The sequence below is a fragment of the Falco peregrinus genome, chromosome 7, assembly GCF_023634155.1.
Source record: "Falco peregrinus isolate bFalPer1 chromosome 7, bFalPer1.pri, whole genome shotgun sequence".
Taxonomy (NCBI): domain Eukaryota; kingdom Metazoa; phylum Chordata; class Aves; order Falconiformes; family Falconidae; genus Falco; species Falco peregrinus.
The window spans coordinates 68,612,128-68,670,467 of NC_073727.1; the positions used below are offsets into that span (position 1 = coordinate 68,612,128).

The window sequence follows — 58,340 nt, forward strand, 5'->3', positions numbered from 1 at the left end:
TTCTGCTATGTACGAAAAATGAACTGCTTTTTGTCACAGAGCACTAAGGTGGCTTTGAAAGAAACCATTGCACGCCCTTCACAGAGAGATCTCATTCACTGATCAACTAATGTGGCTTTTTTCCCTGGGATATTGAAGTTTCATGATCATTTGATGATATTGTATCTGTCTCACTGTGAAAATATCAGTACTGAATACACTTTTTTAGAGTAATGAGAAGACAGTCAGTTTCTCTTAAAGTATTATATTCATAACAGGAATGCAAAACATGTTCTGAGATATATCTATCTGCCCCTGCATATTTTCAAGGAAAAACATATTGGGTTAAAATAACAGCATATCCATTGCAATGTTATTTTCCATTTTAATTTTGATTTCCTGTTATAAAGTTATTATATTTTTTTAATTTTTCTGATGGAAAAATAAATTATAAGCTAATGTGGAATCATCAGAACTTAGTTACAACTGAAGTAACTGGCTAGAATACTGAAATTGTGACATAAGAGTGCAGGCTAGAGGAATAAAAACTGGTTGGAGGAAAGGATATTTATTCTGAAGGAATTGGATTAACACTCAAGAATTAAGAATTTTGAACTTGTTTCTGTTACTAACGTGATGTAGTTTTCAGCTACATCACTTAATCTTTTCTAGTTACATTTCATCAGTGAAACCAGAATAACAGTATTTCCTTACTTTATAGGAGTATTAATAAGGATATGCAGGTTGGTGAAAAAGGCTATTACGGTACTGAGTGATGTAGAAAATTCTTCAAGTAATTAAAAGAGAATTTGCAGTTATTTTCTTCCTTTCAACTAATGTTTAATAGGCTCAGTTGTCAGCAACAGAATATTTATCAACAAGTGAGATAACAACCTAGCAATGAGAGACTTAGAGAAACAGTTTAAATTCCACGTTCTGTCTCTGCATTTGTATACTCAATACTTTATAGTAGCTTGGTCAAGAAAAAGTAACTGATACGAACAAAGAAGTTGCTTTTGTGAAGTTCTTTTCTGCTTCTGCATTTCCTCTTCTGAACACTGAATCTGTAGAAGCACAGACCTGACATAGAATTTATTTGCTTGAGGTAACTCAACAGCTGGCAGGCAGTTAAGGTGTATTTTGCTACCTACAGTGCCTGTGCTGCTGCATTTGAGTCAAGTGTAACTGAGCTCCACTTGTCAAAGGCTGCAACAGAACAAGCTGCAGTGCAGGAAGCAGACACAGAAAGCCACCAACAGGAAGCTGAAAAATGCAACCCCATAACCCCATTGCTAAGGGATACTCCTCACCTGGAACTCAGTGACGCCCTTTGGGAAGACAAAATACAGAGAAGTGAAGGTAAAGTTTAAAGATGGTGTGAAGATGCCTTTATCTTTAGCTAGGTCTGAACTACTCTGTAATGAATGCAGTTCTTCACATGCATCAGAGCACCCAAAAGATGCTGAAACTAATAATTCCTTATTTCACAGCTTTCAGTAGACAAGATGCCATGTAGCTGTATATATTGTGAGAATGTGCTTTTTGTTCCAGAAATGTCCTCTTCCCTTCCCCTCTGCTCTAATGTGACTGCCAGCATTTGTAGAAGGTTCTGCATTGAACATTACTTGCTTTTGCCTCTTTTCCTTTGACTTGTGAAAAAGGCAGAAGGTATTGACCAGAATGGGGGTTTCACAGTTCCTGAGTTTTATACAGGTGCATTCAGACAGAGTCCTTCTCCTGGACATATGATTTCAGAAAGTAAATGGGTGATGTTTAATGGCTTAATGGGTAATGGTGAAAAGTTTGGTTGATAACCTGCTTCACAACTCTATAAAATCTCCACGTGGTATGAATTTACCTCTCATTTTCATCTACGACTGCCACATAAAAAACCCAAACCAAAACAGCAAAATATGAGAACTGTCACTAATAATGCAGGACTTGCACTATCCTGTGTTCAGTTGTCTCAGAACCATGTAAAATAAATGAAGGTCTCAACCTCCTCATAGATACGCTAACAGAAACAAAAATCTTTATTAATTTGAGACTTCTTTTAAAAGTCAAGAGAAAACCCCAGAGTTTATACAAGGACATGGAATCCAGACTATGACAGTAGACACTGTAAAATTTAAGATTGTTAATTGATATATTCCATAGTCAATGTTATTTCTGTTATCCTACCTTTTTCTACACTTTTCTCTAAGGTACCAGCTGACACACTTTCACTGTGACTTCTACAAATCAAACTCACTACAGACAGCTCCTGAACCATCTCTTATTCTAAGAAATACTGCTTGTTTTCTGCTTTCCTCATCTCTATTCATAATGGTAGGTCTTTAACAAACAGGTGAGTCTTGCAGTCTGCTCCAAAGGAAATCGCACTGTGGTTGTGCCTAATCTCTTTTGGCTTCTTTGAATCAAATCACAAGGAAATTTAGAAAAATGCTCTGAAAATACTCCACTACATGCTGACAGTTACAGTTAGCATTAGTTCAGCAGTGCAAACAGCATGAAGAAAACAACATGTTCCCACATTTTTGTGACATATCTGAGGCTGCAAGCACAAGGGAGTAAAGCTTCTTTTAAAGGAGATTTAGGATTTTTACTTAATGGAACAGCTTGGATGCCTGAATATGAAACTATAGGTTGAACATCAGAGCAATCCCATTTATCAGACTGTATGATAAGAATCTTGAAATAATCAAGTTACTTTAGTGCTGAGACTCTCACAGAAAAGAGTGCTAGTCACAGCAAATGTTGCCTAGAGTAAGAAAAACAGTACCAACAGAGTAACATCTGTTTCCACACCATGTGGGTAACATCATTGAGCTCTCTCTTGTACGTCTACTTTAGTACAATGTTTAATTACATACAGCATACAGGTCTTCCCAAGCTGTGCTGAGGATCATATCAAGGCAGAATACCGAAGGAGCCTCTTACCTGTAGCAGCCTAATTTCCTGAGGGAATAAGAAGGTCTCCAGTGAATGAGGCAGGGTACTTCTGGCACAGAGAAGCTGATCTCAAGCTTAAGGCAACTGAATCTTTTGATTATCCTTTTTGCTTCAGGCCTCCCAGCAACTGTTTTCTGTCTTTGTTTCTTCCACAGAGTTCCTGTGTGATGCCAGGCTCCCTCTCAGCTAAGTATTTTACAGATTATCACTGTGTTCCTATTTTCTGTCTTTCTTAAGAGCTGGAGGCCTGACAAAAGTGCTAAATGCCCCTTTGTCCCATTCCAAGCCAACCAATTTGAAAGATCTGCCTCAAAGGCATGAGAACTTTATACCTTTTCAGAAAAAAAGGCTGTCAGTATGTTCTACCTTGGGAAGAGAACTGTGTTGCTCTTTTAAAGTTTACTACTTTTCTTAGTAAAAAATTCCTTTCCTTTCATTGAAAATTTCCAAACAAGTATCAGGAGCAGCCTATGTCTGTATTAGTAATTCAAACACTCCAGAGAGAGGTCTCTAGCACTGAGCAGCTAAGTATGCCACTAAATTTGTTCACATCCCAAAACAGAATGGCCACAGCCTGACTATCTCCCCGGCTCATGCTGACCAAACTATGCCTAGGTATCATTTGGAAGACTGCTGGTTTGCATAGGCAAAAACCTGCCAGAACCCAGAGTAACAATTAACAGTATAGGCAGTCAAGTGCCCTGGCTGTATTTAGCCTTATGATAGAAACATAGTCTCCAGGTTTCAGCTTGGGTAGGTACAAGTTGCAAGACCACAAACAACTGAGAATAGCATCCAATCATGGAAGCATGATATATCTGTAATAACAGGCAGTGATGCAAGCACTGATCATCCTACCTTAAGTTACTTCTTTGGTGGCCTTTTTCAAACAGCATTTTCATACTCTCTTCATAAAGTTGCCATACGAGTTTTATAACTTTCAATTGAAGCACTCTAGGATCAGGTAATTAATTTTTTCATGATTCATTATTTCATTTTTCATTATTCTATTTCATTCAGGTTTTTAAAAAAACGAAACATATGTATTTATGTAAGTATGCCTTCCTGTGACAATACCATCTGAAATGCTGTGGATGATTTATATTGATTCTGCATTTATAGTTCAATATCAGTAAAATTAGAAGGATTTATTCCATGAAATTATAGTAAAGCTATATTTGTATTAAGTACTTGATTAAATCTCTTTCTGAAACATTTTGCTTTTAGACATGGTAATAACAGGATAGCAGATTTAACATTGTTTAAGCATTGTAATTCCCATGTTGCTGTTCTTAATACACAAACTATACTGACCTACCATAATAAAAATACCATACACGAACAGCACTTTTCTCTGTGAAGGATGCCTAAACATTTTACAAACTATCTGCCATTCCCCACTACAGATATAAAGGTTTTCTGGAATTGCCTCTGGTATTTGATTAATGATGACAGCTCAGTCAGCGTCAGGAAATAATATCATACTACTCAAAACGGGCAACAATTTACACATCCAGGATAAAGTTATCTGTATCAGACTCCAAGGTAGCCTCCTGAACTAGTATTTCAGCATCAGAAAAGGGCATGGATTATTTCACAAATAGAATTATTCAGGACGACACTTTTTATAGCCATTCCTCTTCATTGGCACAATATCCTTTCTCTCATTTTGGGGGTCTCATTCATTGCTAATTCCTGGGCTATATTACCGCTTCTGAGTTGGATAGTACTCACACCTAAAACCTGAATAAATGGCCACTGGAGCTGCACTGTTGTCTGATTCATCTGAATGAGAGCAGGATCAGACTCGCAGAATCACCAGCAGTATCTACAATACTTTGGTTTCTTCTCTATGTGCTGAATGGATGTAAAAAAATTGCTTGCAGGGAGTTGCTAATAACACAGCAGCTTAATAAAGCTTAATGAAAGCAGCTTTAAAGCAGAATACCTATGCTAGATCAAGCCATGTGATGGTGGCCCACAGAAGTTTAAGTAACTAAACCAAGGACAATCAGTGAGATAACAGCTAAATGAAGAAGAAAGTACCACATTGTATATATGATAAATGCAAACAGTGATAGCTTTAAAGAGGCTAGTTATGCATGTGGCTAAATACAAATAATTAATTAAGGAAAAACAGTTTTACATAACTATCTGTTGCAAAAGTAGACTTGGGATACAGCATTTAATTTTAATGAAAAATCTGGGACTATATGATTTTTTTAAAATCACAATCAATTAAAAGTTATTTTCTGAGGACATCAAGCTAATGAGCTATGGTGTTTGTATGTAAACAAGCTCATGCAGATTTCCTTGCTATGTTTTTGCATGAGCTCAGGTCTGCAAATCAAGTGAAAACCTACTAACAATACAGAAAACCCATCTTTGTTTCCAGATGACAGAACATGGCAGGACTTTTGTCTGAGACACCAGATACAACAATTAACAGTGTCATTTCAGAGCTCACTGAATCTGGATGACATCTTGCTAAATTCCTTTTATGCTTAATGCTTACTTGTGAGTGAGGCTGTGTGCAACAGGTTGTATTGTTTCTCTCCTCGGGTCCCTTTAGTGCATTTCGTACTCAGGTATGCAAATGTCCTCCATTATATGTAAGGCTTCAAGCCTGACTCTTCAAGGCCTTGCACCTTTACAGCAATAAATCACTTAATGGCTCAGAGAAAATAACAGATGATACCACACTCTTGGAGACTTTTCTGTGCTATGCCAGACGCTGAAACCTCTCCAAGCCCATATGTGCCATCTAATCTTGACTAGGAACTATGGATTAATTGGAGATTACCATTATGTCCCATACACGTTGGGAGTTTGCCTTCTCATCCAGAACTGCCAAGAAGCTTATCATGTTCAGATGGAGACAGAAGACCAAGTTATTCAGTAAAACAAGAGACATTTTCTAAAATGAAAATCGTCACCTCACCCAGGTAAGTGAATTTGATTGCTCAGGGAACCTCCCCCATGACAATTCTGGCCTGTTTCCTCCTCACACACCACTGTAGCACTATGAAGTGATGATACACCTGATTTACTTCAATAAGTGACCTAAAGAAGTGTACCTTTTGATGCCAAATTTACCTGGTTTAGAAACTGTCGACCAAGGTGATCCAACTGATCTTAACTGAAAGGAAAGTAACTGAAGCAAAAGGAGTTTCACAGGCAGTCCAGCTGAGAATAACTCCATAGGCAATCCTCCCAAGCAATTACAGTGCTAGTACAGAGCACAAGGGAAATTGTTCAGTTTCAACTATACATTGGAAGTAGATGCTTCTTAGCACTTCTTATCCTGCAAGAAGCAATAGGAGCACAGCTGAAGAGCAGACGTTGTTTTGTCCAGACCTACACAGACCTGTCTTCTCAACGGCAAACCTCTATTCTGAACCAGTTGAATCTGTCCACAGACACAGCCCTTTGAGGAATACCAGCAAAACTTCCACAACACAAACGGTCTTTATCTCCTACCTCCTCAGTTTGGAGTTTAACCTCCAAGATCGGTTTCATGATGCACTGCAGTATATTTGGTTCCACGATATATCTAATTAGGCAAGTTGACATTAAGACAGTGTTTTAATCTTCTTGTGCCTTAACATACTTCAACAGTTCAAGCATGAGGTGTTTGGTTTTACTTCTATTTTACTTTCAAATCATCATATTGTAAGCTTTAGTGATACTGCCAAAATATTTTCCTTGCTTCACCATAAATATTACAGTCCAAGTCCTTAGGTCCCAACACACAGCCTTGGGAAGCCAGTTATATCCTGCAAGGTTTGGGAACTGGAATATGCTTTGCAAGTTTTAGAGCAACAATAAAATACCTCATACTGCTATGCAACTAAAGGCTTCAGATGAGGCAGGTACATTAGTTGGTATACGCTAAAATCCCACTGACTTCTGAGAGATTTGCATGTGGTGTGTTTAGTTGAATCATTGTCCTTTGAGATGTGCTAGCCTAAGAGTTAGTATACCACCTCCACCAAATAAGACGGTAGCTCATGTAGACGTGTGTTCAACAGATCTGCTCTTGTTCAACCCAACGATCTCCTTCTATACAGACACAGAAATGCTTGTCTAACATAGCTTTGCAGGGCCCAGGAAAGTCTTCCTGCTATTCCCAGACATCCTAGATTCTTTACCTTCCCCTTGTGAGAGGATCATTTGAATTTTACCTTGCATCTTCTGCTCTTGCTGGCTGTATCAGGAGAGTGCAGAATCTGTCTCATATGCAGACACATTACTCATCAGACAGGGACAATAAAACTGTTCATATCTGAAAGAGGACAGAAAATAAGCAGATATTATCATTCAGAACCAAATGGAGATATATCCTGAAATACTAAGAACACATTAGGATTATTTTTTCTCTCTCTGTGCACTGTTGCCACTGTTGCTTACAGTATCTTACAAATACTTCCTAAGGATGTAAAAGAAATGCATTGTCAGGAAGCAGACATGACTGCAAAGCTATTTTTACAGGCTTTGGAAACTAAATTTTGAAGAATAATAATAATAATAGGATTTTTTTTAGACAAAAGCAAATCCAAGGACAGTCCTGGGAAGGTAGGGTTGACACATCACGTGTTTTGCTCGATTTAGACTGAATGTTTTGAATGTGAATAAATGCTTATAAGAGTTAAGAATGATTATTGCTGCACATTGATAAAGAAGTTCCTTCCTTCTCAACAGTACTAATAGCATCTGCAGTGCTGAGACTCATAAAGCATTACTGTTGGCTTTTAGGATGATTCATAGGCCTATTTTAACAGAGAGGTATCTTAGCATAGCACTGGGAGTCAGCAGTTCCTCCCTTCTGATCTGGGCTCTGATACAAAATTTTTTTTTATAGCCTTGAGCAGTTCACTTAATCTTTCTGCCTTATACTCCACATCTGTGAAATATGAAGTTACCATATTCACCTAACAGTAAAGAAAGGTCATTGTTTCTCTCCTCCAAAAATATTTCCCTTAGGACATACCTCACCTCAAAGTCACATGAGAACATGAGAAAGTTATCCTGTGGATTTTGAACCTTTGAGACTGGGTTAAAAGTTTGCCTGTGTCTGATGCTACAGAATTTCTCTCCACAGAAATACCTACTGGCAAGCTTAGAAACTGAATCCTGGATACACACAACATCTGACCATAGCACAGACCTCAATATAGATAATGTGAATGCTTAGTGAGTTTCTGCTGGAAGGTGGAATGAAGAGTCCACTTAAAAGACAATATAGATGCATCTCTTGCAGTTGGGAAGGTGGCTTCAGTGCTTATGTTCCAAACCTCTACTCTACTGTATGATTTTACACAAAAAAACCCCAAGTAATTCTCACTCTGCCCCGAAAAAAGATATCTTTATATGCTTTATTGTGAAGCTATGAGCACTGTTATGGCCTTAGTCCTGCAGAAAACTCTGCAGCATGCTAATCCAGTCAATGCCCACTTTATTTTACAGGAAACTCACCCACAGCCCAAAAGAATATTCTACAAAAGAAATGAGATTATTTTTTTTCCCCAAAATGGTAGCAATAATAAAAGGATATATTTGTGAATAGTCTAGGAATTTTATTCCACATTCTGTTAACCCTTAAATAGTTCATTCTTCTATTCTTTAAAGGTGCAGTGTTCCTATTTACTGTAGAAATTTTATTATGGTATCACAGAACTAACGATTTATCAGCACTCATGGGATGTTGAGTTATGGGATGCTCCATAGAAAACACCATCGGGAAACTGGCAAGTTCAAATGGAAGTGTACTGGGTCTGGCTGGGATGAAGATATTTATTCTAAAGTTCACCACAATGAGAAAGATATATTCAGAAAAATTATCCTAAACCAACGAGCAGTGAGGATTAGGGAAGTTTCCCTGAGCAGCTGGGAAATCCTATACAGATATGTCCATGTTATCTCCCCAACATGGTAACTCAAGCACATGAGGAAAGAAAAAGGAACTGGTAGCATCAGAAATTCACATCCTTCTGTTCCCCTGCACTGGCTAATGACACCAACAACACCAAAAGTTTTAGACCATTGTGAAAGAAGTGTAGCTGCGATCTCTCCTCCCAAAAGAATGCTACAATTTCACCTCTCTGCAGTCTTTCAGTCTCTTTCTTTTTTTTTTCTTTTCTTTTTTTTTTTTTTTTAAAAATTAAATGACCCATACAGCATAGTGTCTCTACTACTTTGTTGCAGAGCTGGAAATTAAAATTTGGTTCATAAATTCTGCAATGTAATTGATCACAAAACAAAACTGCCCTCAAGCTCTATGCATACACTGATTTGTTTAGGAAGTTGAGGAGCAAAGGACTGGAGCCTTTAACGTTCAGACCCTCTATAATCATCCAGTCAGTAAAAGCTACATTTAGTCTTTGCTTAGATTGAGGAGCCTCTAATAAATATTCTTTCATGGGAGGGCAGATTCTAACTCAGAGTAATTTTAAGCTTTTCTAATAGATTTAGATCAGTTTCTCTAGGTTCTGTATCTTGATAGCAGAAATATATGGTACTTTAAACATGCATTGGTTTTTTTCTAATTTCAGGCAAAATCTACTCTAAAAATAATCTGTGTGATTCTCCTTCATTCAATTCCTTGTGTAATGTTTATTTTTACTGGTTGAGAATCCACTATTTCTAATGTATACTGTTGCCATCTAGTGTCGAAAAAACGGTGTATTTAAAGTTCTATTTTCCATTTTTATGAGGTTAAGCACATATTTGTATGTCTTACTGATCTCTAAATTAGTGTGATGCTCTTCTGTATCTATTCTTTCACCTTACTGACAATTTATGATAAAGGCCACCCAGCTTCTACCATATCTACTGCATAATTTACCTGAAGTCAGCCAGTGGGAATCAGTGCATTGGTTTCAATACTGCTGGGCCACCTAGACATGGTACAGCAGTTGGGAACTATGGCGAGAACTGAAATTGTTCCCCAAAAGCTGCGAGGAATATGGGATGTCCTGTGGGAAAACAATGTATTTACCTTTTAGGCTCCCTCTCCAGTCATTGAGAAGACACAGGCACTCTCACAGAACAATTCCTCTCATCCTGAAATAGAAATATAAAACAGGTCAAATTACTGATGTGCCTTAAAATTGCATATTTCTCCCCACCCCTGAGTATATATCCAGCATCAGGTAGCAAGCTCAGGTGGAGATATCTAAACTAGAGATTGCTAAATTCAGATGAGATTAATTCTACCTTAACTCACTCTTATGAGGTCTGGAAAGAATTTACTAACTGTCCAAATTTGGACTTGAGCCTGTCATTTAAATAGCCCTGTCCTGAATATTCCTCATGAGTGATAATGAGATTTTCAAGTTATGCGCTCACTGGAGGCATCTAGTATCCTCTAAATCTTTTCTAATCATTTCAAGAGAGGTCTACAGAACACTGGAGGAAGAAGGACAATTTGATTATATAATTGATTAAAGTGAAGATACAGCAAAGCTGCCAAGCTGCCAAGACAAGCCCTTTAGACCTGGAACCCCAAAGCACAATACAACCCAATAATTCATCATAATGGCAAGTAACTGGAGAACAGGGATCCAGTTGTGTCATTTCCTGTAATATTTAGAAAGACAGCAGAAAGGATTTTGGTTTGGGGTTTTTTTTAAGCCAACAGTTTTCATAGAATTGAATCTACGTTAAAAGAGAAATTTTGGCTCACCCTAGTCCACTGGAGTCTTGCCACTGGTTTCAGTGAGATCAGGGCTGCATTCTCAGTGTTACTGCTGCCTACTTTATCAAGCAGCTAAAACTTATGAAGTACAGTGATACATGAAGGAGCATGTGAGGTGAAAGCTTAAGCCAAAAGAGAGAATGTCTTGGAAAGAGTAAGATTCAGGAAAAGTGCAACTTATTCCTCTCTTTTTTGTCAAGAGTTCCTGCCTGACTATTAAATGTACACTCCCTGGGCTCATAATTCCTGTGACTCTCCCCACATGTTTTTAAATTCCTGTTAACACAGTTAGCTCTGCTTCCATATGGCACAGCAGTGGCACTTAGTTGCTGTGATTAACTCTAAGCATTGGCTGAGAAGGTAAATGAAAAGGCATGCTTTCTGCTGAAGCAATTTGTCAGTGAAGTACTGCAAGCCATATGTTTCTCTACCTTCTTCCAAATATTTGTGCTGATGTTGCTAGAAGGTGATTTCATCCGCAGAAAAGGAGATGCATGATAGATTGTGCTGTGATAGATTAGTGAACGTATACAGCACTTGCCTAATGCATTTTCAGCCTCTGAAATCTGCTTTACAGCCACTGAACTGCTGCTGTCACTAGAATTCATCAGACTATTCCTACCAACGCCAGGACTACCAGTTTGTGGGGCCCGTTACATTCTTGCAGTGTTGGAAGCCGTAAAGTTTTTGCTACCGTCTGTCTCCTGATGGACTTTATGCTCAAAGCATGTACATACTACATGAAATTGTAAAAAATAAAAAATTCATCATTGGCTGGTACTGCATTAAATAAAATGGATGGTCTCAAGTAAGGGTAAATAATTTCAAATTGGTTTTAATTCAGTAACTTCTCTGACACAAAAATAAAATAAACTCTCCAGACTGGCACAGACTCACTTGAAAAATCCCATCTTATTTCTTTAACCTGCTGCCTTTCTTTCTACTGTGCTTATATCAGCTAGGATACAATAAAAGGTGAGGATAAGGATGCACAGGTCTTAGGTAGGAGGATAAAAACCATACAGGGCACTCTGTCACCTGTCTTATTCCTTCATCTTCACCCACAGTAAAGTTTTGCCAACTTCTGGATTTGTGTTACAAGCAAACGTGCAGGCAGTTCAACTCCCTTAGCACAGAAGAAGGCTGCTAGACTGGAACATTCCAAGTACAAGGCTTTGAAAAAGGTCCCAGGAAAATCATGCCACATTGCTAGCCATGTTGACTAATCTAGGCGTAATCATGGGTGGAAATTGCCTTCAGCATCCTCATGGGAAAAGCACTGGACTCTTTTTGTGTGTGTTTTTGAACACAAAAACAGTGTTGCCAGCGCTAATTCACTTTATATGATCCCATGAAAAGTACTGAGCTGGATGTTCTAGAAGTGCAGCTGCTGCAAGAGCTGTGGGATGTGATTGAGGCTGCATTGAGAAAGAGCTATTTAAAAGTACATAGCCCAAATCTCACACCCATATTGACAAGCATTGGGCTTCATAACCTGGGGGCTCTACTGATCCTGAGTGCAGATTATTTTGGCAAATAGCTTTTCCAGTGTGACAGAGCCATAATGTTCCAGAATAACAGTCTGTATTCAAGAGATTATGCACCTCCTACTTCTTACACAATGCAGCATCTTGGGGCCAGTCTTCACCTTGCCAGATACTGACTGAAGTTATTGAGTCCAGTTGATCTCACAGATGTAATCTCTGCAGCATCACTTTATTCCAGTTGCTGTCATGGGATTAACACTCCCAAAAAAAGGTAGTTTTCCTAACAAGCATGGAAGTGACTACTAAAGGAGTAAGTATCCAAAATGGTAGTTATATCCAGACAAAAATTCATCTCTCACTATAGGAACTCAGTCCAGTTTTAAGGGTTGAAAAACCCTTCTTCCCCTGACCCTCTCACCCCTACTATTCCCAGTAAGTTTTGTACAGATCCCAAATCTGGAGCTGAAAAATCTAGTATCTATGTTATAAATTACTTCCCTCAATTTTTTTTATTTAATTAAATGAATAAAATATAACCATGCTATAAAATAGAGACATAAAAATAGTACATGGCATGCATTTATGGTTTAGAACTGTCAGCAAATTTAATCAGGAAACTATCTCCTTAATACAAATGAATACAGGAAAGCGATTAATTGTTTTTAATTCAGCAACAACAAATTGTAATATCTTTCAGACAGGTAAATCAGAATGATGTGCTAACTCTCATGATCAATAGGTAACTGCTGCATCCTCCCAAAGCTGAAGAATTAATATAAAGGTAGAGGTTAACAGCAACAATTAATTATTAGTACAATCATAAATACGTGCTCTTAAGCATATTGATTTGAATGTGATTAAGATCCCACAGAACAGAACTCTATGCAGTGCAATCCTGCCGCCATTACCTAGGCAAAATTCTTTTCAGTTTCAGTAGTTTTCACAACTGGTGACATCACAGAACTGTGTGGGCCATCTTTAAACAAGATAGTTGTATCTTTAAACAAACTGGCTACATATTTAGTGTACTTTATAGAGTGCTGCTAATTGTACTTCATCCCAAAGACCTACTGCTAGTGATTAAGAGTGACTGCTAACCTCCCCCATTATATGAATTCTCAGTTTTGGGAAGGTGAAACAACTACATGTAGACCATTAGAGACAGAACATCTTTCTGATATACATACTGCCCTCATATGCAGCCTGAATTCTGGTTGTTTTCTATGAAGGATCTTTATGAGTTCTGCTTCAGGTTGCCTTTTTGCAAGAGCAGCTGGAACATCCAGTGCCTGCATATTGCCAGATTCACACAGCTGGTGATGCACTCTGGGGGATGTTTTAAGCATTTTACACAGCCAAAGTTCCCTTTTGGGGGATACTAGGGGCATACACCAGAGACATCCGAGATGCCTGTTACATTACGTCAGATGTAAAAGAATGCCATTTTGCCCTAAAAATCATATTCTGGATGTTTAATATGATAGTGTAGATGCAGTCATTTGGTACCATTTTTTTTCCCTCAAAGGGCCCACAGCATGATCTACATGCTAAACACTGTATCTTCAAAAGAACAGAGAATGACCACAGTCAGGGAAGACAATACTGGTCCAGGGCAGATTTTTTCATAGGTCAGAACTGGGAAGAACAAAAACCTCCACAGAACCCAGAAACACTCTGAAAGGACATAGGCCAGCAGCCCATAGACATCTGCTCTGTGTGTGCAAGTCCTTTGTTTTTTGACTGAGGAGCAGTGTGGAACACACACTGTCTGAAACCTAGAAAGTCAGGTAGGAAAAAAGAAATGGAAAGAAAGGGAAGAAAAAAATGAGAATCGAGGAAATGTGGTTCATGTTCCATTCTCAGAGTTTTAAAGACATTTGTTTGGATACAGACAGGCAATCATTGGTGCAGTAAGGGTTACGTTCATATAACTAGGGTGCTTGCCAGAGAAAAAAAATTAATTCTTGCCTCTAGATATTGGGAAAAGTGTACACCTATCTATGCAATGTCAGCCTAAATAGCATTCCCAATGCTATCAGCAAGATTATTCACACTGTTTATTGGTATTTGCTAGCATAAATTTCCAACTTGAAAGGCACATTGCTCACTTCCTGCTGTTTCTCTAGTATAATATGGGTGTTAATAAGTCTGTTTTCTCTTAATAGGTTTTTAAAATGATTTAATTCTTTGCATATTGCTTGTGTTCAAATAATGAATGAATGAAATCTACATGTCTTCCAGCCCTATGTGCTTCTGAAAATGACTGTGTTTGGTCTAATTATAATCTTTCTTTTTCTATCAAAATATGCCAGGAAAGTTTGCTATGCACAAGGCCTTTAACTGTTCCCTAAACATTCCTATCCATTTCCATAGATTTTATATTTCAAATGTCTATAAAATCATAATCAAAGATTCTAATAAACATGTGAAGAATGGTACACTTAGAATTAATAGTTCTAAACCTTACTGAGAGCTAGATAAATGGACCGCCAAGGAGCCCTGTTCCCTGTAGTAGAATAGTCCCAAGAGCTATGCAGAAATCTGTGACTGAATGAAATGCTGCTTTTGTTTCTTCCTTCTTACAAGGCAAAAAAAAAAAAAGAAAACAATAAAACCACCAAGAAAACAAACCTGAATTTTGCACAGATCTAGACTGGCACTGAATTTAACTATGAAATTTAGAATTATAGTTGCATATATGCAATTGCTTTTCTTCTGTATAAACAAGCTTGATTCATTTCCTGTGAAATAAAGGTCAAAATCTTCCTTGACTCCCTTGGGGCTTGGGTGGCACTTAAGGAAGGCTGTCATACCAAGCCTTCATATTAAGGTGTTCATATTAATACAGCAAGCAAAGAAAAATAACCAAATGAAGGAAGTTCAACCCATAACGATTTCCTGGACAAACTCACAATAACAATAAAAACCTAGTATTTTAGATTTTTTGGTAGGAAATGTGAGTTTAGGGATTGTAATTACATGGTGAGCAATACTATGAATAAGGATCATAAAAGTATACTGTGCTCCTATCTCACAAAAAACCATGACTTTTTAAGACTTCCTCTGTTTAGTGCTTCCAAAGGGAACTCTTTACAACCACAAATCTCATAGGATTACTAATCATGAGGACTAGTAATGATGAGGTACAGAATTACTGATCATGTACTAATCTCTGATGGACTATTGAGTAGTTAAATTAGCTGTAAATATACAATATAGAGTGCATATATGATAGAGCAATCTCTATAATAGTCAGCCTTCAGGGTTTGTTTTCATGATTAGAATCACTTATCTTTGCATCTTTCCAAGAAAGGACAAAATTAGTCTGAACCCCATCACTCTAATACCTTACCAACTAAAGGCTTTGTCAGCTTGCTTGCTGTTTCGTCTCTGGGTCATCTTGATAATCCTTTGGTACTACCCTCCTTCAGCAGCACTGCAAATTATTAAAAACAAGCAGCATTGTGTTATTTATCACTACAATTTATTTCTCAAAAAAAGGCTAACAGACAGACTTATAAGTGCACAAAGACTAGATAAAACCACTAACTTCCAGCTGCTATGAGGAGGTGGTGCACTTTAAACATGACAGTTACTCCCTCTGGCCAAAGCCACGAACAGCCTGAGCTCAAGAATGAACAACAGTTTTGAAGAGAAAGTCATCATAACTCAGAACCTCCTGAGAAAGGACAGAGTGAAAATGCAAGGTTTCAAAGACATTACAGGACACCTGAAAGGGATGAAAGCATGAACTGTATCTATCCATCTGTCACTATTAATGGCAGCCATAACACATCTCAAAGTAGCCATTAAAACCCAATCTAATACACAAATGTCTATGATGACTCAATGCCCCAAAGCTGCTAAAACATCACTTCCTGTTAAAAATTCACATTTTGTTCTTATTTTAAATCTTAGAATATGGTAATATACATAACTCATGGTACTAACTACATTAGTAAAAAAAAAAAAGCATCAGGGCAAAGCCTGCATCCCATAGCAGCAGACATACATACCAGCAAAATTTACAATGCTCCAGTGTTGATTATGTGAATATCCCAAACCCCTAATTATGCTACCCACCTCTACAGAAATTATTGTTTTGATTTCAGCACCTCCCCTTCTTCCTTGTGCCTCTACCTCATTTGTATTGACAAATTTCAAGAACATAAGACATGGAAATGGGAAACTTCCAAAATGTCAAGAAATTAAGCCATTCAATTCAACATGCCAGATAAAAATTTCCTGTAAGACTGGAAGATTTTCCAGTTCTGAAAAATCACACAGGTACAGTATCAAAGTAGTTGAAGTAAGAAATTGGTCAGCTTGTTTTAGAAATTACTCTAGAGTCTGCTATGTTAATGGAAAGATACACTGACTTTAATGGTCTTCAATCAGGTTTTGTATTGTGTAAGACTTTTTCTCTTTCTTTATTATGCATCTGCAGTTCAGTTCGGAAAGCAAACCCGAAATAGGACCCTTCGGAAGCCAGAACCACATTCCTTTGACACCACTGAGCTAAAGTGCAGTAACTGAGTGTATGTGTAAACCAAGAACAAAATTATTTTTACCTTGAATTGCTCTATAATTAGGATTCTGCATCTCATGCAGATGAAACAGATTAAAAAGTGTTTGTTGTCTTCCATTAAAATTCTTGATATATCAGAAAGTCTGGTTCTGTTCTTACACTACCATAAACAAGACAACATAAATTGACTAACACAGCTATTATTTAAGGGTGCTTCACCTGTATAAGCAAAAGCTAAATTCAGTATTTTTTTTCTTCAAAATGCTTTCTTTTTTATTTCCTGAATGGGCAGGTTTATCCAACTAATGTTAGTTATATCAGATACAGCTTCTGCTGTTGAGGTACAGTTACTGATAGCACTAGTAACTGAGTTTGGTTTTATGGAATTCCAGTAAACAGCGGTTATATCACAGGCATAGCTAGACAGGACAGACACTATGAACAGACATTTTAATTATGAGTATATACAAAAGAAGGTCCGTAGGGAATTTTATTCTGTTTTTCAGACCATTTCTCCAAGGTAATTTTTAATTCTTAGCATACCTTTCCATATTCTTAGAGATCCTGCCAGTTTCCTACCATCTACTAATTTATCATGTATACACCCTATTCCACATTCCAGCTCACTAAAGAGATCATTAGTTCCAGATTTTTCTACCAGAAGTTAAATTTACAAATTATAATTTATTTTGTCTATGTTTTCTTTTTCAATAGACACTGTATTTGCTCCTTTGCAGTTCTGCTGCATTTCTCCAATCCTCCATGTGTTTTCTGCATAACTGCTAATATCTTTGCTTGCTGTCTAAATAACCCAGTTTATCAGATCCAGCCAAACTGAAAAATATCTAATTTACCTTTCTCTGGAAATCTCTATTTTTCTCTATCTCTGTCCTCCTCTAATAACCTACTCTTTGCAGCTAGCAGTTGTGTTAGCCATTTCCTTTAGCTGAGCATTTTAGTTAACACCAATGCACATCACTTTGCAGAACAGTAGACTAGCACTTTTCTTAGCCTTCCCAGTACCTCTAGTAGTTTTCATTCAGTTCCCTGCAGTCAGATTCAACTACATCATATAGCCCCCTTTACACACCAATTAAGCTTCAATTAATCAGGTTTCTTTGTTCCAATTCTTCCTATGGGAAAAACTGAGAGAAAAAAAGAGAAGAAAAGGAGAGAGAATTTCTCTCCTGTCACAGTTTCGACCCATTTTCTCCTTGAGCTGTATGCCCTTAGCTTTTGCTGCAGCAATTACTTTCTCTAATGAACATATTTGAAACCATGGTTCCAAAACAATTTATTGGTTGTACGGATGCATACAAATATGGTGAAAGCAGCTGGTAACTTACTAATACGTAAAGTCTACTTCTAAATATATATTTTTTTCTGATTTAAAGGTTTCAAGTAGAAGGTTAGAAAATCTCTTGCCATCCTTTGGTAGCATAAAAAAAAATAAACCTCACTTTTATAAGTAATTCCTTACCAATTTCTATAGCTTGAACTGACATAAAATTCCACCCCATAAAGCAAATTCCTAAACTAGTTCATTTCCTTAGTTATCTCTCTCTTATATAGGCAAAGCTCATATTTTTTGAAAAATGAAAATTTCTTTTCCAGAACTTAGTTTTGACCTCACATTCCCCCCACAGTGAATGAGCTAGCTGCAGTATCCAACCTGTCACTGATCAAACAGCGGAATTTCTGCTGGTGTCCCAGTGCTTTCAATTAAAGATTTGTCTCAAGGTATGGTACATGCTGTTTTTCAGATTGTTTCTCTGGAGTTTAACTAAAATCATGTTTTTCACTGCAACATTGAAACTTCTCCTATTTCTCCCTTGATGTTATTTCCCAGCAAACTGTTACCATGTTTTTCCCCTAGAATAATAAATAGTTTTCAAAATTCTTTGCCCTACACTATATAGTGCTTCTTCCAAAATAAAAGTTTTTACATTCAACAGTGAATTATTATATAATACAACATCTTTCATATTAAATTTCTACATCCAACATTGATTTGTGTTACATCTTTGTAACAAATAACAAATACATCTTTGAATGTAATTGTTAATAACCTATAGTATATCTGTGCATTCATTTTTTCCCAAAGCTCATGTAAGATGTTTCTTTCCATAAAGGTTTTCTATTCCCCATGGCCTTTGGAGAGAAATTTGTCTGACTACATTACATCCCTGTAGACTGGGGAGCTGAGAGGGATGTCGTGGCTGGTGAGGCCCCTGCCTCTCTGCGCTAGGCAAGCACATGAGGACAGCCTCACAGATGGTGGCCAGGTTCAACCAAGAGTCCAGATCATCAGGCAAGTGGTGAGGCAGGTCCAAGGTTAAGCTGGGATGTCAGCCTGCAGGTCTATGTCAGGGCGCAGCTCAGCAGGTTACATAGTCAGGCTAGGCTAGTTCCACACAGCGCTGTTGGGAGCCTCTTCCCAGGAGGAAGGGGGCTGCACCACCTCTGAGTTGGTCCTGAGCCCCCAGCAGCCAAGCCTCCAGGAAGGCAGGTGCTCTCTTATGCAGCTATAGGTATCCTAACACACTTAAATATTTATATATTTTCATAATTAGGGGAGAGTAATAAATGTAACAAAGGAAAAGCAACAGCATTACGTCTTGTTTTGGCGACTTCTGAAGAACTGTGTCATACAGTGGAAACCACACATTAATTAATATTTAGGACAATGATGCTTCTGTCCAAGCTTTGCTTTTTTTTTTTTTAACCAGATTGCAAGCTTTCCTGAAAAAAACAAACTATAAGCAACTGCCTCATTGGAAAAATGACAACTGCTTGGATTATGTGTTCTTTTCCAGTTTTGTTTTACCTACAAAATACCATTATTTCTGCTTCATTATTGTCATGAGCTCCGTTCGATTGTCTAATGATTTCATTGCTACTGCACCACTTTCCTGTTTCTTTTTCTTAGCATTAAATGTTGCTAAGTAACTGAATCAAGCTGTGGTATATATTCTAATCTTTGAAATATGTACAGAGATTACTCAGCAAAATAAAAATTACTCTCCCAAGGAAAAGAAGGCCATTTGCATCTACCACAACCCTCATTTTCAGATGATTTCTAAGAAAAAGTGAAACGGAATCCTATAAACATGATGCATATCTCCAGATCAGGTAGTTCACGAAATATGAATGTTGATGAAAAACTGATTCAACTTCTCCGTGAGGTTATCCTAAGCCACCCTAAATAACACCACTTATTTTGCTTTTAATTATGTCTCAGCTCTTAAAGCAGTAACTTGAAAGCAGAATAGGTTGGCTGTCCATCAGTGCAAGCTCATTTAGAGAATTCATCTTTGCTGTGTCTTACTAAATAGAAATTGTAATTTAAGTAATTTAATAGAAAAAAATGGGAAAGAGAGAATTTGCCTGTTTATTTAGGTCTCCTAATTTCATATTAATGTGGCAATGGTCTCAGGGTCTCATCTGTACTACTCACAGGGACCTGCTATCAGCAATGAGCGTAACCATCCCAATTCCAAAACAGGAGACTGTCTAGGTTTAATGAAATCTTCACTTTATAACCCTCTGAAATAATCAAAAGCAGTAACAGTCACACTGCAGACCAGTTTGTTCAGTTTCCACTGCAAAAGTTTAAACTTCATTAGTATTAAATAAAACCAATAGAGAAGATCCACATGAGGGCTGCAACACCAGAATAGAAAAATTCACATGGAATTTTCTGAAGAATGTCTGAAACAGAGTACTGCCAATCTTTATTAAATTACTCAATAATTTTTTGAGCTGCTCAGTGTTGATTAGAATAGTTTTCACGTTCATTATGTTATTTTAAGGTTCCAGATCCCCCCAAAATGAACAACACATTTCCGATTGTACATTTTTAACACAGACATGCACTATGCATAAAAATATTTAAAAATAAAATTTCTCTGTCTTAGAACCTAAATTCCCCAGTGATTATTTTGCAGGTAGGAGACTGGACTCTCAAGATAGTAACTATCTCTAGATTTGCTCATTTGAAAAATTATTAGCTTTTGTTACAAAGAAAAATAAGGCAGGTGGACAGATACCATAAATACTAAATAGCAAAAAGACTTCTGTTAAGGAATAAAGAGAGCTAAAATTACACTTGCAATAGACAGGATGGCTCAACATTAACTATGGGCAACGACCACTACATCTTCTTGGTGAATTAGCAGAAGATTTTTAGACATTTGGAATGAAAACACATATACACAGTGTTATAACAAGCGGCTCTGTAAAAAAAAGATATAAAAAAATCCACACTGTTGCAGCTCCCTCTAATTTATAATTAATATAAATATGCTGAATAATATATAATAGTAATATATTAATAACACATATAATATATAATATATTTATATATTAATTAATATAAATATGCTGAAGCCAGCAGGTAAAATACTATGAATAGCTGGCTATGAGTAGCTGCAACTATTCAGGAAAGAGAGCTGTCATGGAAAACTCAGTTACTTTATGTACCTCAGCTATTAATGGCTGTATTAAATTTGCAGCACAAGTCAAAAAGTGTGACTGCCCAAGCTGGGAAGTCACACTTGTCCTTGCCCTTCTAGAACCAGTAACATAAAAGAGTAAAAAGTTACAAGAAACACATGACTTCCTCTGCTTTCTCCTTCCATATTGTATCCTTCCTAAAGGGTGAGGTACTCACCTGGAGCATCATCCACTTTGGGCTTAATAATTAAGGGAGTGTGGTGGGTTGACCTTGGCTGGCTGCTGGGTACCCACCCAGCTGCTCTCTCACTGCCCCTCCTCACAGGACAGGGCGAGAAATTAAAATGAAAAAGCTCTTGGGTCCAGATAAGGACAGGGAGATTACTCGTCAGTTACCATCACAGGTAAAACAGGCTCAACTGGGGAAGATTAATTTAATTTACTGTAAATTAAAAATAGAGTATTATTAAAAAAGGATATCAAGAAACAAAACCAAACTAAAACCACTTTCCCCCCAACCCCCTCTTCTTCCCAGACTCTAGTCCACTCTTCTGCTCTCTACTCTTCTGCCACATCTTCCTCACCATAAGCGCCACAGGGGGATGAGCAACAGGGGTTGGGTCAGTTCATAAGGTTTTGTCTCTGCCACTCCTTCTTCCTCATGCTGTTCTCTGCTCCAGGGTGGAGTCCCTCTCATAGAATACAGTCCTTCACAAACTGCTCCAGTGTGAGTCTTTCCCCCACTTCTTCATGAAGCGAGCTCCAGCTTACTCTCAGTGTTTCAGTGTTGCCTAATCCTCAAGTAAACACAAGGCAGCAACTTTCCAATGGCTGTATTTGTGTCTGGATTAAAGCATCTTGAAAAAAAGAGTATAGTCTTTTTTGCTCTTGTAATGAAAAGAGATAAATCCTACCTCTAATACAGCAGTTTAATTATTAAAAGTGACATACTGAGAACATACTCAATGTATCCCAGGTCAAAAAGAACTACTTATGTTCACTCTTTCAAGCGCAAGGACAGAAAAGAAGCCCTTCCAAAACATCTGAACCTATAGTTAATTCTGTGCTCTTACAGCACTGAAGCTGTTTTATAAGATCATAACCTCCAGCTTCATGTGGGAAAGAGCCGTAAATGGATTAGGGGATGCTTCCAGGTAGTGACAAGTAGCAGCAATTGAAGTACTGCCAATCCCAAGCATTCTAATAATTAAAGCTCAATACCCTGTTCTACAGCACAAAATACTTAACATCAATTACAACGTTTTAAAGTACAAATTTATTTTTAGCTCCTTGACTTTCTCTTTTTATATCTTTCTCCACATTCATACAGGAGAAAATTACTTTCAAGCAAAAGCGGAGATGTTCATACAATCATACATTCATGCCTGAAAGTTTTAAGAAACAAGGAGCTCCATAAGCTTGGTTTACCTAAGGAATTGTTTCCCATTTCCCCAAAAATTTTCTTGTATAAAAAATAAGCCTGGCATGGCTCCATAAGCTTCACATAACACCTCTAAGCCACAAAAGAAAACGTGCCTGTTTAGGAGGACGTACAGAAGGACTGCCAAGGTATTTACTGGCCTATGCTCAGCAGCTGCTCCCAGGCACCCGAATTCCTCCTGCTCTCCCCAGGGCAGCCCTGAATCGGTGCCTTCCCCCAGCCGCCTGTCTCCGTACCTATGGGAACCTGGTGATATCCCAAACAACCCCCTCGGCTTCAAGCCCCGCTGAAACCAGCCAACGCGGTGAAAAACCGAAGGGAATGACGGGCAGGTAGCACAGCCCACTCTCCCCTAAGGGCCCTACCGAGGCTAAAGCGCCCCCGGGCCGGCCCTGGCACACCGCGCCCGGCTGCGGTGACATACGCCCGGCACGTCCCCTCAGCGCCGGGGACGCCGCTCCCGCCCGCCTCAGCCCCACTCGCGCCGCGCGCCCCGCCCACCGCCGACCAAAACATTGACACGTGCGCCTCGACCCCCTCCACCGTCACGTGACGCGCCCAGCCCGCTCCTGCCGGTGACGCCACCGCCCCCTTTGGCCAATGGGGAAGGGCGCTGCCGGGTAGCAACAAGCGCGGCGGCCGGCGGCCAATCGGCGAGCCCCGGGGCGTGGCGAGCGCAGCCACACGTTACTTCCGTCAATAGCCCCGCGGCCTGGGCCGAGCGCGCGGGCGGGCGTGGGGCCGGTTGTGCGCGGCGGGGAGCGGCGCTGCCCTGAGGTGAGGGGACCGGGTGCGCGGGTGGGGCGGGGAGGGGCGCTGGGGCCGTGCGTGTGAGGCCGGCGGGCGCGGGGGTTCGGGGCCGAGGGGGGGCAGGTGTGGCTGGAGGGGCTTGGGGCTGGGTCTCAGGGGCGTGTGGAACTGAATAGTCTGGGGCAAGGTGTCAGGGTCGGGATGGGCAGATGGGTCCGGGAAGAGGGCTGGGGCTGGGGCTAGGAATGAGGGGCTGCATGGAGGGCGTTGGGGAGGAGGTGTCAGGAGCCTGCCTGGAGGAGTGGGGTGTTGGGATATCAACCGGCTGCAGGAGGATAGGAACCAGCGTGGTTTCACTAAGGGCAAATTGTGCCTAACAAATTTGGTGGCCTGCTGTGATGGGGTGTTGGTGGATAAGTGAAGAACAACTGACATCATCTACCTGGACTTATGCAAAGCATTTGACGCTGTACTGCACAACATTCTTGTCTCTAAACCAGAGAGACATGGATTTGATGGATGGACCACTTGGTGGATAAGGAATTGGCTGAATGGTCCCACTTAAAGAGTTGCAGTTAACAGCTCGATGTACAAAGTGGAGACTGGTGATGACTGGTGTGCCTCAGGGGTTGTAATAGGGACCAGTGCTGCTGAACATCTTTGTTGCCACCGTGGACACTGAGTTCAAGTGTAACCTCAGCAAGATTGCGTGGTGCAGTTGATACGCTGGAGGGGAGGGATGGCATCCAGAGGGACCTTGACAAGTTTGAGAGGTGGGCCGCTGTGAACTTTGTGAAGTTCAACAAGGCCAAATGCAAGGACTTGCATGTGGGTCAGGGCAATCCCAAGCACAAATACAGGCTGGGCAGAGAATGCATGGAGAGCAGCCCTGAGGAGAAAAAACTTGAGGGTGTTGGTTGACAAGAAGCTCAACGTGACCTTGCAGTGTGCAGTTGCAGTCCAGAAAGCCAGCTGTATCCCAGGCTGCATCAAAAGCAGCATGGCCAGTAGGACAGGGGAAGGGATTTCCCCCCTCTGCTCTGCTTTCATGAGACCCCACCTGCAGTACTGTGTTCAGCTCTGGGGTCCCCAACATAGAAAGGACATGAACCTGTTGGAGCGAGTACAGAGGAGGGCCACGAAGATGTTTAGAGGGCTGGAGCACCTTTCCTGTGAAGACAGCCTGAGAGAGCTGGAGTTGTTCAGCTCGGAGAAGAGAAGGCTCCAGGGATACCTTCCAGTACCTAAAGGGTGCCTACAAGAAAGCTGGAGAGGGACTTTTTACAAAGACCTGTAGTGACAGGACAAGGGGGAAAGGCTTTAAACTGAAAGAGGGTAGATTTAGATTAGATATTGGGAAGAAATTCTTTACTGTGAGGGTGGTGAGGCACTTAAACAAGTTGTCCAGAGAAGCTGTAGCTGCCCCATCCCTGGAAGTGTTGAAGGCCAGGCTGGATGGGGCTTTGAGTAACCTGGTCTAGTGGAAGGTGTCCCTGCCCATGACAGGCTTGGAACCAGATGATCTTGGCAAGTCCCTTCCAACCAAAACCTATTCTTTGATAATAAGAGGCCTTAATTTCAGTCAAAATGAGAGGAGTTCTAAACAACTTGGGGGGGGGGGAAGTATGTTATTGTTCATAATACTTCTAGGATGCAGTAAAAAGCTTGGAAAACCAGATAAGCATGAACAAAGTTTGTGGTGGCTGGAGGAAAGGATGTGGTATATTTTTGGGAAGGATTCCTGTTGGATGCAGAGGAAGGCTGAGGTATAAGTAGGAAGGAGAATTTAGGCAATGCTGAGGGTTAGACAAAGCACTTCATTTTGTGTCGTGTGCGGTTTTATAGTAAAAATAAAATACTGTCTCACTCAATTTGTACTTCAGGCTTTTTACATGTCTGTGCCTTCTGTTCTAACTAATATATTGGGCACATGCTGGTCAAGAATGCAAATGAATTAAAAAAAATCATCGTGATGTTTGATACAGCTTAATGGTTTCTTCAAGTTGAAAAAATATTAGAAAATGCATGCTTGTTAGGAGGAAAACTGTTTTTGTTATATGTTAACATGTTTCAAATATGAGAATGCTATTTTCCCTGTATAGCTTGTGTGTGAAATCTCTAGTTAAAATAAGGAGCAACATGTGTGCGTCATGAATGGGAAGAAGAGGGCAAAAGGTAGCATGGTCAGAGTCTTCAAAGTATAGAAAACTGCTTTGTTCAGATTCTTACTTAATGTGTCAGAAGTGAATCTCCCTTTTGAAAGAGGCTAGCAGAACACTGAATGATACACCTGTGATGACTTGCATCTGTTTGTAGGAGTTTCAAGAGGTGTTTCACAATTGACTGTATGTTGCAGTCTCCATTTGTCCAGTAAATAGACTAGCGTGGGAGGTGACCTTAGACAACAACTGAAAAAATACTTGGGAAGGTGAAAACTCTTTTACCAAAATATCACTAACAGAGTGTAGTGCAAACTCAGTATTTGTAAGCCTTTGAAAAGAATAAAAGGAACACTGATTTTTGTGGCCTGCCAAACTTTTTAAGAACCATTTATTGGTCAGGTCTCAAAATCAGTAATCTGTTTGATCATGGTTGAGCAGATTACACAGGATACAGTTTTGTTCATTTTGGTATCATCTCTTTCCTAGACTGCTATGATGATTTTCCTGGTTATCTAAAGAACTAGAAAACCTGTCTTGATCTAATAAATGCTGAAAGACAAGAAGATTGAGGTTACAGAATCAAAAATGTACTTAAATGAATCTGTTTCTTAAAAGGATGCTCTACAGAGAATTTTCTTTCCTCTAGGTAATCATTGTATTTTTTTAAGCTTACAGAGAAAACTGAAGTAATGACAAGAAGTTTTGCAACTTTTAAAAATTAATAAACAATATAAAAATGATCATCTTGCTGCTTATAGAGAAACCATGCCATTTTTGGGCCAAGACTGGAGATCCCCTGGATGGAGATGGATTAAAACAGAAGATGGGTGGAAACGATGTGAACCCTTCAGTCACACGCTTCAGGATGGGAATAATCAGCTGAATGATATCAGTCACACTGTGTAAGTTTAACTCATGCAGAATCACTTTTTCTTTTCTAATAGCAGATGGGAAGGCAAAAGTTGACTTTCCATTCAGACTGCAAGTGTTTGTGGTAGATGATATCATCTGCATATGCTAGAGGTATACAAATGCAACCATGTGGCTTTTTCCATTAGTCAGGAGACCCCTGTGAAGGCTGGCTGTCTTTTGTCACTGCTTCATGAGTTGCTTATTTTAGGCAGATGGATCCCATCTTATTTTTCGTGTCTTTAAAAAATAAAACAACAACTTAAAAAACCTAACCAAACAAAAAACTTGTGAAGTACCGTTTAAAGATAACTGATACTTACAAATTGCTAGTGCAACAGGCATATTGAAATGTTACCTGGAAGTGAAGGAAGACTTTCTGCTGATTGGGTGTTGGATTAGGACTGTTTAGGGCAGTCATATAATGCCTTTGCTCCAAATAATTAATGGTAGTTTTATGGTAATGCTTTTAACACAATAAATAGACTATGTGCTCCTGTAGAACAAGTGAGAAAGTATTAGTTAAAAGACGTAATACTTGGGGCAGGTGCCCAGAGACTGGTGTGATAGAAATTTCTTTGGACAAGGATACTTTATACTTGGTTTCTCCACGAAGTACTTCTCAGGGATAGCATTCTTGGCCATAAATTCCAGCATAATGTGCTTATAATGAGAAAACAGAATATTCAGCGTTGTTAGTCCAGTAAATGACACAGTAATTGATCTGACTTAAAGGGAATTCACTGGCAAGCTAGGACTTGCTGTAGTCATACACCTGTGTTTTCTAAATTTGTGAAATAAACTTCAAGAGTGTTATCAGACAGTGAAGAATTATTATTAAGGTTATCTTGACCTGCTGTTTTCTTCATGCTTCCTTTTCTTTCTGTGTTCATCTGTCATTGAGCTTATTTGGACTTCTTTTTCCACAGAGTCTGGCTACTGTGGATACAAAAGATTATGCTTGTCTGGAAGAGTGTTCAGTAAGCCTCCAACATAAAAGTTGCCTTAAATACCTTTGAGAAAAATCTTTTCTTACTTCTTTCTTATATCTTTAATAATATAATTGGCAATTGAAAGGAAATCTAATTTAATTTTGATACCTATTTGCACAGTTACTAAATAATTGCATCTTGCTTTAATGAGTGTTCTTTGGCAAGTATAACACAAATGATCATTGTCTGTGTGAATATACTTAAGACTTTTGCTCTTCTGATCCTAATTATATATGCATATATCTTTTCTCCAGAGAGCAAGATGAGGTACTTTTATTGCTTCTTCAAGCGAAAATACTACACATTTTTTTCCCTTAGTCCTGAAACAACTTAGTATTGAACTCCTCTGAAGTTGTCTTGCTAGCAACAGATTTAAGTCAACTCTTTTTGAAAAGATATGGGCATAAAGTTCAGGACTAAAATAGATACATTAGTTTGAGGAGGCTGGCCATGAAATGTTCTGGGAGCAAAAAAAGTTTTCATGAAGTCTGAGGTGTTTCATGACTCGGGTTTCTTAGGCTAGCTTGCCAGTTTCTCAGAATCCTAATCTCGGGGACCAGCCTAGTCTGCAGCAGATGCCCTCATCTGTAGCGATTTCCCAGGTCCCCACCTTCATCTTGCACTTCTACTTAGCACAGACAAACCACAGTATATTCTGTGGTCCTTCCCACCACAAACACCCCCCTCCCTTACTTCTGCTTCTGTCTGTTCAGTTAAAAATGTATGTTGTCCCAACTTAGACTACAGAATTCAAGTTGGTACTTCTTGGCGAAGTAGCGCTACTTGGGAGTAATTTCATTACATCTTGCACTTTGGATCTGTGAGTTAGCCTTTGCTACTAAACTGCAATTAATCTCTATTTGCACAATATTATAGAACAGTTCGGGGTGGAAAGGTCGTCTGGGGATCATGCTCCAAACATACTCAAAGCAGTGCCAAGTGAGGTCAGGTTTTATAGGACCTCACCCATTTGAGCTTTGTGCATTTCCAAGAATGGAAATTCCTCTCTGGGTTCCTTTCTGTTACCCTCACTGTGATTTTTATGTTTTGGTTTGTTTGTCATCTGTCCCTGTTGGCCCACCACCAATATAGTAAGAATTTCTCTGACCACAGATTGTGTCTATTACCACTTGACTTATTACTGCCTACCTCCTCTAACCTTACGCTCTAGTTCTTATTTATACCCTCATATTAGATATTGACAGTAATGACGTTTCCCTCCACCAGCACCTCTTAAAACTGAACAAGCTTAGTTCTCTTACACTCATGCATCATGTGCTCTAGTACCTAATCACCTTGGTAACTCCCCGCTGGATTTGTTCCAGTATACCAATGTTTTTATTATTGTGTTGGGGAGCCCCAAACTAGATACAGTACTTTAGATGCAGTTTCTCAGGCCAAATAAAGGGGGAGGATTGCTTCTTTCAATCTGCAGGAGACCCTTTAATTATCTAAGACCAGGGTGAAGTTGGCTTTATACAACACAAGGGCACAGTGCTGACCTGTGTTCTGACTGTTATTCACAAGGGCTCTGGCTCCTTTTCTGCAAAACCTTTTCCTATCCAGTCTGCACCCAGCATATACCCAGGCGTGGGATTCTTCTGTTCCATCTGTAGGGCTTCGTACTGCAGTGTGTTGTGTCTTGATGGCTGGTTCTCTGTACCATCCGAAGCTATTTGGAAACATATCTTCTGTATATTGGATAGATAGCTCAGCTTAGGATATTTGTTAACATGGTGTAGCACTGGCTAAGAATGAGGCTTGATAAAATGTTTCCTTTTTCGTGGAAGAAGCATAGTAAACAAAACATAAGTACTTATTTGCCTCTTTAAACTGCCCTGTTAATAGGGGTGATGATGTGCGCCTGTCTGGTTGTCCTAACAGGGTTTTATTTATTTTCACCCATTAAATGTCATAATATTTTTCACCAAAATATTCTGTAGAAATCTATGCTAAAGGGAGTACTTGAGTATTGTATTTTAGGGAGCAGTTACAGCAGTTTTCCCTTAAAAAGAAATAAATTCAAGTCAATGTAATTGACTGAAACCCTCTTTCCTTTTACTTGTATTATTTTCTGTGAGAGAAAGTATGGATAGTTACTTGCCAAATACTTTCTCTTCAGAATTTAGGAAGGTCTAATTGCAAACAGATTCAGAAATGAACCTTCAAGACATGTAAATAACTTAAATTGAAGCATGTAGTATTTGATTAGTCATCATTAGTCAGTGCCTTGGTGAAACCATTTGATGAAATTAGTCAGAAATGGTGGATCTAATGATAACTGTGCTTGAACAAACATAATCACTTGTGCAGGAATATTTTAAATTCTTTGGAATAATGCTTCAGTAGTTGCACTTAATTAAGTTTCATTTACAGGAACTGAGATGGGAAAAAATGAGAGGCTGCCTTCTGTAGCTCTTGCTTATTTGGATAATTAATATTTTTATGTAAGTGAAGAGTGCCTTATATCCAAGGTAAACGGTAGCTGGAAATGCAGTTGAGGCAGTGCTCATTAGAGCTCTGTGGGCTGAATGTCAGCCACCACTACGTGAAGTTTGTATCTATAAATTCTAGCACAGATATATATTTCCCATGTTATGGCACTGTGTCCGTGAAGCTTGGTGGGGGAGAGAGAAGAGCACTGCCTTACAGAATTGTATGTAACTACCTGTCAGAAACCTGCAACTGAAGAGTAAAGCTGTCTTATGCTTTCCTTTTGAAAAATAATCAGACTAATAAGATTTTATCATGATGATGCTCCTTTTTTGTGCGTTAGACTCATATGAACTACTTGCTCTGGCAGGGTAGTCATTTGAGTCTGTGGTATCTCTTGTCTAATTCTGTAAGTGAGATACAGTGCTCACAAGAGTATTTTTGGCGCTGGATAGAAGTCCTTGGATTTGAATCTAGTCTTAAATAATTTTGGCATTTTACAAATATATTGTAAGGTCATTTTGTGCAGGCGCTTTGAGTCTATTCTAAAACACTTAGTGTGTCTCTGTATGACTTGAGGGCATTCCTTCTTCCATGAGAAAAGAAGCAAGGGGATGAGGAAGAATAGCTGGGAATTTGGATAGCCCTGTCAAGTTTTCCAGCATTAAGTGTTGTACTGAAGAGGTTATTTAAATGCTCCTATGAAATTGCATTTTTGAAAAAGCTGAAATTCTTGCATGTTTTATGTAGCGTATTGTAGTTCTAAGGTTGCCAGGTACTTTGCTCTTAGAAACTTTAGAATAACTTCTTATGTACTCATCATCAAGACAAGAAAGTAAGAATAACTGTAAATTTGCATTCACATGTCATGTGCAGTGTTATGATAAAAATGTTAAATTAAGGCTTCTGCTACACCATGTGGCCTGTGCAGGACTTGATTCAGTTTCTTCTTAGCTTGGTGTTTGGGGTGGGGTGGGTGGATGGAGGTGAGCAGATAGGCAGTGGTTGCTTTAGGACAGGTGTCCTCAAACTACGGCCCCCCAGGGTCCTCAATCCGGCCCCCGGTATTTACAGACCCCCCCGCCGGGGTTGGGGGTGGAACCAAGCAGCCGCAGATGACTGCCTGCCACTTCATCCGCACGCCGGCCCCCTGGTTAAAAAGTTTGAGGACCCCTGCATTAGGAAATGGTGGAGCAGCTTTGGTACCCAGCCTGTATTTCTGTCCCATTCTTCTGATGCCTGTGGGACACTTGCTTTAATTCTTGGGAAGAGACGTAAAAGTTTGTCAGGAAGAATGGTGATGGTTATAGATCAGTAGAGAAATATTCTCCATGTGAAGTGGAACAGAACATGAGGGAATAAAGCCTCATGTGAGAAGATCCTCAGAGATCACTAACAGTCAAATTTGTTTTTTCTGTAAAATTACATGAATTCCAGGAATGTCACAGGTGATTTTTGAATGTAATACAAGGGTGTTTGAAATAGGCCTCTTCATCTTCACAATTCCTTGTATTAATTGACTGCCCTTAAGCTGCCTTTGAGGGGTATGGGTGGGCTTTAAATCACTTAAGGTGTGTTACTGGTCTAAATTGCTTTCTAAGAACACTTCCTCTCCAGTAACAAAAAGAATCCTGCCAGATTAACCCTCCTTGTCTAAAGCAGGCCTTCAGGAATGCTGCCTCCCCTTTTCTCCCCTTTGCACTGGGTTAATGAGAATGGATGTGTTTCTGTATCAGGCCTTATCTCTAGTCTTGTATCTGTTATTAGGATGATAGAGCTAGGTCTGGGAACTTTGGACTCTATTTCTGATTCTGCAATAACTTCTCACATGACGTGGCAATGCAGTCAATATGCTCAAACATAATTAAATTAATGATTTTAGTGAGCTTAAATTTCCTTTATAGTAGCTTTGGAAAAAAACCCTTATGAATTGAAATGTTACATAATGCTGGCTCCTGCGCTTGGGTTGCAACAACCCCATGTAACACTACAGGCTGGGGGCAGAGGGGCTGGAAAGCTGCCCAGTGGAAAAGGACGTGGGGGTGCTGGTTGAGGGCTGGCTGAACATGAACCAACAGTGGTGGCCAAGAAGGCCAACAGCATCCTGGCTTGTATCTGAAGCAGTGTGGCCAGCAGGACAAGGGAAGCACACCTCAAATCCTGTGTTCAGTTTTGGGCCCCTCGCTTCAAGTTTCTTTATATGTTTTCAATATATCTAGATAGTGTGAGTGTCTGTATATATACACATGCAACTATGTCTATCTATACACTATATATAAATTAGTATAGTCCTCAGTGTTAGGTTATGTAGTTAACTGTCAGAAGTGACATAGGTATAGTTGAGGCCTTCTGGGAAAGAGGGGACTAGACCTCATGGTTCTTGATGCCATACAAATCATTGGTAAAACAGTACTGTGAAAGCTGCGTTATGTACGGTGTAGGATTCAGGCTTTTGTTAAAAGACTGACTTTGCTCCAAAGTTGACAGTAGTGAGAGAGATGTCTGTATTTGGCTTTCTGTGTTTGCAAGGGTGTGTAATAATTCTCCACTGACTTTTACCTGTGGGCACAGTTTTTCAAGGCTTGGTTCATTTCAGATAATGAATTTTTATACACCAGAGCTTTGCAGACAGCCAGTTGTCCAGGAGGTACTGTCTCCTCAGTAGTCCTTCCTAAATGTCAGTAATGATTTACAAGATACCTATTGGGAAGATACTTTTGTGTATTTAATCACTATGGCATAAAATTTCAACCCCCCTGGGAAGAAAAGAACAAGACCGCTTCTCTGAAGATACATGCTGCTATATACCATCAGATAGACAAGCATCATCAAAAATACGGTATTTTTTTTTCCAGCTGGCAGACTTTAATGCAGAGAATTATAAGCTGTATGCATCTTAAATATTTAATCACTGCTGTTCTAATAAATGTGTTTATTTCAGCATCATAACTGGTGATGATGAGGATGAAGAAATATACAGTACTGAAGATTGTGAGTTTGCAGCCAAGAAAAGGAAAAAAGATCATTTTAGGAGTAACACAGATTCACAGTGTAAGGCTGGGTTTTTTCATTTATCTTGGACTATTACAGGTTCAGCAAAATTTTATAATAGCCATTCAGTTATATATATCTACAGAGTAGCTTTCTGAATTATGTTTACTTTTATATTGGCAACAAATTCTGGTGTCAGATGTGATACATGTTAATTGAACTGTAGCATTGATTATCTACTGTGTGATTTTATTATATTTTTTCTCCAAAGATTCAAAGGTAATTCATTTAAGAATAGTAATTTCTGAATAATAAATATCTTCTGATAGTGATCACTATTTTGGTTTTGGGCTACTTTTAGATTAAAATCTTCTGGATGCTTATGGAAGCTTCTGCTTACTAAAGCAGCTATCTTATTTTTGCTTAATTCAAATTCTGATTAGTGGTACAACTCTGAAATCAGTTCATAAAAAAAAAATACCTCTTTTCATAATACCTATAGCTCTTGGTAAAGACTTTATCAGTGTTGAATTTCTTGAAGAAAAGTCCCTTTTTCTAAAAAAAATAAAATATGAAAGCCATTTTGTCTGTTATCATTTTTAAAAGATGACCTGTACTTTGGAATGCAAATGTGTATGACAGTAAGCAAACAGTGAAATTGAGAATTTGGTAGAGTAGGGGTTTTTTTCTTAAAAATAAAAAAAAAAAAAATGATTCGCAACTTTTTGGTGTTTCTAATGCCTTGATCTTGAAATGACCTCCATTATTTGTATAATTCCAAAATTTTAACAGAGGTGGTCTTGCAGTATCCTGCAAGCTTTCCTGGGCTTGCCTGAGCTTAAAGTATTTTGAAAGATTCAAGTGGCTGTACGTAAGAGCATGCTTTCGTTTGACAATATACTAAATTTCTGAAAGCTGAAGATCTGCCTAGTTGCCTTTATTTATCTTGTATAATTGAGTTCGTTGCACTATTCTGCAACTAGTTGAACAAAGTGGATGTGCAGCAGGCACATTTACAGAAGACACATTAGAGGGGTAGAGCGGTCAGGGACAAAAAGATAGCTTGTTTTCTGTACTTTTCTGTGTTAAGTGGGAAGGAGCCTGTTAGATTAAAAAAAAACAGAGGTTTTGTAGGAGAAATTAACTGTTGTTGGTACACAGTTGACAAAAGTTGTGCAACATCTGCCGATTGTGTGACAAATCTTGTGTTTGATTTAGAAAACTACTTAACTTTTCCTATATTTTTTTAAAGTACCTAACTTGTGCAAATTTGTAGTCATCCTTTTCAGCCTTTAAAACTTCCTTTGTTAAAACTCTTCTACCAGCTCTCCTATGTTATGAAATGTTTTATTGAGGATGATGTTTTCTTCATTTTCTTTCTAGAAGGCATTACCTAAAGTTGAAGCCTAAAAATGCTTGTATTTTTATTTTAGGTTTTTATCGTGAAAAATGGATTTATGTTCATAAAGAAAGCACCAGGGAAGTAAGTCCTGCATACTGTGGGTCAATTCCTACAATCTTTCTGCTTTTTAATCAACAAATAGTATATTGAAATAATACATTTGTGCTGTGTGGTCTTAGGGATTATGTTCAACTCTTTCTTCATTGTCAACGTAGTATACCTGCATGTGGTGAGGCAAAGACAGCTAGTAAAGTGACTTTCATGTAGGTCACTGTGGTAGAGATGTGGGAACTTGCAAGGATGGACATACAGTTGTCTGCTACTTCTCCAAGCCTGTCTGTCTCTATCTGTACTGTGCGTGCCTTTGAACTAAAATCGAAAGTATTTGCAAAACCAGGGTCACATCTCCAAAGAAGGTGTTTGCAGGCAGCTGCCTGATGTTTTTGAATCTTTGTGTAAGTTTTGAATATAAATAAAACTTCAGTTTCAGACTTTATCTTTGTATTCCACAAAGTCTAGATGCTGTCAGTTTGGGATACAAGCTGTATCAGTCAATTATAAAGGGAACATGAAAGATCTTGGAATGACCTCTTGGAAAGCCAGGAGTTAAAATACATCCATTGTATGTAGAGATAACCATAGGAATCGACACAGAACTGGAACTCCAACTTGAAGACTGTTTATCTGGGGTGGGTGGAACTTGGACACAGATATGGATGTCTTTCATCCACACAGTAATGTCAGCCAGGAGAGAGGCAAGAAGGTGAGTGTGGTGATTGTAGCCATGCAGGCAAAGTTGGCTTTGCATTTTGGAGCTGAGACAGACCATAACGAGCTTTGTACTCAGGAAGAGCACAGTGGTGTGGAGAGAGCTTACATAGAAGAGGCACTGGAAGGCTTCACCTTGCAGGCCAGTGACCTGGAGGCTGCCCTTCTCCATTTGAAGGGTATTACAAAGCCTTTCACCAGAGTGATAGCCCTGTTTCCCAGTTTTATCTTCATCTGTGATAGATGTAGTTACTTACATTGGTCTGCAGAAGTCTCGAGCATGCCTTTCCCTTTGTGCCAACTCAAATTTAGGGTAAGAAGGAAGGGGCAATGACAGACTGTCACCAGTCACTATGGTGTTGTGAATTATAAGGTTGTTAATTTAAGTTTTCAAACTACGTTCAGGCCAAAACACAAACTGGTTAAAATCACTCATTGCTGTTCTTCATAACCTGTATGTTGGGATTATTTTTTTTTTCCTACTTGTGCAGAAGTTGGTGTACTAGTGGTATGTGATTATTTGCTTGGGTTTCTTATCCATTCAGAGAGAGGGCAAAGTATTTTGGTGCACAAATTAGGTTATTCTTGTGACTGCTGTTGTCTAATAATTGACAATTCACTTCTGTTTTTAAAAAATAAAACAAAACCAGGGATGGATAGAATTAATCACCAATCTTTTCAAGTAATTTCTTGTATAAATTCTAAAGCTTAGTGTAAGAAGTTAAAAGTGAAGAATGAAAAAAGAAGGAATAAGCATACCTGAACCAAAAAGTTCAGAACAACAATTTACAGTAATCTAAATAGAGATTCTAATTTTTCTCACAGTTTGTAACCTTACTTGATTTCAAAATGGCTGTCTTGCAGCTAGGATACTTATTTTCCCAAGTGGGATACTGAATTTTAGGGCAAAAAGACAAGAGTAGGAATGTCTTGATAAGAAACACATGAAATATGCTATGGGAGAGCACTGAAAATAAAAAAAAAACCCGAACAAAACCAAAACATTTGCAGATGCTTAAGAAAAATTGTACCTAAACTTGTAGTACACAGCAAATAAATTCTACATGTTGAGGTTATTTGTTCTTCCAGTCCCAGGAAGTAGCTCTGTTCCTACCCTCAAATGTGAACATAAACTCTGTCAGTTAATGCTTATAGTTGTAAGCTCGGAGTGCTGTACAAACAAGCTCTACCTTGTGCTGAGGCAAATGGGGAGTGTGATAGCCATGAGAGACTGCCAGCATTGTGGCCATGCAATAGTGGAGTATATTCCTAGGACACCCAAATACCAGTGATTACAGATTGCATGATTAGTATGAATTTAAAGGCCTTGCTGTTAAGTAATATTGCCTATATACCAGTTAGTTACAAATAGCATATCTGGATTCATTTGTTCTAAAAGAAATTACATAAATCTTCATTTCAGATACATTGTATTTCAAGGGAGCATGGTATACATAAGCATCAGTTGCATGGCAGAGTGTTTTTCTGAATATTTTCCTCAATTTTCTTTGTTGTTTCTTCCCATTTAAAATGTATTTATTCTTCTTCTCAGAGACATGGCTATTGCACTTTGGGAGAAGCTTTTAACCGCTTAGACTTTTCAAGTGCAATTCAGGACATCAGAAGGTTCAATTATGTGGTCAAAGTAAGCTCTTTATTTTATATGTGTATTTTAAAAATGCATTTGACTATGTGCCTGTGTGTACAAAAGAAATAATTTTGCACTGAACAGCTGATGATTTGTGACTGTATAAATAACCTGTTCATATGTAATTTATACTGCGTGAAGCAACTTTTAAATAGAGTAATTTTTCTTTGGTGAGAACTCATTATTGCCCTCTGAAAGCCTATGGCTTGAGGAGGATGGTGTTGGCCAGTATGCTGTGTATTTACAGGGAAACACTGATGGTAGTTTCAGTTGTTCATCAGCCTGGGTAGTGAACTTTTTTTTTAAAGGCAGAATAATTCCTATACAACCAAAAATAGCAAAGTATAATGCATCTTAAATATGCTTTACTACATCTTACATGCGCTTAAAATAGCAGTTTTCAGAAGAATACTTGATGTGCAAATATTCTTCAATTTGTTTCTTTTTCAGATTCTTAACAGTCCTATGATTCAATGCGCACTTTTTTTTTTTTTTTTTTTAAATCTACAGCAAGATATATATGCATTTAACTTTGTTAACATTCCTTAAAACTTGAGACTGCAGCCTGAACTTCCTCAGTGCCTAACCAGCTCCCCACTTGGAAGTACCTGTTCTGGGAAATACTGATCTTTTTCTAGCCCCAAGTTTTTTTGTCATCTAACTGGAGGTAGTAAAATGCATGTTTCAACTCCTAGAGAAGCTCAAAACGTGAAGCGTATCAGGACCAGAGTTTGGCTTGATGGTGAGGCTGTTCACAAGTAATGTAGTGGTTGGAGTGCATCCAGAACTTGAAAAGGCACAAATCAGAATTATGTACCAGGATAAACCCCTTTCCACTAGAGCAGGGGTCCTCAAACTTTTTAACCAGGGGGCCAGCACGGGGATGAAGTGGCAGGCAGTCATCTGCGGCTGCTTGGTTTCCCCCCCAACCCCGGCGGGGGGGGGGGGTGCGGGGGGGTCTGTAAATACCAGGGGCCAGATTGAGGACCCTGGGGGGCTGTATCTGGCCCACAGGCCGTAGTTTGAAGACCCCTGCACTAGACCATGGGGTATTTGGAGAAAATATATATTCTACCCATCTTTGTGAAGCTGAGACAGTGTATTATGCTTCCAGAAAACAAGAGATGTTGGAACAAAGGAAACAGAGGAAAAAGGATTTGCTTCAAGGCTAGCACTTGTGGTACTTGCCTGTTTTAGTCTCATTGTAGATTTTTTGGTATATGTATGCATTTTGATTTAGAACATTGCTTTTTAATGTAGTTTTGGGAGCAGAAACAAGAACCTTGATCTGTCCCAAGACTTTTCATCCTCAAACAGCAGGAAGAAAAAAAAAGCACCTAAAAAAGGTGATCTGTCTTATAAATGGTGTCAGCTTCAAGTGTCTCACTTGAATAATAAACAGGTAGAATGAATCCAGAACTAGAATTTTACATTATTTTTAGATGCTGCAGTGCCTAAGCTGGGTTGCTCAAAACAGTTGATCGGAACAAAGTGCAGTGTCTAACATAAGTGCATTAACCAGTTTCTCTTCTGTTTGCCAAAGAATATAAAATGGCTGGTTAGTTAGCCAGGCTTAAGATTGTTGAGAAAAGAGCAATATTTTAAAATTCAAAAACTTTGCTTTCTGATCCAAACCATTACTAAAGTAATGGTAGACCCTAAGAAGTTAGGGTAGATTTTAAAATAGCAGGAAGACTTCCAAAATCCTTTTAACATTTGAGAATTTATTTAAAATTTTAAAAACTTTAAATTGCTTTACAGTTATAAAAATCTATTTATATCTTTGCATCAGTTCCTCAGAGGTTTGATTCTCCAAGTAACTAAAAACCTCCCAGTCATTATTAAAAGTTGATGTAGATGTCTGCTCAGGACTTCTTTAGGGTGGGCAGTGGAGGGAGGAGGTAGGTTCAGCTGTTTTCCTGTAACTTTGTGCTGTAGTATAACGGTAGCTTTTTAGCTGTTGTGTCTGATATATTGAGTTTGATACAGATGGGTTTTTTTCAAAATGTTTCCATTTGAATAAACAGTTGATCCATTCCAAGTTATCTCTAGTAGACAACATAAGCCATGGCTACACATATTGGTAAGACTGAACTTGTGTCAGATTGTTGTACTTGTGGATCTGCTGAAATTGTCTTAATACTTGCATATTAACCTTCACTGAAATTAGAAACAAATTCCACTTGGCTGATTTTAATAAAGATTCCTTGATTTGATCTTTAGTCTGAGTGACATAAATGAATATTTTTTTTTCAGTTAATCAAGAGAAATGTACATACTTGTGGCAAACTGCCAGAAACTTATAGGTGTGCGCTAAATTATTAATCAAACTAAAAGGCTTTGAAAACACCAAGAAGGAGGTCCTGATATCTAGTCTCAAAAACTGTATAAATAATTACTTGTATTAAAATACATCAGGAGACTTATTTCCTCCTTTCATAGCACATAGTGTTTTGTCAGGGATCATGCAGAGAAGCCAGAAGGAACATTATTAAATCAGGGAGAGAACAGGTGTATTCACTCATCCTCCAAAGGAAAATTAATGTTGAGTGTAGTGTCAAATCAGTATTTTAGAAATGAAGATACAAAATAATTTTTGGCAGGCTTAGTATTTGTTCACTCTCTCTGCTAATAGTTGATGCTGTCCTACAAAGCACAGCTCTGCTGGTTTGTGTTTTCAGCACTGTAGGGGATGCTGGTTTCTGCCCCTTGCTTTCCCTTTCTGATTTATTGAGAACACTTGTTTTGAACTCAGCATTATGAATAACAATTGTAAAGCTCAGTGCCATACTTCTAAACATTGTGATACTGTCATAACATCGAAGTCTCTCTTAATTCATACTAAGAGACCATTTTTTTGTTGAAGAGGCAATGGGCCTTATCAGCTACAAAACTGAATCTAAAATGTAAAAGCCAAGGCGTCAGAATGGAGCAAGGGCTGCCTCTAGTACCCATAGCTTGACATTCATGTGCAGCAAGAACTTAAGCTGTTCTGGTTGTTTTCCCCTAGGCCATTCCTTCTGTTCTCACCACTCTTCTGTTCACAGTGGTTCCAGAGAAATGTTTGGACAGCTAGGAGATCCTTACTATATAGTTAAGGGAACGTTACTAATACAGTATATATACAGCTCATTATTACATTACTGTGGTTTCTTCTGCCAGGGCCTTGAATGTGGGAGTAATAGAGAATTTTTCCCCTCAGTTTAGGTAAAATACAGCATTCCTCTCCATGAGCAGAAGGTAGTGCACTGAGTCCATCACTCTTCAGTTTGACCAGTATGACACTTTAACTCAGGAATTGGAAATCTGGTAGTTGGTATTAGTTCATAGTGATGTTCCTGGCCACCGAATTTTTCAGAGGGTTCAGGACCCAGCCACATCGAAGACCACATTTCTATTTGTGAACCTCCCTCTGTTTTTACATTAGAGCACGTGACACATTGTCTTTATAAGCTGCATCACAGAGATATAGTATTTGTATGGTATTTTGAAAATGTGCATCTCTTTGTGAGTTGTTCATGGGATGCCAGTGGGAATACCTGAAGCTTTTTGCATTTGTCTTTGTTTTCTGAACTCTGTAGTTAAGCTTTCACGAAATTTCAGGGCTCTGAGCTGTTGTAGATGAATGTAGGTACTGAAAGTGTGTATTCGAAACCGTCCTTTACTTCTGTCATTCTGAGTTTTAATTCTTTGTCCTAGCTTTTGCAGTTAATTGCAAAATCCCAGTTAACTTCACTGAGTGGTGCAGCGCAAAAGAACTACTTTAACATTTTGGACAAAATTGTGCGGAAGGGTAAGACCTAAGGTTTTTTAATTACCTTATTCAGATTGAATTGCTGTGACTAAGCTATCAGTTGATTTTAGTTTCTTTTTGTTGGCTTTATTGTCGTTGTTACATTGTGAGACAAAGCAATATAGCATATTTAATTAGTGAAAAGTTTGATACTTCCCATTCCACAGCTGCAATAAGTTGTTTTCTCTTGATTATTGAATCATTTCTGTTGAAACAGATTGGTGAAGTTAAATGAGAGTTAGATTCTGTTCAGAAACTGTTGTCCACTATTAAATTACACTCTTTATGAAATGTGAAAGCTTTTAAATTAGTAACATTTGTTTTTCAGTTTGCGTGAGGTACTGAGATGTAAAGTACATAACTGCTTTTCCTTATTGTTTATTTAAAAAAAATAGTGAGAAAAACTTTCTGGTAACCACAGAAACAACAAATGGAGGTGTAATACTATCAGATCTGAACAGAAGAAAATGGATTTATAACTAGTTGTTCACATTTTAAACGCATAGCATGAAGTGCTACATCAAATTTGCCTGTGAAGTTGTGAATTCTTGATCTTGCACTTATGGAACAGTATTAATGAATATGGTGGTGGAAATCAGGCAGCTAGTTGCACACACACAGTTGAATTTTAATTACTTAATCTAAAAAAGTGTTGATTAGCTGAAGCTAACTTTATTAGCTTGGTTAACTGAGTTAACCAAAATTGTATTTGGTTTGCTTTGTTTTCCAGTCATGGAAGACCAATATAATCCACGATTAATCAAAGATCTTCTACAGGATCTGAGTTCTACTCTCTGTATACTGATTAGGGGAGTAGGAAAATCTGTGTTGGTAGGGAACATCAATATTTGGATTTGTCGATTAGAAACTATCCTTCTGTGGCAACAACAACTAAAAAACCTTCAGATGAACAAGGTATGTTAAGTCATGCTAAAAAGTAATGGGGGAGGGGAACTATATGGAACTTTGGTTTATGATTTATAAGTGAACAGTTTTAGCTGTTTGTTTTTACAGAAGTAATATGAAATTAATTAAAGGGAATCAACTTAATTTTCTAACATTTTAATAGCTCTTTTGTAATGAGGGCTGCTACATTGCCTGTTTTGCTGGTTTGTGGTAAAGCTGTATAGATTTAATTGTTTTTCTCACCCAAATAAATTTCAAAATGTGTGTCTCTAGATTGTTAGATAGAGATGGAGAAAATACCAATTTCTAATTCCAAAGTAAATGTTCTGCTACGGGGGGGGGGTAAAAATCTAAAAGGAATTTTAGAGGTGGATCAATAAAACAGAAATAAAATATTCAAGTAGCAATTTTACAGCTGTATTCATTAGCACAATTGCTGTTTGTGAAAAAAGGATAATGACTTCAGCATCTGGATTCTAATCGTGTAACTTCATTCAAAGCATGTGGTATGCACTGTTCCAAGTTTTTATAGTGAAGACTTTGATGATAAGCAGGCAATTTTTTTAGCCTGTCTGCATTACTCCTGGAGGAAGAAATGCTGCAAGATACTTGCTCACAGTATAGCCACACAACTGTTTCATCTGTTTGCTTTCACCTATGAAATTTTGAAATTCTTGCTGCGTGTGCTGTCTGTCTGAATAGAACAGCTAATTTTGGAATAGAAAGGAGAAGTTGGGAGCCCAGTCTCAGCTGTTTTCATAAGCCAAGCAGCCATAGCATAGACAGTTTTGAGACACTGCGGTTGCTGCATTTGTTTCTTTCCAGTGTGACTCTTCAATCTGAGCTGGTTTACTTTGGTTGAAATAACTGATAAGAAATTTTGCATCTGTAGTGCGCACATATTCCAGAACAGCACGATAATCTCAGAGATGTTTATAACAGATGACACTATGGAAAGATTGTAAGTGAGATGAATGGTTGTGAAATAAACTGATAGAAGTGAGAGCCTCTAGAGTACAGCTGCTGTGCTGCCAGCACCTTGCGACTAGGCAGCTCAGCTTAGGTAGGGCCAGCAGCTACTACCCACACTCCCTCCTTCACCAGCTGGGACGTTGCCTCCAGGCGCGTTGGGCTTTGTGCCATCTGACAGTATAGCTCCAGGTTGAGTCATGTAGGAGTTGTGCTGTAGGTTACCCTGTTAAAGTTCAGCAGAGGTGTATGCTCTCAGTTCAAGCTTTCTCGGTGCTCTGGTCTGTCATCCCTTGCAGAATTCCTCATTTATATATGAGGGGAACTATCTCCAGACATCAGAAATTAACATCTATTCTGTCTCTGCCTTTTTCATATTTTCATTATGTATTTCTGCTCTTCAGTCTTGTATTCTGTCCTCTAGTTGACTTAAGGCAAATTGACATGTGCTCTGTTTCTCAATAAAAAATAATTTATTATAATTAGTTATTATAAATAACTGGTTTATAATTCTATTACAGTAGAGTTTTAGCACACTTCTCTCAAAGATGGAATTGAATATATCATAGTTTTAAAACTATACGCTTGAACTGTTTTCTGAGAACAGAATTGTTTTAAAATTATTTGAAATTTAAATAAAGAATTAGGATGTGTTTATTTTAACAGTAGGAAATGTATAAGTTGTAAAGCTACAGTCTCTAGCTTTTTCTGTACCTGTACACATTGTTTTCAACAGCAGCAGTTAAAGAATAATGGTAGCCAAGTAATCAAAGTATCACAGAATTAACCGTAGGTATTACTCAATGGTTCTGTACAAACTAAACTAGAGACATGAGATACCTCTAAAGTAAGAATCTTATTTGTACCTTGTGCTGTCAGGATTTTGTAGTTAAAAAGTCTTCAACTCTTTGTTTGTTTGTTTGTTTTTTGTTTTGTTTTGTTTCCAGCAAGTCAACAATGGTCTTACGCTTAGCGATCTCCCTCTCCATATGCTGAACAACATCTTATACAGGTTCTCTGATGGCTGGGACATTATTACTCTGGGTCAAGTGACCCCAACTTTGTACATGCTTAGTGAAGACAGACAGTTGTGGAAAAAACTCTGCCAGTATCATTTTGCAGAAAAGCAGGTAATACTCTGTAATTTGCATAAATGTGGCCCTTATCTTTGCGATATGGTATACTAATAAAGGAGTGTGAACTCACCCTTTTTGAAGTAAAAATGCAAGTGTGTGGTAATAGTGAAAATGTCTTTTTGGGGCCTTGGTTCATACTAAAAATTGTATTCAGCATGCCTGTGAGTTTGAGATAATTATCAGACTGTGTCCTTGCATTATTTTAAAAAATGTCTGCTGTAAGATAATTTTTTTTAAAACTACACAGTCCCCAACAAGTGCAGTAGAGGATACCTCTAAGGTGTTTCTAATTTTAGTACCTAAAGTAGAACTTCTTTTATTAACCAAGGTAAGTGGACACATTGTTCAAACTTTTGGGCTATGTGCATGTCTGGTGGAACCAAAATTGGGATTTTGCAAAAAAGAACAGAACAAATTACTCAAATTTTGAAACTAAGAACAAAAGAGAAATTAATTTTCTGTGCCTTTCTCATAAAAGGTATTAAAGCAATCTAGGAATGCCTTCAGAACTGTTGTCATTTTCTGACAAGTAATGTATGCTGGGATAGTATCAGACTAGGTGAAAATAAAGCTATGAAAATAGAAGTTACCTCATCAGAGCTGGAGGAAGAACTTTAAAAACCTAGTACATTCCAGACTGGAGAAAGTGAAAATCTGCATTCTTAAATCTGAGAGATTGAAGTGGTACTGTTTGGTTTGCGACTACCAGATTAAGTACTATTATAACAGGAGAGGTAGAAGTGAAGATTAATTAACTCATGTGCAGTTGCCCCAGATAAAAATTTTGGTGAGATGAAAGGCTTTAGAAAGAACTTCATGGAGAATATAGACAGCCAAAGGCAAACTGAAAATCCCTCCTACGGCAGCAGCTCTGAAGAATGCGAGGTGAGGTGTTAAGGGTAAATTTAAGCTTAATGTAGCAGTTGGGTGGATTTTGAGGCTAGGGTGAGGTAAGCTCTATTGAACAGTGACAAAACTGGTTGGAGAGGAAGCTGTTATACAAAGGTAATGCTGGGAAAAAGATGACTTAAGCATTTTGGTAGAGTTGGCTAGCCTTGTGCCTTATAAAGGACACTTGGAATGCATTAGAAACACTGTATACTAATTGTTCACAATTAATTTCTTACTAGGTTATTAATGATAGAAATCTAATTACTTTGTTTTCCACTATCAAATTCTGCTTTCTCTGTTTAAAAGTGTGCTACCTTAATAAGCTACAGAATTGTATTGGGTTGGTTTTCCTGTCCTCTGCAGTGTATTTGTTGAACCATTGAAATGCCCACAAAAACATATTTGAAGTCTGAAGAGCGCTTTTGGAAAGAATGAGAACTCTACACAGGGAAGCTATTATGAAACTAAGTGAAGTATAGCTGAAGGCAGGCAGGGCTGTTCTCTTCATTTAGGAGTTGTCAATGAAGAGAGCCCTTAATGTATTGGCATTGATCCACACTGAGCAGAACAGAAGCCTTTTACAAATACATACTTAATAAACCTTGGCTGTGTATTAAGCTGTGGAGAAATAGCCATTGTGCATCAGCTAATCTTTATTTGCAGATTATGTCCTCAAGAAGTACATCAATCACTGATTAATGCTATCCTTCTGGAAAGATAAGTAAATGAGAAAAATAATCATATGTATACTTTCAAAATGAAAGAAAAAGAATTACTCAAATCTATAGTTACTGTCTTAACAACCACCATTTGAAATGCACAGTAATTTAAGAAAAAATCTCATTCCTGAGTGTTTTTTTATAAGGTATAAAAGTAATCACTTACAGCGTCATTGTTTCTGTTACATGGTTCTTGACTATAATTAGAATCATTTCAAGACAGTAGAATTAGATTGGCTGTGTATGGCCTACTTGGCAAATGTGCACCCTTCTATTTTTAGTGGTTTACCTTCCATTTTTTTGTGGCTAGATCTCTCTCGCTGCTTTGCATAGACATGTGATGTCAGATTATTGACTTCAAAGAATTCCAGTTACAAAACTTCAGTTTAACTACCTTCCCCCCACTTCCCAGTCCTTTACCTGATTTGACTAGTTCTTTAACAATTTTAAAGCTTTAATTTTATGTCTAGTTTTGTAGGCATTTGATTCCATCAGAGAAAGGTCACATTGACTGGAAGCTGATGTACTTTGCGCTTCAGAAATACTACCCAATAAAGGAACAGTACGGGGATACCTTGCATTTCTGTCGACACTGCAGTATTCTGTTTTGGAAGGTAAGAGCTTTAAAATAGATAATCAGAAATAAGTTCAAACAGCTACAGGTGATCATCATCAGCTTTCTCATGTAAACTTATGTAAAATGTGATTAGACAACTAATATTTAACCCTTCTAGAAGTTTTATAGATATTAAAACAGTATTAAATTCCAAAGTAATTCTTTATCTGGCATTCTTGCCTCTTGTTGGCTGATAACCTCAGTACTTAGAATTGCAAGGAAAAGTGTCATGTGGAAAGAGTTGCACTGTGTCATCTTGTATCTATTTACTCTTATGCGAAGTTTTAGGAACTTGTGGGAAGTTAGCCATTTTATGACATCCCTTTTCTAATGATGGCATGGCAATCAATTTATCACTAATGAGAACTTATTACTGTAGTATTCCTACCACATTAGTGTAAAACTCTGTATTTTTATAGTCTTGCTTCTGTCCCCTGTGAAGCTTGGAGGAATGTTTTAAACTTCATTCAGAATGCATTTTACATTGATTTTGATGTTTACCATGAAGCATGTTCTGTCTTAGAATGATTTTAATTTCTGTAGAGCATTTTCATGTTTAACTTGTGTGTAAACACATATTCCTGCTTTTACTTTGTGTTGCACCATAATCTAGCCTTCTAGTTAGTGAGACTTCTTTAATTTTGCAGCTCAAAGGCTAAATATGGGTAATGCTAAGTGGACAACAGAGCAAGAAACGTTTCAGAAATCTTGGAAAACACTTATATTCTAATTCACAAAAATAAGTTGCTCTTGTGTCATCTTTCTGTGATTGAAGAGGAGTTGCTTTTTTTGTTTTAAAATTAGGCTGCTTAACAGGATAAGCTAGCTTTCATAGAAGTAGCATGTTGATGTTACCTTGAAGTTGGATGTTCCTGATATCACAGGTGCCTTTCCAGGTATTAATATGTTTTGCTAAATTAATAGTAGGAAAGCAGGTAGTCGGAATTGGCTTCTGCTGGGAAAAGCTTGGGCAATTGCTGAAGAACTTGTGTCAAGAATGACTAAGAGCAATTCAAGAGAGCCAGGGAGCTATTGGAGAGGGTCCAGCGGAGGGCTATGAAGATGAGGGGACTGGAGCATCTCTTTTACGAGGAAGAGCTGAGAAAGCTGGGCCTGTTTAGCATAGAGAAGAGCAGACTGGGAGAGGGGATCTTACTAATGTGTGCAAGTGTCAAGAGGATGGAGCCGGGCTCTTTTCAGTGGTGCCCAGCAACTAGATGGGGGGCCACAGGCAGAAACTGCAACACAAGAAGTTCCATCTGAATATGAGGAAGAACTTCTTTCCTTTGAGGGTGCCAGAGCACTGGCACAGGCTGCCCAGAGAGGCTGTGGGGTCTCCTTTTCTGGAGGCATTCAAAACTCATCTGGACACAATCCTGTGCAACCTGCTTTAGCGGGGGGTTGGACTAAGTGATTTCCAGAGGTGCCTTCCAACCCCAACCATTCTGTGAATCTGTGAAATACATTGTTAAACAAATTGATTTCTGCACAATCAGCATCTTATTGGCAGGGACACAAAGAGGTTCACCATTGGTCTGAAAAAGTCCTCTGTTTACAGGGCAATGTGAATATAGTAGTGCTAGTCACTGAGTTATGTGGGGGGAAAAACAGTTCTGCTTCTTCAAGTACTTGTATCTATATCCTCTCCTAAGCTTTCTAAAGGGAGATGAGAAGCAAAGTGGGGGGGCTGTGAGACAGGAGGTACTTTATTAGTTCTAGAAAAATTCTGCGATAGGTGAAAATACTTCATTCAGAATGCATTTTACATTGATTTTGATGTTTACCATGAAGCATGTTCTGTCCTTGAGGATGATTTTGTTTTTATCAGGCTTTGACAATTTATTCAAGCTTCAGTATCATACTTGATTAGCCAGATTATTAGATTAAATATGTATATGAGTGGTTGACATATAATTGTATCTGTAATGTACAATTTTTTGTTCGCAACTGAAGCTTTTACTCTACCTAATTCCATTGGGTGTATAGTACAAAAACCCATAAACCAAACACCAAAAACTTTAAAAGAGAAATTACAGTTACTTTACAGAGGAAAAGTAGCAAATGTTTGAGTTTTGAAACAAATGAAAGCACTGGGTCCTTCAGTTTATAACATGTAAAAATTTAGTTTCTTCTTTTAACGGTACACTTCAAAAATCAGGCAGCTTTAGCTTTCAAGGGCATTCAGAAGAACTTCAGGCAAAGTGAACAGTTCTTGGTATTTCACTTTTTTTTTTTTTTTTTTGTTCTCCTATCACTTAAGAACAGAGCAAAACATTGAAATAGTTGCAGAGGGAAAAGTAATTAAGTGAACAGGGCATGAAGACTAGCAGAGCTTAATTTCTTTTAACTTAGCTGTGTTAAAGCTAATAAGGAATGTGACTGCTCTCCATAAATTCTTCTCAGAGACAGAGAAGGGATGAATAAACTTTAGACTACTTTGGGAAACTGTTTAAGTTAAGGGACACCCTTGATGCAAATCAATTGTAGAAACTAGTTGTGGGTAAATTTATGCTGAGAGTTAAGAGTTTCTAAGAACCGAAGCAGTGAGGTTCTGAAGCAGCCACAAAGCACAGGCCAAGCTACTGATGAGCAGAATTTTCATCAGTTTATGGAATTGATAATAGAATGTAATTACTGGCAATGTGAGAGGTATGCACACAGAAAATTCTTTAAGTCCTGCATTTTGTGTCCTTTCAAGAGCTTTTCAGGAAGCAGCACTTGCATTCCTGTATTTGTTTAAAACCTGTGACCATAGTAATGTTAAATACAAGGAGGAGACTCCCAAGTTCATTGTAGGAAGTGATGTAATGGAGCGTCTTGTACTCTTCAGTGTTACAGGGAATGATTATCAGAAACTCTTCATATTGAATTACTGTCTTTGAGAAGTGACTTCTTGGTCCGTGATGAAAGTGAGAAAAATACATAATTGTAGTAGTGTAAAAGTAATGGCAAACTAATTATTAACTGATGCCTCTGTGAATGCTTTTTGTGTATACTGTTTCTTCTGTTCCACTAGGCAACATTGCAGTTGGGGGCAGCTCTTATTTTCTTAGCTCACTCAGTAGCACATTTGAGTTATCCTAGAGGTGGTCAGAGAAGCTGAAATACCTTTTCTTCTTTCAACATCCAGGGCTTCATGTAAAATAGTGTAATTGTTTTGCATAAGTGGTATGCTTCACACTTGCTTTTAGTTGTTCTGGGGCTTGTGCTGGGTTCTTCAGCTGCTTGTGATTTGCCACAAGAATAAGACTATTTTTCTAAATGGCGTATGAACCTTAGCCTCAATAAACCTTAACTCTGCTTCTTTTACTTTATGGCTCTTCCTCCTGCTTCCTTCTTCATGATCTGAAAGGACTACCACCTTGCTTTGTTACTCAAGGTATTTCTTGTGTGTCTCATCTGTTTTCAGTGCTTACTGTTCTGTAATGTCAAAGTGAATAACGTGTTCATTTCTAATTGTTTGATACTCTGTTTTCATTTTGTTTCCCCACAACAGTTTAGCAACAAGAATACTTTTTTTCTTGTTTTTCTATTGGATAAGGTAGTGATGACTTTCCATCTCAGCTTCTCATCAGAATTCTATTTTATTATTGACATACTCCCTGTTAACGACATTTAAACTAGGAACCATAGGTGCATGGTGCCAGTGAGATCAGCTAGATTTTGCTAAGAAATGAGTTTTCTGCATTCATTGTTATAAACTGTTTTTGCAGTCCCTGCTGTATTTAACTAAGTACTTAAATCTGAAAAGAGTAACGTGAACCTCAGATAACTTTCTGTAACGCAAAAGTACTAAACCTGATTTTACTCCACTTGGAATGCTGTAGTCATACATAGTTCTATGAAGGAGTCTCTCTGAAAAGAAGTTCCCAAAATAGTCTGCATTGTGACTTGGGAGAGTGGAAGGAGGCAATTATACCATTGCTTTCCGAATAAAATAATGGTGGAAATAACTACACAGAAAAGGACTGTAGCTCCAGAGTTGTTATGGGTGCTTCTTAATGTCCAGTTACGATAAAATTTGAGGAGGAGAACAACTACAATTGCCAGTAAATGTGGTGAATTTTCTTGTTAATTTAAAAGAATTCTGTTTTAGCTTTAAGTAGGTACATTGAAAATAAGTACAATTTAAATTATTATTAAATGCAGTTTCAAGGGAAATACACTTTTCTTTGAAGGAGGAATACTCATAATTACAGGAAAGTTATGATTCTTCCTTTTCAGTCCTCATCACTTTTTTTCCCCACTCTAAAATTGCTGGGTTTGTTTTTAATTAAAAATTTTTAAAACATCTGTTTCTACTGTTGTTTTTAATAACTTAAAACCCCAAGAACTGATCTTACTGAGTCTTATTGGACCTGTAATTCCTGACCGAGCAGAGCTTTCAAAAGCATTTTTATGATGATGTGCAGAACAACAAAGCAGATACCATGTTACAAATTCAGTCTGAAATATTTAGGAGTATAAATAGGCGCTAAAAGAGGATAAACTCTAGCTTCTTTTCCAGAATCCTAATTCTGATGGTGTTTTTTGTGGAAGCTAGGGAAGTAACGACAGAACATTGACATGGCAATGGGTGGAGATGATAGTTCATTAGCAACTCCCTTTAAGAGTGTTTTCTGCTGTGGTGTATCTCTTCCTTGCAGATGTCATCTGAAGATGAAGGTGTTAGGTTTAATGCTTACAGGTTTAGTCTTCTGTTCTTTTTTATCTGCAGCTTCCCAAAACAGGCAGTTCTACCCAGGGACTAATCTATTTGTCTTCTCTTTTTTGGCGTTTTTCCCTTTGTCATGAATGTGACAACTGGTTCTTGGGTGATGTTAAAGGAATTATTTAAAAAAAGTGAGAGGATGAGGAGGTGATATACATAATATTTTCATGTTGTCATCTATAGACTTAATGGAAAAATACAGATAATATATCTATAGATATTTTTATTGGAAAAGCTGAGTAGGACTTAGAATGTGTTTCACCTAAGTGCACTGGTGTAGCAAAGACTTTGGATGGGAATGTGGCATCTTTGCCAGCACTTCCCTTATTTCAGTTTCCACGTGAGAAGAAAAAATTATTTACAGGTTCTTTCCTTCTATGTACTGAATTGCACGTGTCTTCATTTCTTTCATTTCCGTAGGAAATGAAGTTTGCAGTCGTCTGTGATCTACTTACCATATATTTACTCTGGTTTTCTTGCCCCACATGGTAAATTCACCAACACTGATGGAAAAGGGAGGGGAAACCCCTTAAAACCTGAGGAGGACAGTTTCTGAGCTTTAATATTATTGATAAATGTGTTTAACCTGTCCACTGAACTGTCAGGGACCTTCTTCTCATTACACCTCTAGCATTTCCTTCCTTTAGAGGGTTCTAATAAGGTGCACAACTGAACTTTTCATTTGAAGAGGAATTTGAATCTTAAATAATCGGATAATTGTGCTGAGTTCAACTTCCTGCAATAATCCTATAGAAAACACTACAGGCTTAGTGAATTTGTAATGACAAAGCCTTTCCTGTCCATCTTCTAGATTCCTAACTTGCCTGGGTGCTAACTTCTGTTGTAAGGCAATGCTTTCAGGTGGAGAAAAGGTAGAAGTGAAAGAGGAGAAAAAAACGTTGGGGGGAAAAAGGAAAACAAGCAAGGCAGAAAACCTCTTATGACTGAGACTTCAAACAAGTCAAAAAAGGTTTTTTTGGGGAGGAAGTGTGTGCTGTGCTTCACTTTGAAAGCAAGAAGTTAATTTTCTACCCTGAAGTAATAGTTGATTTCAGAGTTTAATTAAACAAATAATTTAGGTTCATACATTTATGAAAAAATAATGGATAAGGATTATGAAACTTTTTAAGAGCTCTGATTCAGGTTCTGCTTTTGGTAGGAGGGGTTGGGTTTTTTCCAAAACCTGAAGCTACCACAGTCAAACTGGAAAGGCTTGCTTTAACAGCTTAGTCTGAAACAGTTAAAGAAAATAAAAAGAGCAAGTTCCTATCAGTTTGTTTACAGTGGAAGTAGTTCCATGTGCCCATATGTGAATTTTTGCCGTTTGTTTGTTTTAATTGGGGGTGGAGGGAGATTTTGGGTATGGAAAGAGAACCTAACTTTTTTTTTCTCCTTCATTTTGCAGGATACAGGACACCCCTGCACAGCCAGTGATCCGAACACCTGTCTCATGCCAGTATCTCCTCAGCATTTCATAGATCTCTTCAAATTTTGAGATGTTCGGTAGCTGTTCTGTGTTTGTGGCCATTTTTGTGAAGAGTCAGGCAGGATATACTATGCCATGTGTGCAATATATTTAAGTGTAATGTTTTGTTGTAGCTTAAAAAAAATAAGATGGGGGAGATTATCAGTCGGGTTTATTTGGTGTCTTGTTTTTGTGCAGAGAAGAGCTGAGGGGGAGACATCTTTCTTTGTCAGGAAATCTGCAGTGGGCTTTTTCCAAGTCCAAGACAGACCATTTTAATCTCAACTTTAAATCCATTCTTTTGACGCCTTAATAGTTGGTTAAAATTATGTGGGGGAGTTGTGAAAATCTGGGGAGAGTTAAACTACTCTTACTGAGACCAAAGGAGGGGCTTTTTTATTGTTTTAATCCTTTAAGCCACTGTTTTCAAAACACCTCCATATAATTTGCACTATTAGAAAGAACAGGCCAATATTCTCTTGGACTCTTAATACATCAGTTACCAAGGTGGCATTAATCATTGTGAGCTAGTAAATAAATATAGCTGTGGCTTTACCTGTTGTTGAAACTATGAATGAATGAAATCAACCGATCTTGGTACATAATTATGCAAAAATATTTATTTTTCTTAAGGACTTCTTTAAATATATAACCTATCTTGGCACATTCCTGCATAACTCAAGAGACAAATCTGGGGCTACTGGGAAGTGCACTTTTTTTTTTTATGGTAGCTACAGTTTACATTTATAGTTTGGTATGTCTACACATACAACTGGATCAATTAATCTTCTAAGAAGACTACATTATTGAAATGTAATGAGAATGGAGTTGCTTGTTTCCAGACTGGTACAGTGGCAGGAGATTATATTACCAACCGAGGTTCTAACCTGACAAGTCTTTACAAGTTATGGGAAACCCTGAAAGTCGGTCTGAGCTGAAGCACCTTCTGTCAAGGTAATCAGATGATAAATTCTCCAGGAAGCTATTTTCTTCTATTCTGGAGAACAAAATTAATTGTTTGGCTTAGGCAGGTAAAGGAAAAATTAGGGAAGTTCTGGGTTTGTCAATGAAATTTAACAAATATGTAATGTACTATATTCTGCACTTGCTTGTTCTGAATCTAGTTTTGTACAGCGTAATAAATCATGGTTTTTATCTATTATTCCTAGGAGTCTCTTGTGCATAGAGATTAATCAGTTCAAATTTGCGAAGATCTTTCTACAACCTGTCCTCAGTAGTAATGGGTAATGGAATGAGAAGCATACAAGCAGTCAAAGTGCTACCGCTTTTCAGTAATTGGTTGTATTTGCACTTTTTTTAATAGGACAGATGGACTGTTAAGAGGCTGCATGAGAAGAGGGGTATATTTATTTCCTCAGGAGATAGTTTTATTCACTTTAACTTAAATGTCAGTGGTTATAGTGACCTAATCCATTGAATTTGCTGATAGGTGGATTTTTCAATACAGGGTTTTTTCGTTCTTTCAATTAAGGTGTCTGCTACTATGGGTAATAATTGGGTGTGGAGCCAATGCTGTCCATTCTTCTTCCTCTTCATTCAGAACATTGCTGCAAGCCTCACTTTGCCAGTCCAAGCACTGCTGTAGTCACTGGATTTGTTAAGGAACTAGAAGCATTTTAACAGCAATTTGCACCCCATTTATTTAACTTAACTAATGTAATAGTTGTGGACTTGCTTTCCTGTGTGACCCTAGATGACCTAGGTAACCTTGACAGTGGGTGGTGATGGCTGGCATCCATTAATCACTCCTTTACCATGGTTACAGTTTTGCTACCCTTCAGGAAACTTCCTCTAAGTATCTACATGGATGCTACCTGCTTTCTTGGAGAGTTTGAAAGACGGGTTCTAAAGTCAGAATTTGGTTTATTACTGCGCTGAGCTCTTCACCCATTGTGCTGACTGAAAGTCTCTTGATTGGGGACTGCAAGGAACCATCCCTCCTGCAGGCAGAATGCAGGCTCTGAAAGGACACACCATTGCCTAGGAAGCTGCCCATTACTAAAGATGCAAATAATGTGAAAATCAGGGAAAGGTATGGAGAGAGCTGAGAGGGACCTCCCCTAGCCTTTAAATTGAGGAGGAACATAGGTGACTTAAAGTTGCTTGTAAGAAGTTAAAAGGTTTAGAAAAAGCAGTATCTGTAATTTTCAGTTGTTACAGCTGTCAGGTGACAGGAGTCAGGCTTAAAATTCCTTTCCTTTTCACCACTTGCTGCCTTGCTCTTCTGTAGCAAAAAGCTGCTGAAGGATGGCAGTAGCTAGGATGACAAGAAGCAGGACTCTGGTTTGTAGTCCTGTATTCTAGAGGCTTCATTCTGCACTCGCAGGATGGTTGAAGGTGGAAGGGACCTCCCTGCTTAAGCAGGGCTAGCTGCAGTGAGTTGTCCAGAACCATGTCAAGATGGCTTTTGAATATCTCCAAGGAAAAAGACTCTGCCAGCTTTCTGGGCAACCTGTGCCAGTGCTTGGTCACCCTCACAGTTACAACATGCATTTCCTTGTGTTCAGAAGGAACCTCTTGTGTTCCAGTTGGTGCCCAATGCCTCTGGCTCTTTCAGTGCCCGGTGACACAAGCCTGGCTCCATCCTCTTTCCACCTTGCCTTCAGGTATTTATATACAGCGATGAGATTCCTCTGAGCCTTCTCTTCCCAAGGCTGAACAGGCCCTGCACTCTCAGCCTCACCCCACGGGAGAGCTGTGCCAGCCCCCTAATCGTCTTCATGGCCCTTCACTGGACTCCCTCCAGGAAGTGATTCCACATCTCTCTCCGAGTACTGAGGAGCCCAGAACTGGACACAGCACTCGGGTGAGGCCTCACCAGTAAAGGGGAAGGACTGCCTCCCTCCACCTGCTGGCAACACTCCTCCTGGTGTAGCGCAGGATATCGCTAACCTTATATGTGGCAAGGGCACATTCAATTTGGTGTCCACCAGGACCTCCAGCTCCAAAAGCCAGTAAGGTAGACTTTCAAACTTTTTTCTATGTACAAAAAAACCCCCAAAAAACCACAACACATGGGCATGCTTGCCCTAAGAAGCATTTCAGTGCAAGTATATACATTATTTATTCTTTTTTACATATTAAAGACTGAGTATAGAATCACACTGTCATGAGCAGTGTTAACCTTTTAACACTTGGCAAAACTCAGCTTTGGGAGTCATTCCACAAGCTAGTTAAATATTTAGTGAATATATTACTTAGACTAGACACATAACTTATACCATGTAGTTAGTTCTAATCAAGCTATGCTATCAGATGCATAAGAAGATAAGAGTTTAATTGTATCACCTAAGCAAAAAGCTAAGGCAGTAATTTTGATCAACAGGATTTGTATTGTGGTGGTTGGTTTTGGTTGGTTTTTTTTTTTTTAATTCTGTTCATGAGATGGAAAGGGGAAAGGACTTCACCTTCAGGAAAACAATCTTGTTAATGTCTCGCCTGTAGTAAAGAATGTATTTTGATAACTGGAATCAATCACATTGCTCTTTACACCAGCACTTACTCATGCAACCTGAAGTGTTGTAACCCATGAGAAGGGTTATGCCTTAAAGTAAAACCTCCTGTCTTTGGGCTCCTGTGTGCTGGCCGTCATATGCAAAGAGGGGCAGGCACATTCTCCTAAAGCAGGAACGGTGCCTTGAAATATGTACCAAATCTACAGCTTTCTTCTGCTCCTCATCTTTTGTCCCAAGACCTGGATATACATACAGATTTTGCAGTGGCAAAGGTAAGAAACCATGTTCTAACTGTGGCCCCTACATGATTACATCACGATCTCAGGTGATTTGGGTTTTATTTCATTCTAGTCCTGAAAAACAACCACCGATTCAAAAGCAATAGAGGCATTCCCTACTGCAGTCCACAAGAAGCCTGAAATTACAATTTTGAAAAATGGACCTTCCTTCCCCCTCCCCAACACCTGCCCCACTGGGAGTCCTTACCTCCAAACCCTGTCTCTGAGAGACTCCTGGCTTCTTGTATTACATTTTCTCCCAACAGTTTTGTTCTCCTGTTTCTGGGACAAGACAGTAGGCATGGACCTGTTCAGAAAGCACCAAGTGAGCCTTTCCATTTTGATGTCAGACAGGACTAAGTCTGGAAAAAGCAGAAGTGCAGAACCCTGCTCTTTCCCAGGGATGGGGAGCAGAGGAATGTCAGACAGGACTAAGTCTGGAAAAAGCAGAAGTGCAGAACCCTGCTCTTTCCCAGGGATGGGGAGCAGAGGAAACAGAAATTCATAAACTCACTTTTGGAGAAGGAAGAAGCAGAAATGTGAGAACAAAACTAGCTCAAAGAGATACCCCCTAGGAAGAGGATTGACAGACTTGGGGCATTTTGTGTCCTGGAAGGCAGAAGCAATGCAGGCTAGCAGAGAGGGGAGAGTGGAAGGGAGAATAGTAGCACAATGTTTTAGATTTGCCTGTTGCACAAATTAGCATATCTGCAGCTTTGTCAGTGGCAAAGAAAGAACTGTATTAGCTAAACAGTCTAGTATGAGTGTGTCTTTGAGCCAATAATAAGCATGAAAGCTCTTCATTCACTTGTAGAGAAAGGAGGCAATGAATAGGAGGGAAAATTTATTAATTTTGCATTTATGCTATTGCTCTCTAACCTCTTTGTCATGTATATGTACATATAGAAAGTGAGGCAGAGTATACATATTTCTTAAGCCACATCACTTGAAGTTAGACAACTGCCCTAGAAGCCGATTTCATCAAAAACCTTCAAACTTCACAAAATTGGTCAACTTCAGCATCTGATAAATCTGGGTTATGGGACTTCCGTGTAACAAACTAAGTACTTCATAGCTTCTGAGAGAAGACACGGAGTCACTCTGCAGTGGCTAGAGAGAAACAGGACAGTACGTCAAGCAGCATCCTGGAAACGGCCTCAGGTGCTTACCTTTCGCCCAGAGAGTTGAGCAAGACTTACCTCCAGCAAGGTCAAGCATACATGTCTTCTGGGAGCTTATCATCTGCACTCTTACTTTGAAAAGCTGAGGAGACCTCACCTCTTTCAGAGTCCATGAGAGGTCCTGTTTCATGCCAAATTTTCAGTTAGAACACGAATTTGGGGGACTCCCTGTCCTGAAAGCTACATTTGAGACTGTGTTGTATCCCATGTCACATTCACCCTCCTCTCCCCTGTGCCATGGCAGGCAGTGATGCAGCATCAGCCAGTCAGTTCAAGTTGCTGATCCAACCAAAATGAGATAATTATTTTTAGGGGTAATATTTGTGGAACCATTCTTCCTCAGTCTTTTCAGCTGAACCTACTGCACTCCCACATAGTAATTAATTTTCTTTAGCCCTCAGTCAGTATTTAATCACGGGGCTAGATGATTAAGGGTCAGAACATCACGGCCAAAAGTGGGCAGCACCTGCCTAGCCATGTGGCATTGTATGACGAAGCATATGTCCTTAGGAGAGGGGACTACAGTCCCACCTCCTGTTTTCCCAATAAGCAGTCTTGATGAAAAGAATTTTTTTTTCCTTCTATACGTTGGGGGTCAGTGTAAGCCTAGACCCTTAACATCCAACTAAGGCTGCCAATTCAATACAAAGATACCACATCAATAAAGCAAACTATCAAATGTTTGTAAATAGTTGTTAAATTTTGGTTCAGAATATTGAAGTATTAGCTAATTATGCTATTCATTTGCACTGTTTCTATGCTTTCAGCTGCAAGGCTCAGGTCCAGCCCCTTAAGAGACACTGAAACTTAATTCCCAACTCCTGCAAAGTTCGGTAGGATGAAGGTTACCTTTAAAGTTTAGTTTCTGTACCCGAGGACATGACAGGTAAGTGGATTCAGAATGTGAGAGGGGAGAATGCCAGTGAAGGTGGGTTTCTTTTGGTTCCCATGGGCTGTTCTCTGTGCAACGCGCAGATTTGTCCCCACTGCCTTTCAGACATGGTGGCAATGCTTATTTCCCACAGGTTTATGTGTACATTTTTCTACAAATATGAATAAAACATGTTCAGCTTTACAGTTGATGTACTTCATGGGTACTTAGCCATTGTGCCTTCAGCTGAAAGCCCTTCTAACAATTTTCAAAGCATACACAAACAGTCGTCACAATTCTAAATTTCCTTAATTTTTATATGCTCTTCCCACTTGAATACTATATTCCTACGGTATTTATAACAAAATAATAATGGAAGAACACTTAATTTGCTGAAGTCAGTTGTCATTCCCACATAATGCTTAGATGACAGAACAAACTTCTGCATGCTTGGAGCACCTCTCCCCCCGTTTCAGTCCCTGTTACTCCCTCAGACATAGCAGTTATTTTTAGACTTTTTCCTGCTGGAGACTTGTAAAGCTGTAAACCTGTAGTCCTTTTCTTAACTTGATGGTGTCCCTTTAGAACTTGGCTAATTTATAAAAGCAATACTTTGGCAGTATTTTCCTAAGTCGCCAAAACTAGATATACTCTACTACAACGCGGCAGCCCTGTAGCGGCGTACCCCAGCCTGTGACTCTGCTGGGTTTCCCTACTCGGCCTGATCCAGCGCCT

The 58,340-nt window shown here is 38.7% G+C and overlaps 1 protein-coding gene across 5 annotated transcripts; it reads left to right on the plus strand.

The window, feature by feature from the left end:
* The first annotated feature begins 23,179 nt into the window (after positions 1-23,179).
* FBXO25 (F-box protein 25) lies at positions 23,180-52,961 on the plus strand. Of its 5 annotated transcripts, XM_055810851.1 has the most exons (12): positions 23,180-23,315; positions 26,209-26,352; positions 27,289-27,339; positions 32,726-32,835; positions 34,209-34,258; positions 36,498-36,590; positions 40,293-40,386; positions 41,117-41,301; positions 43,209-43,391; positions 45,478-45,621; positions 48,976-49,002; positions 51,740-52,961. In XM_055810851.1, the coding sequence occupies exons 2-12, from the start codon at positions 26,216-26,218 to the stop codon at positions 51,827-51,829; spliced, it is 1,164 nt and encodes a 387-aa protein (XP_055666826.1). In that variant the 5' UTR covers positions 23,180-23,315; positions 26,209-26,215; the 3' UTR covers positions 51,830-52,961. The 5 variants fall into 5 exon arrangements, with proteins under 5 accessions (XP_055666826.1, XP_055666827.1, XP_055666828.1 ...); XM_055810852.1 differs by lacking the exon at positions 48,976-49,002; XM_055810853.1 differs by lacking the exon at positions 27,289-27,339.
* Positions 52,962-58,340: the final 5,379 nt, after the last annotated feature.

Excerpts from the sequence above, each read along its gene's own strand:
- FBXO25 (XM_055810851.1), top strand. The coding sequence starts at position 26,216 with ATGCCATTTTTGGGCCAAGACTGGAGATCCCCTGGATGGAGATGGATT. Across the intron at positions 26,353-27,288 it reads AATGATATCAGTCACACTGT|AGTCTGGCTACTGTGGATAC; the intron begins GTAAGTTTAACT and ends CTTTTTCCACAG. Across the intron at positions 49,003-51,739 it reads ACCTTGCTTTGTTACTCAAG|GATACAGGACACCCCTGCAC; the intron begins GTATTTCTTGTG and ends TTCATTTTGCAG.